A 72,089-nucleotide genomic window follows, 5' to 3' on the forward strand; every position below is an offset into this window, starting at 1 on the left:
TGGTAGTTGTGGTGCAGGAGTAGATTCTTCATCCGGAACACTAGATGATTCAATTGAGCTCCTAGGTCTCTTTACAAAATATTTCAACATTTTCTACAAATTATAATGTATGGGAAAAAATTATCAATATAAAGTGATGTGAACAATTTAACAATAACACAATTAAATTATTTAATATCATTCGACACAATTCTTTTAAAAAATAAAATTAATTTAACAAAAATTATCAATATTCACAAATTACAATTAACTAACAACTAATAAAAAAACTAATTACATATTTAGAGTTTATACAAAAACTAAATTACAAATTATCCAACCATTAAATATACAAAATCTAAATTTTTAATTATCCAACAATCAAATATAAAAAACAACTAAACATTTAAACAATCAAAATTTTAACTTGTTAATTGTATCATACATTGTAATCAAGAAACAATCAAACAATTATTAATAAAATAAAATAAAATAAAATCTACTTACCTGAATGAAGGCTGAAGGCGTTTGGACTTTGGCGCAAGTAAGAAGATGGATCAGAAAGGGTTCCTCTTTTGTCGGCACTCGGCAGAGAGAAAAAGGCGCAAGAAGATGGATTTGGAAAGGTTCCTCCTTTGATCGGCACTCGGCGGAGAGAAAAAAAGCTTTGGGTGCAAGGCTTTCAGTTTCAACTTTGCCGCTTTGGTCAGCGCTCGGCGGGGAGAAAAAACAAAGGGCAAATCGCAAATCACAAGGTTCTGTGAGAGATAAATAAAAACATCAAAAATATAAAAAATAAATTGAGGAAACGTGTCAACATGACAACATGCTTCACAATTAACAAAACGGAGGAGAGAAATAAAAATATTAAAAAAAAACCTTTATATATGGAATTATGGAAACGTGTCAACGTGGACGTGGACCACGTGGTTCACAATTAAAAAAAAAAGGAATCGGCTTCGACTCTTCGTTTTCTTCGATAATCGCTCGATGGCCGACGCTCGTGTTTTTTCTCCGGCTGGCGGTTGCTGCGGCCTGCCACCTGCTTGTGAAGAGTTTCTTACCTCCCCTGCTCCCTAATTTTTTTTTTGCTCCGCAGGCAAGGGGGGGCTACCGCCGACGCCGCCCCCCTCGGTACATCCGCCCCTGGTTTTATCTACTTTAGTTTTGTTATTGCATTTTTAGCCATAACTTGAACTAGGGTTAATGCATATCTAAAATGGGAAGATTGTAAGTACCCTGGGTAGTTTTGATGTGGTCAACCAAGTTTAGTTAGGTTCTATATGTATTTGATCCTTGTGTCCAAGTGTACAAGAACTTAGGAACAAAAAAAGTTGAGCAGAAGACACAACTAGTGAGAAGGATGGCACGGGAAGGGAATCGACAGGCTCCATGCATCCAAAGGACGAGGTGTTGCGGAAGAGTACACCGACGGACGAGAAGAACGCATGTGGCAGTCTAAGGGACAAGAAGCCGAAAAGGAAGGATGCTCGAGGAGAAGGCCAGAGTTGGGTTCGGGTGAGCTCAATTCCGGATGGTCAGAGCATCACCTAAACGGGCAGAGTGAAAAGTGATTAACAAGGGAAGTTAACCATTTTCGGATGAACAATACTGAATGCGCCTTCCATGGCCGTTAGCAGAGAAAAGGTTTTATCTTCGATGGATAAGACTTATCTTATGGAAGGCATCTTGGACCATCTTGGAGACGAATTCCAACCTTGGATAAAATTTTCCAGGGGTTATAAAAAGACCCCTAGAGCTGGGAAACAAAACATAACTTGAACTACAACTCCTGTAACACCTTCCTAGTATTTCTTTGAGCTTTTCAACGATTGTAAAAGTCTTCTCCGCCTGCAATGAAGAAGATTTTTTAATATCTTTCACCACCTTGGATTAACAACCACCTAGATTGTAACTAGGTAAAACTCTGATCTCTTAATTTTTTAAAACTTGTTTAGTTCAGTTTTATTATTGTTATTTTAATTGTACTACTAATCGAGTCCAAAGTACGAGAAATGGTTAATTTTATTTTATAGGCAATTTACCTCCCTTTTGCCAGCCCATGCTGCTCCAAAAGGACCATGATGTCTGATAAGTAAAAGGGATTAATTCAAGCTTGTGACATAACATTCTTGAATGCAGAACATAGATTTTGTATGAAGCATTTACATGCTAATTGGTCTAGTGCAGGGTTTTGGGGTTTTGCTCTTAGAAAGGCTTTATGGGTTGCAACCAAGTTAACAATTCATTCACAATTTGAAGCAAAATTGCAATAGATCGCAGATATTGATGTTGATGCAGCTTAAATGGTTGAATGATAAGCCACAAAGGGAGTGGAATAGATCACATTTTCGCACACACTCAAAATGTGACATATTATTGACTAATATGTGTGAAACTTTTAATGGAAAGATATTGGATGTCAGGGACCAACCTATTCTATCAATGTTTGAGAGTTTGAGGTTACAAATGATGGAAAGGATGCAAGACAATCAAGATAGGGCTAGGTCTAAGTGGGGGAATAATGCTATATGCCCGAGGATTTTCCAGAAAATTGAGGAAACCTGCCAAGTAGCAACCTTGTGTGTTCCACACAAGTCTAAAGATGAGATGTTTGAGGTGTGGTGTCCCTATGGTGAGAAATATGCAGTCAACCTAGATGTTAGAACTTGTGGTTGTAAAAAATGGGATTTGACTTGGGTAACATGCCATTTCAACTATTTGGGCCACTGAAAAGAGCCATTGGACTTTGTAGATGAGTGTTATAGTGTTGAGAAATATATCCAGTACTATGAATGTGGCATTCTCCCACTTAATGGATGCCATGAATGGAAGAAACCTATCGCATTGGTCCCTTTACCACTACTAAATGAAAGACACATAGGCCGACTTAAGAAATTGCAAAGGGTATCACAAGCTCAAGTTTTTGAGAGTAGGGACAAGGCCGTGAAAGTAAGCAAACAGGGACAGGTTGGAAAGTGTACACTTTGCAAACGGGTGGATCATAAGAGGAGGTCATGCAAGCTCAAAAAGGATACTCACACTGTTGCCAATGAAGATAAGAGCTATGAGGTTGATGATTTAGTAATTGGGGTACAGTTAACTCAGCAAAATGAACAAACAACAATGAAAGGTGTGGATGTGCTGCAATCCCAATACACGAATTTGGGTGGAATATCTGACATTTATACTGAAGTTGGAAGTGATCAGGCAGGACTTTCAATTCTGTATGGAATATGATAATAATTAAGGGTCACTCAGAGTTTAATTATTTTTTTAATTGCAGGTCACATTGCATGAAGATAACTGTAAAGTCAATTTGGAAGCTTTTTCAAACACAAATGCAAAGCATAGGGTGTCAAAAAAGAGAAAAGTGGAACAAACAATGACACACATTAGTGTCATCTTACTTTACAATAATTTTTAAATTTTAGTATTTTTTTATCAATGTTTATGTAATGGTAGGTTACGAAGGGCTCAGCCTCTGATAAGCTATCTTATAAAGAAAAATATGTCATGTTTGGACTCCAAGCACCTCCTTTTCAGTTGGTTCTCAGCCAACATTACAAAATAGGAGAAAACATATCCTAATGTTAGAGAAAAATGTGAGAGTTCTGTTTCCTATTATTCAATTATTATGCATAAAATCTAACATGAACCAAATAATATAGTTTACAGAATCTGTGGGTGTTGCGTAAGCAATGGATGCAAAAGGTAAGAATAAACTTGGTGAAAAATCAACTCACAATGTTGCACAACGCACAAAGAAATCTATCATAAAAATCACGAGAGGATCTATCAAGGTTAGTTTGATTATTTTTGTGCTGTCATTAGAGTAAATTTTGTGAGACATTTGATGTAAATTCTTATTTGTAGTTCAATTTTTCGTGATAGTGTTCAACTCATTATGTTTTCAGAAATCACAATCTGTTTCTTGTTCCGCTCCACCTGCAATGAAGAACAAAAAGTTGAAAGATATAAAATCAATCATTTTTCCAATTACATCTCAGCCGGTTGTCCTTGGAGTGGAGGCGAGTTAGGAACCAACCAACAACCAATCAACTTAGATGATATTGTAGAGAGTTTGAAGCATGAAGTTATTAGTGTGACAGACCGTTTGCGGGAATCCTTTAGTGATCAAGGTATTGAGCATCCAGATAGGAACACATGTATGAATGTGGTTAGAGAGAATGCAAACAAATGTTTGAATTGCATTAAAGATGGGACAGCTGCTGGTTTCAGACAGTTGTTTGAGTTTTTTGATATATTTGTTTCTGCATTGGGTACCTTTGTTTAGGCTGGACATTAACAGAGTGTGTATGAGAAGTTTGGTCTGCCAATTCCAACCTTTTTAGGTGGCACACAATCATCTACAAACACTTCAAATCCACAGAAGGATGATGTTGTTAGACGTTGAGGAAATGAAGGGGTGTCGTTTCCCCTCCATGTCCCTCCTTGCTGCATAACGTCAAGGAGACGAAGGGGCATCGTTTCCCCTTCGTCTTCCTTAACCTTCTTATAAAAGGAGCGTCGAAGCAATGAAAAAAGAGCAAGCGAAGCGAAGGTGAACAACAGAGGGTTTGTGAGGTGATTAGAGAGTCAAAAGCAGAACATCTGGGATTTGGTTCATGAACCTTGAAGCGCTTTCCGGTTGCCCGTGATCGTGCTTCCGACAGCAACAGCGTCTTCATCTAGGATTTCTTCGGGAGATCACTGTGAGTGGTTATCGCTTTGATTTTATTTTCGTTTTATGCTCTCAAAGATACTACAATGATATCAGAGCAAGTTTTTGAAAGCATGTAAATCCTTGCGGCTGAGAAATCGCGATCGATCGAGAAATCGCGAAGTTGCGATTTCTGGGATCTCTGCCAGATCTTGTTTCTGCGGTTTCCACCCGGAATCGCGTAGTCCTCGGCGGCATAGAGTCGCGGCAGAGGAGTGTCGGTGACCGTGTTTTTAATACCGGTGAAAATCGATGTGAGAAAACCTTATGTTTTTCTATTGCCGTTGTCACCGCGAAGAAGATGAACAGTGCATTTTTTTGTTTTAATCGATTACTCAATCGATTCATGCATTTTGAATCGATTGAGAAGGGAATTGAATCGATTAAGTTCACGACATAGTGTCTTAATCGATCCATCAATCGATTGAATGAGATGCACAGTGAATGAATCAATTGAAGATAAATTCAGAAAATGTGAACAGTACACTAAATCGATTCAGGAATCGATTGAAGAAAAAAAAAGGGCATGATTAGTAGTTTTTTTTAACGAAGCACAATGAATGCATGTTTGTTTTTTTTCCTTTTTCTCTTCACGTATACAGTGGATGTTTAAATTTTAATTAAATATATTTATTAATTAATTAAATTCATATATAAATGTATTATTAATTAATAAAGAAATATTTAATTAATTTATGGTTCAATTAACTAAAAATTGAACTAGACCAACTTATCCAGTTAAACCTAGGCCTGGTTTAAATTATTAGTTAATTTAAGCAGATCAGTTTGATTCAATGATACTTAGATCTGGTTCAAATTATTTGTTGGTTTAACCAGTTCGGTTTATTATTGAATTAATTGGGGTGATTTTGATTACAGAAGTTGGGTTGATCAAATATGACCGGATTAGTTCTATTGTGTCAGATTTGATCATAAAAATTAAATTTGTTCTAATGGGTCAGACTTAATCCAATGGACAATTGGATGAATCAAACGGACCTAAGTTTGATCAATAAGTCTGAGATTGACTCAAATGAGCTTAAATAATAACAAAACATAGGTCAGAAATCCCTGTCCAATTAGATTAATTCTATTGAGGACGATAGACTAAACTTAAGATCCGAATTCCTGATCGATCGATCTAATGTGTCAGCCACATGAGACTCCCCAAAATAAGAAAATTTATTTTTCTTAATTGTTTGTGTATTCTGTATATTTTGTTTTATATGTGGGAATTGAATAGGACCGATTTTTGTTAGTGGTCTGTCGATTTTGTACTGACATCATGATTTTCAATTCCAGATACAAAGAACGATATACATGATGACTGGTCGCTATGAACGACAACATGAGCTATGGGAGGAGATCAAGAAGCTGGAATATGACCCGGATCATGGAGTCGGTAGGCTTATTGGTCGGCTTGATTGGTTGTTCTGGAATCTTGAGCAAGAAGGGTATCCAGTCCAAGAAAAAGAAAGAAGATGGTATCTGGTTTATTCATTATTGGAACATCTAAGGCAGATATCATTCTAACTTTGGGATGATTCTGATGGGCACATCTCATATTCAGAGATGTGCAGACAGTTACTTCATTTAGAATGGGGTCCTGAAGAATCTGAAAAGGATCCAGATCCCGAAGATATGGACCTCGAAGAATCTGAGGAGGATCCAGAAATGGATTCTGAAGATTTAGAGGAGGATCCAAATTCTGCAGAATTTGAAGATGATCTAGAAATGAACCTCGAAGAACTTGAAGAGGATCTAGAAATGAATCTTGAAAATTTTGAGGAGGATCCAGAGATGGATCCTGAGGAGGATCTAGAAATGGATCCTGAAGAATCAGAGGAGGATCCTCAAGAGTGTGTAGAAAATCTAAAAATGAATCTGATGGATACATCTGAGACTAATCCACCCATCATGGAGTCTGAGATAAATGGGATACAATTGCCCACTACTCTAGCATTTATCCTAGTGGGAGTTGTGTTGGCCTATCTAGTTTATTAGTGTTCTGTTTACTGTCGTTATGTACGAACAATGTTAGCTCATTTAGTGTTTGAATCATGTAATAATTTCTATCGTTATGTACGAACAGAGTTATGATAAATAAACAGTTATGTTATGTGTTAACTAACTTGCTCATGATTAGTTCATATATCCATATGATTAGTTCATATGAAAAATGATTAGTTCATTTTAATAATGATTCGTTCATTAGATGGGATGTGTGTAATATGATTGATCAATGTTAATTAGATTAGAACATACAAATGATCAGTGGAAACAATGTTATCACTTGATTTTGTAAACTAACTCTAATTTACACTAAGTCAATAAATAATTGCATATATATGAATTACATTGAAATAATAAATAATGTGTTTATTTATGTAGATCATGGTAACTAAAAACATCATAGCTGAACTCAATAAAGGTGAGAAATTATATGGGGATAACTACAAAATCTGGAACCTCGAGATACAATATGTTCTTGAGGAACAAGAAGTTCTAGAGGCTGTAAATCAAATCATGGAAGAACCAGCTGATGGTTCTGTTAGGATGTATACTAAAAGCCTAGCTTTTAGTATAAACATTTATCTAGAAATAAGAATCATATTGGTCAAATGTCTACATTTATGATAAATGTAGTTGTTCAATTAATTTATATTGTAGATAACATGGTGTGTGGTGTCACACACAGAGGATCATGTTATCAGTACCTTATAAATTATAAATAGTAGCTCACGACCAAGATAGAAAAGAACAAACCATTGGAAGGTCGTAGTGTAATTAGGTATTAGTTTATCTTAATTATATAATTACACTAGTACACTTGGAGTGTATTGAGTAGGACCATTAGAGGTCGTTTCTTTTATACTGACTTTATAAAGGAATAAAGACCTCAGTTATTATGGAAGTGTGTGCTCTTAATCCTAATATAATAACAAGCACATATATTTGATATTTATTTCTTTAATTTATCAATGGGTGAGATTTAGTTCGATAAATCAATAAGCCTGATAAGTTGGGAAATGATATCACTTATAGTGTGTGTTGTTGATTATAGAAGGAAACTGTGCCCTAGTAATCTAGGTTGATAATGTCCCCAAGAAGAGCTCATAAGGATTGTCATGTTAAACCCTGCAGGTGGACTTAGTCCGACATGATGATAAGGTTGAGTGGTACTACTCTTGGACTAAGATATTAATTAAATGAGTTGTCAGTAACTCACTTAATTAGTGGACATTCGACATCTTAAACACAGGGAGACTAACACACTCATAATAAGAAGGAGCCTAAAATGTAATTTGGGATTGGTGCGGTAGTTCAATAATAGTTCTCTAGTGGAATGAATTATTATTGATAAAATTAAGTTGTGTGTTCGGGGCGAACACGGGATGCTTAATTTTATCGGGAGACCAAAACCAATTCCTCCTCTCGGTCCCTATCGTAGCCTCTTATTTATAGAGTACTATACCCACCTATACCCACCTTTATACCCATGATGTAGGGGCCCGCCAAGCTAGCTTGTGGATCAAGCTAGGGTCGGCCAAGCCTTGGTTCATGGGTGGCCGGCCCTAGCTTGAACCCAAGCTTAGGTGGCCGAACCCCATTAAATTAAAAAGAATTTTAATTTTAAAATTTTCTTATGTGAAAGATATAATTTATTGGAGAGGTTTAAAATTAAAATATCTCTTTTAAAAGGATCTACAAAAGATTAAATAAAAAGATTAGATCTCTTTCCTTATTTGTAGATTGGAAAGATATTTTATTTTTCTTCTTTGTAAATTATTCACATGTTGAAAAATTAAAATTATAGAAATTCCTTTTTATCAACCATGAAGGGATTTTAAAGGGAAATTTTATTTTTTAAAATTTCCGAAGACAAATAAGGAATTTTAATTGTTGATTGAAATTGCCTTGTTTGCTCTTAATGATGTGGCCGGCCATGACATAAAGGATTAGGAAATTTTGTTTAATTTTTCTTAATCAATTCATGTCAAGGAAAGTTAAGGAAATTTTATTATAATTAAATTTCCTTATTTGCCAAAGCTAAGGATTATAAAAGAGGGGGTTTTGGGAGCCTTCAAGGTGAACAACCTTTATTATTTTTCTCCCTCTTTTCTTCCTTGGTGTGGCCGGCCATCCTCTTTCTCTTCTTTCCATCCTTTGTGGCCGAACCTCACATCTTCCTTGGAGATTAAGTGGTGGCCGGATTCTAGCTTGGAGAAGAAGGAGAGAAAGCTTTCATCCCTTGGAGCTTGGTTGGTGGTTTCTCTTCTTCCTTGGAGGTGCACTTGGTTTGGTCGAATCTTGCAAGGAGGAGAAGAAGGTGCTTTGGTGGTTTCTCATCTCGGAAGATCGTTGCCCACACAACGTCCGAGGTTAGAAGAGGAATACGGTAGAAGACCTAGAGGTTTTTACTTACAAAAGAAAAGGTATACTAGTATTTAATTTCCGCATCATACTAGTTCTATCTTCATGTAAAAATACCAAATACAAGAGGCATGCGATTCTAGTATTTCGAATTTGTTTTCGATGTTGTGTTCTTTTGTTTTTCTTTTCCTTGTGATTTGATTGTTCTTTTCGGTTGACCTAAAGTTATTTAAGGAAATTAAATATTAGCTTTCCTTAAAAGGTTTTGCCTAGGCGGTGGTGGTTGTTCCCATATCCAAGAAGGCCATGTGCCTCACCATGCAGTCCTGGAAGCCAATTCTGGAAATTAATATTTAATGAAATTAATAACCTAGGTGATTTGGATCGAACGTGTTAAGTTCCGCAGGAGATCCAAGTCTAAACCTAAAAGAACAAGTAAATTAAACTTTGGATCAAACGTGTTAAGTTCCGCAGGCGATCCAAATTTAATTTAAAAGAACACATGATAGCTAGGAAAGGTTCAGACCTTTGTATAAAAATTTTTGTATAGTGAAACCATTAGGTTTTCCGACTAGCAACCAACAGGTTCTATAGCACAACACGGATGTGACCTTGATGCCTATAAGGCATGGAAAAGGAAGGACTCCATTGCTAAGGGAATATTGATTAGTTCAATGGTGGATGACCTGGTATTTGAGTATGAGCCATTACCATCTGGGCTGCCCTTAGAGAGAAGTACAATGGAGTAAGTCTGAGTAAGCTCCGTTAGTTAACTATCATGTTTAATAGCTATAAAAAATGATCGAATATTACCATGGCCCAACATCTCAGGGAGATGGGTAACATGATTCGAGAGCTTAAGATTGTTGGTCATGCATTGACCGATGAACAACAGGTTCAAGTAGTTATCTGCTCCCTTTATGATTCTTGGGAAACGATGAAACAGAATTTGACCCACAATGAGAGTATCAAGACTTTCACCGATGTCTCACACGCATGTTGAACTTGAGGTGGAGCGGATTGAATCCGCAAAGATTTCTGGTCAAACTTTTGTAGCTGAAGGTTCTGGTTCCAAGAATAAGAAAAGATGGTTTAAGAAAGGAAAGGGAAAAGGAAAGGAGGCTAGTGTTGTTGCTGTTAAAAACCAAATCGATAAGAAAGGAAAGAGATATGGATAAAGACCTATGAGCAAGTTGACCTGCTTCAACTGTGGCAAGAAGGGTCATTTTGCTCGGGATTGTACTGAGCCTAAAAAGGTAGATTCATTGTTATCTTCTTTCCATGAGCAATATGTTGCAAGTACAGTGTTGTTAGCTAATTCGTATCCTTTGTGGATTGTGGATTCAGGAGCAACGAACCACGTAGCATGTGATTGAGCTATATATGTGGAGTACCGTCGGGTACCAGCTGGCAACAAGTGGATATATGTAGGAAACAATGCAAGAATTGAAGTCAATGGAATTGGCACTTGCAAGCTCAACCTACGTGGTGAGCGCACCTTGTTTCTACATGATATCCTGTATGCTCCTGAGATTCGACGGAATCTGGTTTCCATCATTTGTCTTCTTGATTTAGGTTATAATGTAAATTTTTATAGCCGTTGTGTGGAACTTCGAATTAACTCTGTGTTAATTGGGTATGGTTATGTAAAAAATGGTTTTATAGTTCTTGATGTAAAACCAAATAATAATGATGGTTGTTTTTCAAATATTGCTCTTACTCGTAATGCAGATGTTAATGATGAAATTTGGTATGTTAGGCTAGGACATATAGGACAAGAACGAATGAATAGATTAGCTAAGGAGGGTCTTTTAGGCACTCATGCTAAGATTAACTTGTCTATATGTGAGCATTGTCTTGCTGGAAAGACAACAAGAACACCATTTGGTAAGGCTATTAGGGCTGAATCATCGTTGCAATTAATTCATTAGGATATTTGTGGTCCAATGAATATGAAGGCTAGAAATGGGAGTTCTTATTTCATTACATTTATTGATGACTTCACACGTTTTGGTCATATGTATTTGATTTCTCACAAATTTGAAGCATTAGATTGCTTTATTCGTTACTTGAACGAAGTTGAGAATCAATTGGAACATAAGGTTAAAACCTTGTGCACTGACCGTGGAGGTGAATATTTGTCTGATCAGTTCAAGATAATATGTAATGAGAAAGAGATTATTATACAACTAACTATCCCTAGAACTCCACAGCAAAATGAGGTTGCTGAAAGAAGAAATAAGACTCTTCTTGAAATGGTTAGATCTATGATGGCGCAGACTAATTTGCCAATCTCCTATTGGGGAGATGCATTATTAGTTGTGGCCTATATACTTAACAAAGTGCCTTCAAAGTCAGTTCTATCTACCCCACATGAACGTTGGACAGACAGAAAGCCGGATTTAAGTAATCTGAGACCTTGGGGTCAGCTGCCTACGTTCATGATAAGACTCACAAACATGGAAAATTATGACCCAGAGGTAAGAAGTGTATCTTTATAAGGTATTCTGAGACTTCTAAGGGTTATGTTTTTATTGGTGAGCGACAAGATGGAACCATCTCTGAAATAGAGTCAAGAGATATTACTTTTCTTGAAACTAAGTTCCTAACATGAGGTGAAATTGATAAGACAATTCCTCTATATGAGATAGAGGAGGAGGATAATGTTCCTTTATCAACAAATCAGGAGATGCTTGAATCTAGTCAACCTAGTGGAAGTAATTTACCACTGAATGAGTTAGTTTCTCAACAGTCTAACCTATGAAGAAGTAGTCGTCAGATTATTCTTCGGAGAAGGTTTGATATTGAGAATGAGGCATTGATGATTCTCCCGGTTGATGATGAAGAACCTCGAATAGTTGAGGAAGCTTTGAGATGCTCAGTTAGAAAAGAATGGAAAGTTGCAATGGATGAAGAAATGGAGTCAATGAGAAAGAGTCAAGTTTGGAATTTAGTCGATCTTCCTCCGGGCCAAAGGGCTATTGGGAATAAGTGGATTCTCAAAGTAAAAAGGAAAGCAGATGGATTGATTAATCGATACAAAGCTTGATTAGTTGTAAAAGGATATACCCAAATGGAGGGTATTGAATTTGAAGAGACATTCTCCTCAGTTGTGAAGTTTGTGTCAATACATGTCATCCTAGCTATAGTAGCACAATATGACATGGAATTACATCAGATGAATGTAAAAAAAGCTTTCCTTAATGGTAATCTTGACGAAGAAATCTATATGATACAACCAGAAGGTTATGTTGCTGAAGACCAAGTGAAAAGAGTATATAGACTTAGGAAGTCTATATATGGGCTAAAGCAAGAGTTAAGACAATGGAATATAAGATTTAATGAAGTCATTTTATCTTATGGTTTCGAAATGATCAATGAGGATCATTGTGTTTACCTAAGAAAGGAAAAAAAGGAAAGTTTGTCATTTTATCATTATATGTTGATGATATGCTAATAGTTGGAAGTGACATAAAGTGTGTGATAGAAGTCAAAAGTTGGCTTTCATCGCAATTTGATATAATAGATATGGGAGAAGCAGAGTACATCTTAGGAGTGAAGATTGTTAGAGACCGATCAAAAAGACTTTTGGGTTTGTCTTAAGAAGCTTATATCACTAAGATGTTACAACACTTCAATATGTCAGATTGCAACATTGAATAGCGAGAGGTACTATCTTGAGCAAAGTATGTATCCCAAGACTCTTGAGGAAATAGTCGAAATGAAGAAAAAACCATATGCTAGTGCAACATAAACAGGGCAAAAACATGAACCTAAACATGAGCATGCAAAGATCTCTAGTTTCTAATGGAAAACAACTAGAAGCATGGAATAAACATGAAGTGCAACATCAAACTATATAACTTCTAAAAACAAAATTTAAAACTCACCACAACAGAACCAAAAGCAGCAAGGTCACAGCATAATTCTAGATTCATCAGTCAGTGGTATAAAAATCATATGAAATTCATCAGTAATCCGAAAAGGATTTTGTAAATTGGTAATGAAAGCTAACTAAATTTCCTACATTTCAACAGAAGACATTAAAGTGAAATTTGTTCATCCATTGAGACTAATTTACACCACAACAGAACTAAAAGTAGTAGGGTTATAGCATAATTCCAGATTCGTTAGTCAGTGGTATAAAAATTATATGAAATTCATCTATAATCTGAAAAGGATTTTGTAAATTGATAATGAAAGCTAACTAAATTTTTTACATTTCAATAGAAGAAATCAAAGTGAAATTCATTCATCCACTGAGGCTAATTTACACCACAACAGAACCAAAGGTAGTATGGTCACAACATAATTCGAGATTTGTCAGTCAGTGGCATAAAAATCGTATGAAATTCATCTTTGATCCGAAAAGGGTTATGTAAATTGGTAATGAAAGATAACTAAATTTTCTACATTTCAGCAGAAGACACCCAAGTATAATTCGTTCACCTATTGAGGCTAATTTACACCACAACAAAACTAAACTTAACAACTATAAATCCAAACTTCACAAGACATAAAAGCTAAATAAAACAATAACATGGTTGGGAACATGCCTTAAGTACTTATCCACCCACTTCTTGTCTTCCTTGAAAATTCTAGCACCAGTGGAGGAATAAAAGGGTGAGGAGATCTCCCTAGGGCCGGCGGTAATCAACACCCAGAGAGGGCTTTTGAAGGTAAGGTTTAAATAGAGAGGGAACTTAGGACTTGGTCTAAAATTTCTATTTCCATATCTATCTTTAAAAATTCACAACATATAAAAATTTGCTAAGTCATTTATTTTTTTTTTATAAAACTTAACATCAAGTTTAAATAAAAACCTATTTCATGGTTTATAAAATTTCCATATCTATCTACATGTAAAAATCGTGACTTATAAAAAAAGTCTAAATCATTTATTTATTTTTTTTATAAAACTTAATATGAAGTTTAAATAGAAACTAATTTCCATGGTTTATCTAATTCCATATATAGTTTTATCTATTTAATTCTATTTATTCTTTGTAATTACATCTTATATATCTTATTTTATTTCCATATTAGTTAGATGAACAATTTCTACAAATTAATACTGTAAAATCCAACAATTTAATAATAGGGGTTATTGGACGAATAACCTTAACGAAATTTTTAGAAATTTTATGGATTTAATCGGAGTTCAAATGACAGGGTTAAGAGGGGCGGATCGGTTAAGCTAGATAAAGCTTGTTTGGATCTCCCGTATTTTACGTTAGGAGTTGATTGATTAAATTAACCTAAAGTTGGTTAATTAAAGCTTAGGTATAAAATATCTAACCTAGGTTTTATTTTTCCCAATCACGTCGTTTTCTTCTATTCTCCTCCTCGAGCCTCACCTTGCGACACCGTTTTCCCCCTTCGTCGAGCTCTTCCTCCCCCTCCGCTCTCCCTCGCACGAGCACCCCCAGACGTCGTCGGAGTCTTCCCCTCGCCAGCACCCGAGCACCGCCAGCACTTACTGGCGCCACCCTCTTCTTTTCTTCTGCCCAACGCCAATTCTACGCCCGATCCTTCCGCCGCTGTCGCCTCCCACTGCCGAGCAGCGTCGTCGTCGGGGCATCTCTCTGAAACTATATCCTCCCTGAGCTCGGACACCGCCAACCCCTCTCCCATCTCCACGCAAAGGAAAATCACGATCGTAATGCTTCTAGCCATCGTCGTTCGCCCTGTTCGCCGAAGCCACTGCCCTGGTCAACACCATCTCCAACAAAGGCTAGGGCATTGCTGGGTCGTTGTGCCCTAATTCCTCTTGTCTTTTTTGTTCGCGCTGTTAGAGCCATCGCCGACCACTTGCTGTTGTGAGCTGTTGCTTGGGCAATGAACATCCACCGTAAGAAGTTGTGGGGTAATGAAATCTTGCTTCTTATTAAACTTACACCAATGATTTGGCTAATTGGGAGAATTCAGATTCTAATTCATTGATTACTTATACGTTTGGGAAATTAATGGATTAAATTTGGTAATAGATCAGTTGAGGATAGTCTAACTACAAATTTATGTAGGATATAGATTTAGTAGTTGAGAGGTAAACTGTACCCATCGGTTGGGGAAATTAATTAGTGTAATACCATTGAACTCGGGTGAGTTTTGAGAGATGACTCATGAATAAACCTAGTCTAATTAGGTTATAGAATGGAAAGGGTTAATGATCATTTCAATAAGGGTGTATACCAATTGGATTTGGGTTTTAAGTTAGCTAATTGATGCATAATGAAATTAGCTAAATACACTATGTGATTACAGGACTTGGATTCGGGATGAGCGTCTCGACGTGAGATTTCTGGACACGATTTATGTATTAAGGCGGGTACTTCTCGCTTTATTTCTTTTAGTACTTTGACCTTGGTGTATAAACTTTTTTTGGATAAGGACTATTTTACCTTGACTCCACTCTTATTTTTCCTGCGCTTGATACTTCCACGTGATCTTTGAGATATTCAGTTCCATATTTATACAGTCTCTTGTTGTTGTCCATGATAAGTAGTAGATATTAGATACCATGTTTGTATGTTTTGACTGTTATTTATTTATGTACTATATTGAGCATGTTGGCTTCATGTAGCATACTTAATTTTTGCTTATATTAGTATGATGACTGTTGTTTGTTTATGTACCGTACTGAGCATGCTGGCTTCATGTAGCATACCTAATTTCTACTTATATTTGTATGATGACTGTTGCATTTGACGCATCATATCATGGCATGCATGTCAACGACCAATTCTCCCTTGTGGTCTAGAGAGTCGTTGACCAAGGCCGCATCCTCGGCCACTCGAGAGAGTGGTAGCTGGAGTTGATGCCGCTTGTCCTGTCGTGCTCCCACTCGGTCACTCATAGGTAGTGATAGTTGGAGTTGCGAGCAGCAGGGACCCCCGTCGCAGATGTAGCTAGTTAGCTACTATGCAACTGTCCTCTCGACCACTCGAGAGAGTGGTAGTTGGAGTGGTGTACAGTCTATCACTGACCCGGACTCTCGACCATACATGGGTAATGGTGCAGAGAGGTGGGCGGGAGTGATCATCCGTGCATACGTTATTGTTATACTTGCTTTGGCTGTTGCTGTTTACATATGCTGTTATTGCTTACTTACTGCTGTTGCTCACTTATGCTGCTATGCTTGCTTATGTTGAGATATACCCTCGTTGTAGGTGTTTAGTCTTTGGTTTACTTATTGGAAGTTTGTATATACCTTACATATTTCCTCTGTAGTTATGAGCAGCACTGTAGCAGATTAGTACTACTTCTAACCTTATATTATTAGCGTAGGATATGGTTTCAGGTATGAGTATTTATTATGATTTTATTTTAGTATCTGCTACTTCTCTTATGAGACTGTATTCCTTTTGACATTCTCTATTTATATGTTATGTTCATGCACTATCTTTTCTTACCCGCTGAGTTCCAATACTCACAACCTCGCAAATTGATTTTCTTTCGCCAGGTAACAGGTAGATGAGTCATGAATGCTTGGAGAGTCCCGGCTGCTAGTCCCACGTCACGTTCGAGGATAGTTTTCTTTTGATTTTGTTACTGTTTGGGGGGGGGGGGTATGTTGATTTTGCGTATTTTGCTTTTCAATAAGTCGATGTGGATTTTGGAGTCTAGTCTGGTGGATTGCAGTTATGTTAGTTAGTGACTTTGTTGGTCTTACGTTTGTATTTTTCTTTGTGACTTCCGCTGTGCTTATTTCTAGCCATGTGGGTTGTTATTTAACTGCGTAGTTATGTTTATTTCATTGTTGTCCAGCCGGGTAGGCTGAGTATATTAAATTGCGTGGTTATGTTGTTTCTATATTATTTATGTTCCAGCCGTGTGGGCTGATGAATATGTTGATATGTTATTTGTGTATGTATTTATTGTTTCAGATTGTCACCAGTACAGGCGAGATGCTGTCGAATTTTTGTCTAGAAGGGACTCCTTTGGGCGTGACAAATACGTACTAAGTTTCTTGCATTAAATCTATAGTAATTAGTTATCAATCTTTTATTTAATTTTATGTACCCATAAAAATATATTTTACTTACATATTGTTTAGATGAATAAACTATAATAAAATTCATAAGTCTTTATAAATTTTATACATGCCCGTATTCTACTATCTTCTTAATATAATTGATAAATAAATTTATAATTAAATCTCAACTAAATCCATTTATTTAAATTAATAAATTCTTAATATGAATTCTAATTAATTACAATTAAACCAATAGATATCCTTAATAAAATAAACTCAAAATCTAATTAAATTGTAATTAATCTAATAAATCTCCTTAATTAAATAAATTTGGATTCTAATTAAATTACAATTTAATCCAATAGCTCACCTTAATTAAATAAGTGGTTTCGAACACTACAATTTACTTTTCTGTACATATATGATTAATGATAAAATCTCATAGATTAATGTGTATATTAATATGAAAACAGTCCTTGATCGGATAGATATCTAGATCAACACTCAGTATGACTAGGTCGAGATAGACCGAGGGATAGATATCTAAGTTTTACTTGGGGTGCCTTGAGTTTAGAGGTACACTGGACACGATCCGCTCAAGAGGATATCACATATTAAGCATCATTTGTTATTCCTCTTATGAACGAGTATAGCTGATCTTTTGACTTGAGACCTTCATTTATTCTATGCGTGGATTTATATGCTTTGACACCATTAAAAGCAGTCTTTAATCGGATTATGATTAATACGGTAATTGGGTGTATGACAAAGCGTAGAGAGAATAATGTTGAGTCAATAGAGGATTCATCACTCTCTTGGATTAGGAGTTAACATCCTGACCACTTGATAGAGATATTAGTGACTCGAAATCCATGGTCATAGGAGGAATGATTTATCATTCAAGTGGAGTCTATTATATCTTGGAAATCAAGTAAAATAATTAATTTGGTAATGATGCATAATGTATCGAATTAATTGGGATGTAGGCTTAGATGAAGAGATTGAATTACACAGTAATCGGTTCATGGTGGTTTATAGTTTATGACTGATATTAATTTTATCGCGTTAGATGGCTAAAAACTATTGCTAGATGGTTACCTTAGTCTGTGTATGGATTTACACTGCCTTCGTGTATAAAACCTGGAGGGTCGCACGCATAGTACGTAGACATGAACAATGGTATCGGAAGCTAGTCGAGATCAAGATCAAATATGTATTTATTTGATACAAAGAAGAGAGAATTCGAATAGCCATAATCATGATGATTAATGGAGAATTTGAAAAGTCATCATAATGATAATTAATGGAGAAGTTGAAGAGTCATCATAATGAAGCTCATAAATAAAGAATTTATGGAGGCTATAACTCTTCATCTTCCTAATTAATGAAGATCATAAATGATGAATTTATTGAGAACTTAACTCTTCGTATTCTTTGAAGGCTATAAGTATTCATCCTCGGAAATATTCAATAGGAGAATTCATTCTCTCCAAGTTTCCCTCGTCAACTTCTTCTTCGTTCGGAAGAGATCGTAGTGCTTCCAAGGCTTTGTCGATCCAAGAGGCTAGCACCTAACGGATCATATCAAGTTCGTGATTGAGTGCGTGTGGATACCGCTAGAGAAGTCACACGTGGGACTCTTAACTGTCTATAATATCATTCAAGCCTATCGAGGACTCGAGGTATGATTTTTTTATGTTATTATGTGTAAAACTATATGTACCACGAAAGATCCATGATTCATTATATGTCTTCCGCTGTGCTCTGAACCCAACAAAGTATATGTAGTAAACAGTTTCCTCCCTCCCTCCCCTTCTTTCCTCCTCTTCGGCCTGCGGGGGAATGAAATTTTATAGGAGGGTCATGTCAAGATAAAAAATGTTAGAGGGTCATGATATCCTTGTATAAGTGTCAAAGGGTCCTGATACCCTTGTCTAGGTGTCAGAGGGTCCAGTTCAAACAAAGATGTAAGAGGGTCATGTGACCAATGTTTAGGTGTTAGTAAATGAAACAATAGGGTTGATGGGTCCAGTGGTATGCTCGGTTATACTCTACCAGGCAGACTGGTTGGCTCGACTCGGCCAGGAAAACTAGCGGGATAGATGTTCTGCTCTACCAGGAAAACTGGCTAGTTTGACCCGGCTAAAAAGACTTGCAGGTCGGATGGTCCGCTCTGCTAGGAAGACTGGCGGGTCGGATACTAAATTCTACCAGGAAAACTGGCTAGACCCGGCTTGGAAGACTGGTTGGACCTAGCCTAGAATACTGGTAGATCAGATGCTCTGCTCTACTAGGAAGACTGGTTGGACCCGACTTGAAAGACTGGTGGGTTTGATGCTCTGCTCTACCAGGAAGACTGGCTAGCTCGATCCGACTTGGCGGGTCGACCATAGGAAGGCTAGACGGTCAACTCAGTCGTCAAGAGATGGTCATTGACCTCTTTTGACTTTGACCCAACTCGGGCTGCCATTTTGACCTTCTTTATCCTCATGGCAGCTTTAATACTCATCGTATTAAACATTTTACAAGGAAATGCACCCGAGATTAATTTTATAGTTAATAATACGCAATATACAAAAGGATATTATTTGACAGATGGGATATATCCAGAATGTGCTGCTTTTGTGAAGAGCTTTCCATGCCCCCAGGATCCCAAGAGGAAAATATTTAAAGAATGACAAGAGGCCGTGAGAAAGGGCGTCGAGTGAACATTTAGGGTGCTCTAATCTCGATGGGCAATGATTAGAGGTCTAGGATGATTTTGGTGCAAGGACAATTTAAAGGACATCATGTATGTATGTATTATAACATGATTATTGAGAATGAGAAAAATGCAGTAGTTAATTGGTTGGATGATGAAGGAGATCCTCCATCACAAATATTTCAAGGCTCTACCAAAAAATTTTAAGAATATCTTCGAAGAAATTATGAGCTACGTGATAATCAACTATATCATTAATTTTGAGCCAACTTAATTGAGCATATATCGGCACACTATGATTATAATTTGTGAAAAAAAATATTAATTATAATATATTTAATTATCTTATATTATGTTATATTTAATTATCTTACCTTACGTTATCTTTAAATAATTTGTAAGTCTGAGATTCTTAAAACAGTTATTGAGAGTTTTGAAAAAATATATAAAATTTTTTATTTTTGATGTCATATAGATGTGACAACGAAAGGAGTAGCCGACAGCTGTGAACGCTCTTAGGTCTGGTTGGCCTCAGCGCAATAGGCTTTTGCCCATATCAGCTCGAGCCATTGATGATTAAGAGGGTGTTTGGCTAAACTTATTAAAAACATCTTATAAGATCTAATAGTTTATAAGTTGTTTTAGGAGCTTATAAGATGTTAGATCTTATTTCAAAAATAAGTTGTTAAAGTGTTTGGGCGAACTTATTATAATCAACTTAAAGATATTGATGTATTTGGTATTATAAGATCTTTTTATTAACAAAATTATCAAAAAAGGCATACATCCATTTTAATTATTGCATGTAATAAAGTTACGAAGGAATAACTTAAATTAAACATATGTTAAGCATCATTTTTTTTAATAAAGTTAACATAAATTTCAAGCAATTAAAAAGTTAAATAACAACTAATTAGCAATAATTAAAAGAAAATTTACGTCAAAAAAACTTATAATCAACAAATAATTTTAAAAAAATAAAAATATTACTTTAACCATATGTGGCAGGTTCCTATGGAACTTCATTCTCAAAATGCTTAATTATTTGCGTTGCTTTTGACACATGTGTTGCCTTCGGATAATAGAGTGTTTTGGTCTTCAAATTGTTAGCTTTCACGATCTCCACTGCCAACTTCAATCTCATCAGCTCAAACACTTGCTAAGCATATAAGTTAATCAGGAAGGACAACCAGTTAAATATAAAATTTGCCAGAATTGAAAATTGAGTTGACGCAACCGAAGATTAATAAATATTCAGTGTCAGAACAAAATCTCATTTCAATATAAAGCAAAGTGATATTAATGAAAACAACAAAGTGAAATATGACGGAACAATTTAAGCAATTGAATAGCAAATACATGACTAAAAAAATCTAACACTAAAATTATCGTCCACTTCTTGTAATTTCCATAGCAATTGAATCACGCACTGCCATCCAATATATATTGTCAGGATTATCTTCATTCTCCACCGTAGAGTTTGCTGTAAATATATTGCGTTCGGTAGATGATTGATAACTTTCATACTCAGCTATTCGGAATGCCTCATCTGAAACATTTTTCTTTCTTATATAGTTGTGAATGGCCATTGTTGCCAGCACAATTTCTCTTTGTGTATCAATATGATAATAAGGCATATCAGCCAAAATATTCCATCTTGCTTTCCAAACTCCAAATGTTCGTTCAACACAATTCCTACATGACGAGTGGTAAAAGTTGAATTTTTCTTTCAAATTTCTTGGTGCACGTAGTTGCAAGGTCCTAGCTCGGCGAAAGTCTTCAAGATGATACCTTATATTTTCACCTTTATAAGGACCCATATATCCTGGCATATGTGAATATCCAGCATCAACCAAGTAATATTTTTTTCCTTTTGGATGAGGAAAATTAAGTTCTGGCCTACGAATAGCTTCTCCAAATATTCTATTATCATGAGCAGCTCCTTCCCATCCAGCCCAAACAAATGTAAAACACATATTAAAGTCTACAACTGCTAGAATATTTTGCGTGGGAAAACCTTTGCGTCCAATATATGGGATTGCTTTGCCTTGGGGTAATCGCACCTTAACATGTTTGTCATCAATTGCCCCGATGCAATCCTATTAATCATTAAAAACAAACAATTTAATAGATTGCAAACGCTAAATAAGTTTAATACATGAACATGTGGTGTTGTTTATTATCTTCAAAATAATATAACATACGTCAAAAAATGGCTTGTATATATCGTTGATGTTGAGGCACATGGTATCCTTTTCCCTCATTATACTCAGGATGAGGTTTAATTATATCTTCAGCCAACTTTCCAACAACTTTCAGAACTCTATGAAAATGTCTTGAAATAGTTTCACCTGAATGATTAAATATCTCTTGCAAATAGCCTATTATCTGTACCATGAGCACAAGTCATCAAAAAAATCCCTACTTCCTCATAGATAGACATTCCCCTAGTAGGGATCAAATCATAGTTTTGGGTTAACTCATGACATAAATCCAAGAATACAAGTTTTGTCAAATGAAAAACTTGATAGCACCTTATACTATGGCCATTTAATACTTCTTCTATGAATTTATTACCAGTTCGCTCAGATGTACGACATGGAACTTTATGAATATAAGTCTCAAAATATGTTAAAATGCTAAGTGCTATGATTTTGCATACAATCAGCCATTCTGGATCGTCTTGGAATCCATCTTCATCTTCAATTGGTTCATCCTCACAAAATATATTTGAATCAGTTAAAGCACAGTGTCGAACATCCCAAGGCTCCATTAAACTATAGAAGTAATGAACAAAAAACAAGTATGAGATACCAAAACAAAAAACATTGATTAACTTCGATAAATATTACATCATGTTTACCAGTCAAATAATATTAAAGACATAACAAAACTACTAATAAAGTCACAAAATTAGAAAACAATTCATCAACTTCAACTACTGAATTCCTCGTATCACGGCTACAAACCACTATCAAACGGCATTAATTTTTTTTTGCTCATGTCATGATTATACTTTAACCACACCAAATGACAATCATTATCAGGTTGATTGAGAAAAATTGCTCACATTTCTTTTTTGCTCAACAAGTTACAAGCGTAACACCAAAGCTCAGTTTTATGCTCTATTCCGGGAATATTCTTTAGTATCACCATTGCAGATTCAATATCTTTCTCTGTCGAAGGTGTGGAAGTTACGGTGCTCTTATTTTCTAAATACTTTAAAAGAGAGTGAATATCTTCCTTTAGTGAGGTTGCTCCAGAAATTTTCTTCTTTTCTTTACCATCTTCTCCATTAAATTTTCTCTTCAACGATGACAAAGATGGAAACACAATGTCATTACCCATATTACTTTTTTCTTTGATTCCAAAGCTGACATCATGCTCGATTCCCCTATCCTCGTTATATTCACTATCATCGATGCCAATATGCCCTTCAAAATCAGGAAAATCATCATTTTCTTTCATAACCTCTTCATTGTCATCAATGCAATGCACAGTTTGTTGACTTGGTGCCCTTGCCCTTTCTCCCGTGGCAGCAACATCAGAAAATAATTTATCATACCGAAACCACACGAGTGATAAATCTTTATTTCTAAATTTGGCATACTCTCCATTTTCCTGCAATAATAAAGTATATTATTATCAATGAACGAATAAAATTTTTTATGCAAATAAAATTAGAAACATTACCCTAAGTTTTGTCTCCCACCATTCATCAGAAGCATCAAGTGAATTATTTGTAGGATTCCAACCAACTCCAGTTTCCATGTGCATCAACTTCTTGAATAATAACCACTCCTTCTTCATGGAATCCCAATGGTTTTGAAGTTGCTTGTACACATAATTTTGTCCAGTTGCATCATTAAATTTTCTCACTAAGTTTTTCCATCCATTCGTATTAAAGTTACTATTTGGTCGATTGCCTAGTAAAATTTCTTCTTCACACAGATCAACAAATTTCAAGGATAGAAATGTAGTCCATCTTGCATTTGAACGCCCTTCACTTTGTTGATTTGTTTTAGTTGAAATTTTACTTGTATTCTTACTCAAAGTTGGATTTGACATGACTCCTTTGTTTCTATTGTCTTGATTTTCCATTTCCAAACTAACAAAATAAAACAATAACCAAAAAAATAAATGAGGAAGTACAATCAACAATGGAGCTTGGATAGGGGAATGATAAAACTAAAAAGATGATATTGATCATTTTTGCTAATTTAAGATTCATGTTTCTATGCCACAATATAGTGTACAAGTGGTTTCTGTTGGTCCAAATTAAGCATATTCAATGAAATTCTTGAAACTGAGATAAATCTACAATTGGTGATCATGTAAATATTTTCCTCATCCCAACGATAAATCCTCTCAACACACTAGTATGTTTTGGATACCAAAGACTATGGAAAAAAAATTTAACAGATTTGAAGAGACCTTCATATTTTTATCCAAACATAAAGACACTTTGACCACAAACTATAAGAGACCTTCAAAGCATGAGTACTGATAAACAGATTTGAAGATAAAAATAATACTGAAATTTGAGAAAAAAACTGCTATGTATTTTATGATAATACAGTTCTTCATCTGATAATTTTATGAACAGCAATTCGAAGAGGGATGTCAGCGGATCAAAGTTTTTGCTATGTATTTTGAATTTTAGTTTTTTTTTCTCAATACGAGGTGAGTTGTGTCTGTAGCAGCATTGTCTATATAAAGTCATGAATGTTGTAAATTAAGCTGGTTAAAAGTCGAGTTTGCCGAGCAGAATATTATTCGACGTTAAAAGTCACTAATCTTGCAACAACCATTGGAAGATAAGCATATAGAAAGAAATTTGATAGAAAAAATAAATTCTAACCATACATTTTTGAATTTCTGCACAGACAAAGAAGATACAACGCTGGAAGAGATGTCGACGAAGATGGAAGAGATGTCGACGAAGAAGATGACAAGCACTGGAAGAGAAGTCGGCGTAGAAGATGATAAGCGCTGGAAGAGAAATCGACGAAGAAGATGACAAGTGCTGGAAGAGAAGTCGACGGAGAAGATGAGAAACGCTAGAAGAGAAGTCGACGGCGCTAGGTTTATAAAAATTATATAAGGATATTTTAGAGAAGAAAATTATTAAAATAAGATTTTTTTTAAAAAAGTAGGGTCTCCCATACTTTTTAAAAAACAGCTTATAAGCTTCAAAACAGCTTATTTTGACAATTTATAAACTGTTTGAAAAAAAAATTACCAAACAAATTTAAAGAGCTTATAAGCTCCAAAACAGCTTATAAGCTATTATAGAAAGCTTATAAGCTCAGCCAAACACCCTCTAACTCGCATGCGTGTATGTATCTAAGCCTTTTAATTAAAATTAAAAATCATGCGCAAATATATATCAAAATTATAAAAATTATAAAAACATGTTAAAGATTCTAAAAAAATTGATTTTTAAAATTAAAAATATTAATTAAATGTAATACAATTTAATTAAATAATATTAAATTTTAAAAATTATGGGGTGAGATTTATGGACAATATCAATAGCAAATTTAAAATTTATTTATAGAATTATAATTTAAACCATTAATTTACTTTTAAATATTAATTTTATTTTTTAAAATTGACATCCGGTCCGACAATTTAATCTTATAAAAAATTTTCATTGGTTATTAAAATAAATTGGAAAGTATTTATGGGATGAGAGAAAAAATTTCTATAATATACTGTATATAAAATTAGTGGATTTAATTATTACACTGTTAATGCAGGTGAATATTAACTTTGTAATTCTTATAGACATGATTATCACATCTTCACATTTAAATTAAAAAATAATATTTGTGATCCAAATCTTTTAATCTTCCGTATGAGTTTAAGTACCTTCCTTGAAAGGCTTAAGAACAAGGTAATCTTATCTTATATTTAGAATGGTGAATCTGAATTTGAAACGATTGATTTAATCCTATAGAAATTTTTCATCGACTATTAAGATAAATCAAGAAAATATATATGAAAATCTATTTTGATAATTAATATTTTTAGATCCGCTATACATTAAAAAAAAATCTCAATGAGTGTATCTTATCTTATATAATTATGAGATGAGATGAATCAGTGGGAGGTTGGTAATGTTTGACAAATCAATTTTATTGGGTAATCGTATCACTCCTGTAAAATTAAATCCATTTCATTTAATATACTTTTAATTTCTAATATTTTATTATAAAATTTTAAATTCTAAGTGAGCAACGTTAATTTGACCAAGAATCAAATAAATCACTAAAGAAATAATACATTGAAAGAAAATATCACCTCATTAGAGACTATGTGACAAATGAACATATAATAATACTTAACTATATTGACTCTAAGATAAACTTTGATGATGTATTTATCAAACCCTTTCCTGAAGCAATTTAGTATTCTAAGACGGAAACTTGATATGTGCTTTGTGGATTAGGATATACTAAAATTACATGATGATATAAATTAGATCTATACCTCAAAAAGAGGCGCGTGCGTGGGACCCAGCCATTCCCATTTCCCACCGTTTCCTCGCCTTCGCCCACCGATCTCCCTTCCGTTGTCGTTGGTTTCGTTGAACAGGCCAAGCCCGCAGGAATTGATCCTTGCAAGAAGCTCGGTCCACCTCGAGTATGGTTTAGTCGGACCGTTGGCGGAACAAAACTACGACCGTTGGCGGAACAAAACTAAAGGCGTCAAATGCCGGAGAAGGATCTATGGAACGGAAACAGCGTGCCTCGTTGCCACGATCGAGCGAAGGCATAAAAAGAGGGCATCGCCCTCTCTTTCCTCGTCTTCGCCTATCTCTGATCTCCTTTACTTCCTCCTCCGGTATCACAGATTAGCACAACAGATTAGCAAAGAAAGGATGCCTTCCACGCACCTTCTCCTGGAAGAGCCCATCAGGATGGCCTCCATCCTCGAGCCCTCCAAGCCGGTAAGTCGGCGTTGATTTTCAAGCTGCCATTGCTGGTGTCGACGGCTATAGAGGTTACTAGTATTCGTGATTTTCCTGCTGATCAGAATGTGAAATGTGGTTTTTTGTCCGCGCAGACTTTCTTCCCTGCCATGACCAAGATCGTCGGGACACTTGGCTCCAAATCGCGGTCGGTGGAGGTGATCTCCGCCTGCCTCAAGGCTGGAATGTCGGGTAAGATCCGTCTTAGCATCCCAGTTTCGGTTGTTGTTTGATGTTATGTTCGGCGAGAACATGTAAGGTTTAATTTCCCGAGTCTGATGAGGTCTTCTTTTTGCAGTGGCTTGTTTTGACTTCTCACAGGGGGACACCGACTATCACCAGGAAACGCTGGACAATCTCAAGGTCGCTATTAGAAGCACCAAAAAGTTGTGCGCTGTAAGTCTCCCTTCTTTGACATTGTAACTTTTCTTTTCTTAATCGACTAACGGTGATTTTGCTACTTGCACAATTAATTGGACTTCACTTGGCTGTCAGTTTTCATCCTTTTCTATCTTCGTTTCTACCGTTTCTCTTTCTTCTGGATTAAATAAAGCATCATTTTTCTGGCCTTCAAAACTTACTGCGGCCTCGTAGCAACTTATGCCTCCGTCAACCCCGGAGGTGGAATTACATTGGAGTACGCTAGGTCGTAGGTCTTTCCATGGTTTTTCAAAAGCTATGAGGAGAAGTACATTAGCGCCCTATCACAATTTCAAAGGAATCTATATGCCCAAGCTTGTCTTGTTTCAATTTGGACCAATTTCAGTTTGAAAATTTAAACTCTATTGGTTTGCTTAGTTTGAAAATTCCCAAATAAATGCATAAATCAAACCATCCTCATCCCTTAATCACTGCCGCTCACTTCTTGACTGACAACAAACGTTTAAAAAAAAATTGATTCTGTCACTGCCATTACCTGTCTGCATGAGAAATATAAGTTTTTGTTTTCTCTGTCAACAAGTCTATATGAAGAATTCACATCCAATTGACTATTTTTTTCCCCCTATAATACACCTGTTTGTAACGTGGTGTAAAGAACAAGGTATTTCTTAAATGCAGGTCATGTTGGATACGGTGGGCCCAGAATTGCAGGTTGTAAATAAAAGTGAGAAAGCCATTTCACTTGAAGTTGATGGTTGTGTTGTTTTGACACCAGATCAGGAGAAGGAAGCCTCACCTCAGCTTCTGCCAGTTAACTTCAGTGGGTTACCAAAGGCAGGAATTTTCTTATTCATGCAGTGTTCACATTTCTTGAAATGCTGCTCCCATCTAACTTTGCGTTGTGTGCACATACTTGTCTAACATGCAGACCTGCAAGTTTATAGAATTCGACAAAAATTAAATTCTTTGTATTTTGTACACCTTTACCTAGAACCTGCTATAATGATTCTGGATCTCATATTCTTGATTATGACAGAGATTGATTTAATCTTTGAGAAGTTAATAACAATTAGGACTTGTGGTATGAATAAAGGAATGAATATATTAGAATCTATATTAAAATTATTGACAAAAATATAAGATGTGTATCATCTTGCCTGGCTTCTTTGAGGTATATGAAGATCTAAGAATCTATATTAAAATATCAATGAAATTATAAGATGTGTATATATCTTGCTTGCTTCCTTGGTTTATACCATGCAGAAATCTGTCTCCGCCCTTTATATGTAGGGCACTTGCAGTTTGAACTCCATAATTGTGTCTTTAAGAAGTAAATTTATGGTTTTTGCAGGCTGTGAAACCAGGTGACACAATATTTATTGGTCAGTACTTGTTCACTGGAAGTGAAACAACTTCTCTTTGGTTGGAGGTATGACCTTTAAGAAGTATATGATCTAATTCTTTCATTTACAATGAGCCAAGACAACTCATTTTCTGAAGGAACCAAGGTTGTAACCTTGTGTGAGAATGGTGAGAGGTACACATGAGGAAATCATAGCATCCAAACATAGGACCAAAAATATCCCAAAATTTAATATAAAAATGTTGAAAATTATATTTGGCATTTATAATTATTATATGTATCAATCTCAATAATTAGTATTCTTTTTTAACTAACATTTCAAACTTTGGCTCATTATAATACCTTAAAATTTAATTGAAATGATCAGATAGTAAACATATAAGCAATGCAATCTAATTGTTAAGATGCAATATTGTTATGCACCAATTAGTAACTTCATGATGGCAAAATTGTAACGGATTCATCTAATTGGAAGTTTAAAAGACGTATTGTGTAACTGAAAGTACTCCATAAATGGTATAATATGAAAAACAAGATCTAATTTTTGCCATGAACCTAGGGGCTCACCCTTATCCAAGGAGGGAAAATATCCCTCTTGCTGTGACAATATCTCTCCCTGATAACATCCACACACTTCATCTATATGCAACACCATATAAAATCTATAAAGAATCAACCATAGAGTGAAATATGACAATGCCTATATCATGAACCATTACCATAATTTAAAACAACTCCAAGTTCAAGATAAAGACAACAACTCCAAGTTCAAGATAAAGACAACAATCCAAGGTTCAAAATTTTGAGTCATGTCGGAGTTTGGGTCTTTAATTAGAACAATACTCTTTTGGTATCGTGTCAACGTTTCGATGCATAGTGCCATTCATGGATTGAAGGTTGAAGGAGATACAACCTAGGAATGAGACACTGTTTGTGTCAAGTGGTATTGAGTTTTGGTAATTTACCGAAACAATACATTTTGATCGTTTCACCTAACATAGTATGAGATTTCGAACTATTTAGCAACCTACACATGAAAATAAAACATGAGATAAAATATCTCTCTTTGGCATCGATTAAAATCTTGAGCAATTTCTCTTGATACGAGCGAAACATCTTGTTTCGCCCATGGATTGGCATCGGCACAACGCCGGCACATCACGACAGACGTGTCACATGGTCTAGATGCGTCAGACGAGTCTGAAGAAATATTCGGACGCATCGCGCGAGCCCGAAGAAATATTTGGACGCATCGCGCGAGCCCGAAGAAATATTCGGATGCATCGCGCGAGCCCGGTGATGAGTCCAGCGACGAGGGGATGATTTTTAACTTAAGCTTTAATAAATAACTTAGATTAATAATTTTAATCAACTCCTAGCTATGATTGAGATAATTTAAATAGACTTAATAAAGCCTAATAAAATTATCCCATTAATTTAATATATATATATTTTAAAAAATTATTTTATTTTCATATTTTTTATTTTAAAATATTTAGATTAAATTTTTTATTTTTAGTTAATATATTTTATATTTAAAAAATACTAAAATTATATCGGCACGATATGGTACCGAAACTGTATCATTCCGGTTCTGAAATAGAAACCTTGGCACGACTCGAGATTTTAAACCATGCTCTTTGGATTAATACCAAAAGGAAAATTAAATATCTCAGTACAAAGTTTTTTTTGAAAAATCTTTGACAAAACCTAAGAATCAATGTGAATCAACTTCACCTCTAATCTGCTAAACTTGAAAATTTGTAGGTTAAAAACATGGGAGTAAGTACTTTGCCCTTATGTATGCATAGATGAAACAAGAAGGAAATTGGCCATCAAAATTATAGACACATTAAATCAACCTTTTGTAGCTTCATCATTTAGTCTTTAAATTGTACTCACGGGGGTGCCCAGTTGGCTAGAGGGTGACAGGTTTGTTATAATGGGGCAGGGATCAATTCCCGACAGGCACATACTCTCGGGAAAAAATTTCTCTCATCCTCTAGCAACTTGGCAGTGGCCATAAGCTGACATTTACCTCTCTTCACATAATCTGGGGATGAGCTATGAGGGGCCCTTGGGGTGAGTGTAATCACCTTTTGCTATAATCATTTAGTCTTTAAATTGCCCCACGAGCATAGCCGAATTGGTGCTTGGGTGGTAGATTGCCACATGAGAGCAAGGATCGAATCTCTAGAGGAATAATCCCTTGGGGAATAAAATCCCTCCTACCTAAAGAGGTCGCTTAGTCACCGTGGTGTACTCCCTTCATCTCGCTGTGGGGTCGACGGTGAGGGCGCTTGGGGTGAGTGAGTCACCTTTGTGACATCATTTAGTCTTTAAGCACTCATCATTTTTGCCTATATCATTCTTCCATCAGACGCACTAAAAGTATCAACCTTATTAATTTGGATTAAAAGCCTCAACCTTAAGGCTAGTTGCCCCAACCCATTTTGTTTGTTCAAAATCAAAATGAACAACATTGCTATATAATCATAACTTTCATGCCATGACATTCATTCAATACATATGAAGATACCCATAGTATTTTTTTTAACAATCACTTATCAATTATGAAAATTTAGCCCTCAAAGATAATCTAATTTAGTAACATGATAACAATCAAGATCTCGATAATAATGGAACTCACTAAGAATGAAATGAATTTAGCAAGGAAGATATCATGGAAATATATACATTATTTCACTAATTTTACACATGTTAAATTGCTATATAAAACCTATATTTCGCTTCGTCAAGTGGTTACCTATGCCATGTAATTTTTCATTGTTTCTAATGCTTAAATCACAGGATAGTAATAATTTTAACATCAGATGATAAAAAGGGCAGCTAGATTAAATTTTCAATCAACCAAGATAACAACATCTCTATGCTTCTGTAAGTGCAAGAAATCAAGCAAGAGTGAATCCACCTTGATGATGATTCTAAAACCAATCAATAGCAATGAAAACACTCAGACTAGGGAAAAATTCCCCTTATACAGCAAAACTATATTATATAAGTCATTTACTCACCAAGATGTGATTTTTTTTTTTTAATGTAATTAAACATAATTTATGACAAGTAGAACTCACCAATTAATAACAAAGAAATGGATAAATTTTTCTCAAATCTTTGCTATTCCTAATGACTTTAGGAACATATATCAAGGTTTCCCTAATCACTTAATATGTAAAATGCATTATTATTTCATCTAGGGCTCGAAATCTCAAGCTATGCCAGTGTTTTGGTCTTTAAGTGGAATATCATGTCGATATTCCGATGTATGGTGCTGGCGGTTAGAGGTGGAAGAAGGAAAAATATGATAAAAAAATAAAAAAAATTATAGTTAAGGTCAATCTATGCTTCCATCTAAAATGCTACGATTTTGACATTATCTTCTATGAAGACAAATTAAAAAAATAACAATATTATCTTAATTTTAGCATGCCAAGGGGAGATGGGAGACATTGTGTCCATGCCGAGTAATATTGAGTTTCAGTAATTTATGGGAATGATATATTTCCTATGGTATTTCAAACCATGATTCCATCCTACATGATGTAAATGTATGATATCTACTAGAACAACTCATCTATTGCATGTTTTGGCCCTTAACATATGAGAACAACTCGCTGAAAAAACTTATAGCCAGCTGCCCATTAGTAGAGATGGCCTTAAATCATCAAATTCTTATGGGAAAGTATCTCAAAATCACCCCAAACCAAAAGCTAAATCAAGGCTACTCACTAGGAGTTGAAAGAACCCAAAACAGGAGCAAAATTTAGTTGTTTGGGCGCTGACAACATGAGAAAATGACTATCTGTGACTGCATTTTTTTGCTTCTGCAAATAATCTGCAGATATCACATCAGAGAGGAGATTCTAGGTCTGATAGAGAAGGAGATTTCCAAATCAGTGACAAGAATCTAGGTTTTGTGAGGGAGAACTTGGATGGAGGTGGGGTAATGCAGAACCTGTTCTAATTCCTCAAGAGGGGATCACACAGATCCTTCTCGCGTGCATGGGATGGGATGCACACCCCTTCCTCTCCTTATCCTATCTCACTTGATCCAACCCTACACTAATCCATAAACATAACCAAACCCCTATAGAATTGGACCTAAACCTCTTTAGTTCAACCTGGTTAAATCTAAAATTAACCAATTTAAGGCCAAAAGTTGCTTAAAAGAGCCCTAGCCACACAAGTAGGATACTTTACATAAATCAAATTCCATTCATTGCAAAAAAAAAAAAAATTTAAAATTAATAGGTAAAAATTTAGATTGTAATAGTCTTAATTAATGCAAGATTTTAATTTCTATGTAAATGTAAATTATATACCATTAAATTCTAAATTCCTACTCGAGATCTGCATCATCTAGAGAATAAGATCCTAAGGTTCAATTACAATTTGGACAACCATGAAAGGAAAAATGCTAATATTAAGTTGAACTTTAAATAATTTTCATCTTTGCAGTCCATTTACTTGCTTTCTTATATGATATTCCAACGCATTGATACCTGCTATCTGTATATGTCTGCTCAGGTTGCCGAGTTGAAAGGGGAGGATGTGGTCTGCAGAGTTAAAAATTCTGCTACTTTGGCTGGTTCACTATTTACCCTGCATATCTCCCAAATCCGAATTGATTTGCCAACACTTACTGAAAATGATAAACATGTAAGATGAGCATCGTCATGATCCCAATACTTTGATTGTATTAATTAGAATATTAATATGCCTCCAAGCTATGAGATTTAGCAATAAGGAATTGTTTCCATCAAAAGTGCAAGTGTATAATAATCAGTAGAGTAAAAAGGGTTTGCGGTTAGTGAATGAATTTGGAAAAGAAATGCATCATTACTCAAATGGATCTCTTTTATTATCATGATGTCTTCCCAGTCAGTTGAACTCGTCACACTAAGTGAAGGATCTTTCCTCTAGCCATTAACTCCCATAATTTTTTAATTCAATTTCTCAATTTTAATAGGGCAGGTTTTCACTCATCAAATAATGTACACACTTGCTGATTTTACTAAGTATTATTGCTTGGTAACTGATAATTTTTAATTTTTTTCTTTGCCATTTGCTGTACTGCATTGGTGCCCCACAAATGTTCTGTGTGTCCACATTGTTATCATTACCAAAGTATCTGATTAAGACTTGAACTAGGGTACAATGTTTCTACAATATTATTTTATTTGATCATAGCTTGAATATTGGTAGTTCCTTCCAAAAGGATATAAAGCTGTTCATTTTACTAGTTATTCAGAGACTTTCCACTTGATTTGTCTTCCAACATTTAAAGTACAAAACAATAAACTAATAATGCTAACTTGGACTTGTACTTCATCTTTTCTCATTTCAACCATTATGACACATCTTAGCTGTTACAGAGATTCTTGTCCAACATTCCAGGTGATATGTACATGGGGTGTTTGCAATAAGATTGATTTCCTTTCACTATCTTACACAAGGCACGCGGAAGATGTTCGGCAAGTAAGGGCTTTCATATTTACTTAACTGTGCCTCTTCTTGTATTTACTCATGAGTGTATTAAAGAATGAAATTTAACTTCTTATTGTTGCTTGCTTAACTTATCTTCTGGTCAACTTTCATTATTAAAAAAACTCCAGTGTCTGATCCTCTGATGTTGAGATTGACTGCAGGCTCGGCAATTCCTGTCCGAACTAAGTGATCTTGCCCAAACTCAAATATTTGCTAAAATTGAGAATATAGAGGTTAGTCATAATAATAAGAATTAATTGAGCATTGCCATTTAAACTCTTCAACTAATAATTGAATTGCTCATTTTGTTACAGGGCCTCACACACTTTGATGAGATTCTACAAGAAGCAGATGGCATCATTCTTTCACGTGGGAATCTTGGAATGGATCTTCCTCCTGAGAAGGTCAGGAGCTTTATATTATGTGACTAGTTGTTTTTGCTTTTGCCCTTTATTATCAACTTACTTGAGTTACTAGTTATGAGGTCGTTGTTATCCAGTTGTTATACTTGTAGTTGCCCATTTGTTCTTCAAGTGTTAATAAAAACTGATTTGTTGGATATTTTACACAAATTTGAATTGGATGTAATAAGTAACTTTCTGTTTAGTTTCTAACTTCAGTAAGGCCTTAAGTAGTGTATATAACCACATTAAACCCCTCCAAGTCTAAAGTATTATTTCTTTCCAAATTTTTAATATTTGGCCAAAATGGTTTAATTTTAATACCATATTGTCCCAATCATTGACACATTTTGGCACACTTTAGCAAGTGTCAAGATCATAATCTTATACATACTCCCTTTGACCTAAGTTATGTATCTTCAAATATAAGTCGATAAGAAGTAGAAAGTTAATTAAATTAAACTTTTCAAAATGTTACAAAATATGACAAACATGATTATACCACAATAGCACCAAAATAATAGTCGTGCATTGAATAAGAGTATTGGTTCTTGTAGCATCTTAGTAAGCTCTACCTATAATTTTTGAGGAACCAAATTAAGTAATGCTTTGAGGATATGGCATTAGAATTGATTTATCCACATATATAGAAAACTCTTGGTTAACAACTGATAGTTGATAGTTGGACTTCGACTATTAGAATTGGAAGGAACATAGGTATAGAAATGTGTTTGCCTTTTGATTTCTTTGAGTTTGGTTTACTCTGCTGGTGATTCTCCTTTTTTCCTTCTCTCTTTTTATACAAATACATCTTCAATGATAAATAGAAAATGTAATGGTGAGTCATGCGAAAATGAATCTTACTATCTTGGGCGGTATCACTTGAGATCTAATTGGTAGCAATAAAAGTGTGCAGCATAGTCAGCATAGTGATGTTTACCATGTTGGCACATTATCAATCAACTAACAATCAGAATAATAGATTTTGGCCCGCTTGATTGATACTTATTGGCACTTGCAACCATTCTTTTAATAGTATCTAGTAATATTCTTTTCTTGTCTATTTGGTTTTATAACTACAATATGATTCTTGAGTATGTTACTTCTCTATTTAGTTTCAATACTTCAATTATCTTCCTATTGATATGTGAGTTAGGGATTAATTTCCCATCTCTATAGTTAACTATATCATGTTTTTGGGCAACTCCAGATGGAACAGAGTGAGCTAATATCCTTTAAAGATGATTTGGTAACAATCACTATGACATTGCTTAGTTTCAATTCAACACAAGATAAATCCCATCCTTGACGCAAAATTCTAATTGTTTCTAACCATTTTTTTATAATGGTTGGTTCTTAGCTCTTACAGTTTTGGTTAACCAAGGTGTATCTCTTTGTTCCTTCCCCCTTTTATGTTTTATTAAGTTTGAGATTTTTGTTGTTAAATGATATGTTCAAACACCTAGTTTCTAACCTTTCTATTAGTCATGTGCAACATTAAGAGTAATTTGTTTATTTAGACATATTCTTTGACCTCGATACTACCACTTGGATCTGGAACCTACATGCTGATGCTTTCGATTTCGATAGTCATACCAGTGATTTGGAGGAGATCTCTCGAAAAGTATTTAGTGCTCATTTCGGTCAATTCTCCATTATCTTTCTTTGGTTGAGTGGGATGTACTTCCATGGCACCCGTTTTTCATATCATGGCTATTGTAAAGAAAGTGGATTCCCATGAAATATATTTACATGAAGAGAATGTCTTAAATACACATGCTAGAAGCATAGAAGATTCTAAAGAAAATCTAGTAGGTTAGGATCGATTAACTAGATAAGTTAAAGGGGGTTGAATATGATTGCATCTACAAATGCAAATTCTAAACTACTATTTTCTTATATATATTTTTTTTTGATGAAAGGTAAATATATAATGTCACCTAAAATAATGTGTAATGACTGTGAATAACTTTTCATGTTGATGTTTAGGGATTGATATACATGTATTTGTACTTTTTTATAAGTGCTCACAATATCAATCCTTTCCCCCTCAAACAGGCTGCAGTTCCTAGCTTGCTTTACTTGATGAACCATAGCAGACATGACTAGGTGCCGAGCTTTAGTCAAAACATGAGTCGCTCGGCACTGTTGTTCAAATACCTGAAGCATCCTCTTATACATGGACATCTCCTGGTGCATCCGGAGCCACCATCTAACTTTCCTCTAAAGAGTTTCAACCACAGGGGCATCTGAAGAAGATGTGCTCTTGTGTCTCCTGATCATTCCCACAAATGGTGCATGCCTTCTCCACTACTTAAGGTTGTCTCTCTAGTTGGGAGTCTCCCATATGCAAGCAACCAAACAACGAATGCATGGCTTGATTGGATATAGGGCTTTGATGCCATGATGGCCCATGCCTTCTTCAATCCTGGTTGCATGAAGAAATCATAAGCCTTGCTTACTCCTCTGACTTCCCCTACAAACCATCCTACTAATCTTTGTGCTGCCTCTGAGTGAGTATTAACCATTTTCGTATCAGCAGTAGCTTCTTGATCAATGGTGAATCCTTGCTCTTGATTTGATATATCCATATATTAGCTTGTGCCAAGTAGTTGTGATGTATGCATTGATCCAGAGTGAGTCCTGCTTGTCTTGAATATGCCAAAGAACCTTTGATAATAGTGTCTTGTTCCAAGCTTTGAGATTCCTTAGTCCTCCCTCTTCCATGGGTGTGCATATCTCAATCTAGGAGATGGGTGGATGCTTGTTGTCCACATGAAGCTACGACACACTACATGAATATCGTCTATGATCGTGTCGTAGTGGGAGGGCTGATAACCAGAAACATTCCACTCCTTGTAAAATTGATGGGATGAGTTGTAGCTTCCCTATGTAGGAGGTGCTATTCATTGGCCATGAGTTGATCCTGCAAATGAAAGAGTGCTAGTGGGCTATATTCAGAGTATGCAGTAGCTAATAAAATTCCCAAATATTTGAAAGGGAAGTCTCCCTCTTGAAAGCCTATCAAGTGTAGAAGATTGACCTTAGTTTGCTCATCAATCCCTGCTATGTATATCCTTGATTTCATATGGTTGGTGAGTAATCCAGCCATGCTTGCAAAGTTGTCCAGGCACGTGGTCAAGGTCCTCACTGATGGTAGGTCTCCTCGTGCAAGGAGTAGGAGATCGTCAGTATAAGTAAGATGAGTGAGTTGCTGGGATGCACATTTAGGAATGAGTATTAAAGTCCGGCCCTGAAGCAACCTGTTGCATCATTTTGGAGAATAATTCTAAGCATAAGCGAAATAGATATGGTGAGAGTGGATCTCCTTACCTTAGTCTTCTTGCTCTTTTAAAATAGCCATAGACTCCTCCATTGATGCTGACTGAGAATGATGTTGATGTAATGCACTCCACAATCCAGGATACAAATTGTATGGGAAAATCCAAGCCTTGTAGCACCTCCTGTATGCCCCAATGAACCGAGTCAAATGTCTTATCCAAATCAATTTTGAGGATACATCTGGGTGAGATCCTCTTGTGTATCTCCTGAGCAGCTCTGGGCCTAGATAGGTGTTTTCAACTATACATCTCCCTTTAACAAAAGCAGCTTGGGATGGATGTAATAATTCCCTTTCTATTTCAGCTATCCTACTTGCCAATATTTTGGAGATGACTTTATAAAAAACATTACAACAGGATATTGGCTTGGAGTTTCCCACTGTGGTAGCATGTGAAGTTTTGGGAATCAATGCTATAAGGGTGTGATTCCATTCCTTGAGGAGCTTGCCGGTCTGAAAAAAATATGATATTGCTAGTAGAAATCAGATTGGATCACACTCCAGGCCCATAAAACATAGCATCAAACCCATCTGGTCTTGGGCTTTGTCATCACCTATGTTGAACAAGGCTTGCCTAACTTCATCTTGTGTGATTGGCTTTATGAGTTGAGCACTTTGGCCTGTTGTGACTGTCTTCCCGTTACTGAAAATGGATGGTGATACTGTTGTTCTTGTGGCTGATGTTCCTAGCAAAGTTGTAGAGTGCTGGACAAATTCAGCAGTCACTACTATTGCTAATGCCTAGCAAGGTTATGCATGAGTTAGTGCAACAGAATAAAAACAAACATAATGCAAGCATACCACAATCTCTAATAAGGCATTTATATGGTTTAGATTCCTCGTTCCTACTCCACAATCTATGACTCGTTGTTGATGTAATAGGTGGTTGAGCAGCCCAAGGTGTGGCTGGAGACAACAAAGCAATAGGTTATGTCCATGTATGCACTTATGGCTGTAATGTAGTTGGATGACCACCAGAACTACCATGTGCAGATGTAATAGGCTTTAAAGGAGTAAAGACTATGGCTGGGCAATAAAAGTCGTATTTATCATTCTTCATGTTGTAAAATTACAACCATAGTTCAGAAATATATCTCTATCTCTGCCTTTGTAGATAGCTGTAATTTAAAATACACCAAGACCCCTGGGAGGGTTCAATTGGAGGTCATCGCTGATCATAGTAGCTGCTTCAACACCAGCACGATGACGAGACTAGGGAAAGGAAGGTGCAGGAATTGGAGTGGTGGATTTTGGTTTTGAGGAGGGGGAGGACCCATGGGAACCTTCATGGCTTCGAAGAACCATGGGAGGAAGGTATTAAGGGAATAAACAAAACGAGGCACCGACAAGGAAGAGAGGGCCATGGGTCTTATTGCTGGGCAAAATCACAAGAGGGGAGAAAACTAATAATACGTGGGAGGCGAGGGATTAAGTTATTAATTGACATTTTTGTAAATAGGTCCATTGCTTCTTAGAAATTCATATTTATTTTTTTAATAAAAGCAATACTATAACATTTACACAATGAGAATGTTAAAAAATAAATGGTAGAAACATAAAGAAGATTCTAGAGAGATGTCCACGAAGATCTTAAGAAAGAAGCTAAAGGAAGATACTAGAATATGGACTACAAGAGTGGGATCAGACTAATACATAGCATTGGACCAACACAACCTTTATTTGAAAATTTGTGGGATGCAATAATAGGTACTCATGTTTTCCACAATAAAACTTTTTTTTAATCGAAGGCCCTCGGTTTGTCTATTTAGATTAGTGCTCTATAGGGGTTTCAGGAGGTAACTCTTCAAGAGTTATGCTTGTGAATTCATCTAAGATTTCTTGTCCTAACCTCTCGGTGAGTCATTAGAGTTGATTATGACCTTAGCCACTAGGCTATCATCACTACTGAGTCCTTTCTTTCTTCCTCAAATTTAGATTGTTTGAGAATGAGAAGGGGTTGTTTCAAAGGATAACTCCTCTTGATTGGTGGCTTGGGTTTGGGTTTGGTCTCTCTAAGCTTAGTTAGGTACAACCAAATATTTTGTTCATTGTACCTGAAGAAGTGTTTCCTCTTCCATAATAAGTAAAAAGAGATTATACAACCAGAGTCGACTAAGGATGATATGGGTAATATATATAGGAAGAACATCACTTCATATTTTATCATTATATAGACCTATCTTGATAGGGACCAAACACCTCTATGTAGTAGGAAGAGAGATCTCGTTTATCCATGCCACCTTATAAGATTTAAGTGTGGTTTGGGCGTGGCCTAAATCCTAGTAAGGACTTGTGTGGAAACTACATTCATATAATTTTCGCAAGTAATAATGATCTTGCAAGGTTTATTACAACACTTTGTATAGGTATAGAAGATGCTAGTGCATCTTGGCAAATTGTTTGTAGTGGTCGTGGATAAGGTAAAATGTACTACATGAAGGTCTAGACTCTAGAGTCTCTTCCTCACAAACCTTGTCTCTCCGTGTTCATCATCATCACTACCTCGAGTTGGGAAGTATTCTACTTCATTTCACGGTTGCCTTTGGTTTCTAAGGCTTGAACTTGATGAGGGCATTTAGATGCTATGTGGCCCTTGCAAAAATAGATATAACATTCTATCATATGTGAGGGTTGAAGTTCTTAGGTTCCTTAGGGGTACTTGCTTGGTCAAGACGAGCCAATGTGTTTTCTTGATTGTGTGGATGCCCTATAAGGAGGTGCATTATTTCTCGGAGGACTCGATGGTCGAAAGGTGGAAGGACTTAAAAATTATTTGATTGGTATGACACTATGGCAAGCCTCTTTTTTCGAGGCCGAACCTTGGCCTGTAGTTGAATTTTAGGCTTAAGGCCAATAATGAAATGGATCAAGTTTCTTTAGAGTATAGTTTAGGAACATATGTGTAAGTCTTCAAACTTATTTTGGTATTCAATTATGCTTAGGGATGATTACTTCAAGTTGATCAACATAATGTATTGTGAATTTATCAAGCACGTCAAAACATACTTGTTTATCAACTTACACTTCATTTCTAGGTTGTGATGGGCTTGACTTCTATCGCAACATAGTGGTCATGCACGCTATCAATACTTCTTTGCCACACTGAGTTTAATCTTTATGATTCACTCACTTTTAGTATCGATTAGGTTGTATTAGTTAAAGTAGTCTTCAACTTTAGTGACCCAATTGAGTTATGCATTTAGATCTAGATGACCATCAAAGTTAGGGAAAGCTTAACTAATTGGGTAGTGTCAAACTCATGTCTAGGCATAAGTTGAGTATGAGTGTTCGAAATGTGATCTTTTAGAGCAAAATAATGATCACAATGTGATTGATGCTAGGTGATGGTCATGAGGCTACATGAGTCGTATGAACTACCCACTTTAGGACTCTCGTTATTCGCTAATTTGTTAATTTTTCTAGGAGAATAATCCCAAAGTCATTCTAGGTTTTCTATTCTTAATCGGAAGGTCTTAAGCTCGTCTTTCACTTACTCAGCTCTTTGATAGTGTAGTATCTCATTGTTGTCAACATGGAGGTTTGACGACGACAACAACAACCAAACCCTATCCCATTAGGTGGGTTCGACTATATGGGTCATTCTACGTCATTGAGCTCTATCCCCTATTATATCATCATTTATATTTAAATAAGTTTAGTTTTATTTTATTTTATTATTGTTAACCAAGTTCTTTTTATCATCCTTTTCCTTGTTTGATGTGTACATTTGTCATAGTTTCACATCGCCTAATTGGATCATCTATTGGTCGTCTACATGCTCGTATCATCTTAAATGTGTCTCCCGGAGTTTTCCCTCAATATGTGTAATCTTGACTCTTTGTAACATTTTCATTTCTTATCTTGTCCATCCTTGTATGTTCGCATATTTGCCTTAACATTCTCATCTATGTAACTCTTATCTTCTGCTCATGTACTCGAGTCATAGCCCAACATTCAACTCTATATAACATAGCAGGTCTAGCCGCCGTTTTGTAAGAGTTTCCTTTTAGTCTTAGAGGTACTTTACGATCACAAAGAACGCCCGATGCTCTTCTCCATTTTAACTATCCTGCTTGTATTCTGTGTAAGACATCTTTGAATAAATCCTTGCACCCAGGAAAACTCACCCTCCCATCCATCTGCTCTCAGTTATCATGATTTACCTCCTTTGTGATGGTCCGAGGCGGGCTGATGGGAGCGTTGCGGGCGAGTGTATCGCCTTTTGCACATTGTGTAAAACATCTCTCTCAATTCTGCCATCCTTTTTCAAAAATGATCCTAAATAGTTAAAGCTCTCAGTTATGGACAACATGGAGGTTTGACAAATAAAGAAAATTATAAACTAAGCAATGCAATAAATTAAGGAAACTAATAGGAAAACCAAGCAAAAAAAAAGGATGATGATGAATTTTTGGAAAAGAAAATGACAAATATAGTTTTTTTTTAATTGTAGAAATAGATGGTATAGACAAATGACTTGATACAAATGAGTAAATATACACAAATTAACTAAATCAGTTAAATTAAATAAAAAATTTAATGAAGGAAAGAAGTTTCCGAGTTGAGACGAGCCTCTTGCTTTTGCTGAATTTGAGCTACAAAGTCCTTAACTAAGCTGAATCTCTTTCAAAAGAAAGAAGTGATCCTTGGTTAAAATCCAAAAAGAAAGAGGTTTTTCACTATTTTACTCTTTTTGGTTTTTGATCAAATTGGATTTAATCGGTATTTGGGATTCAATCAGAGAGGAGCCGCAAAGATAGAGTTCGCTATGTAGAAGTTGTAGGATCGTTAAGGTCGCTAGGGAGTAGGGGCTAGGGGAGAGGGGTAAATAACGATTTTGAATATTAATTGGACTAGAGTTAAAAATGCAGCAGAAAATAAAATTACAAATAATGAAAGTGATAACTAAGTGACACATGTATTTAACGTGGCTCTAAATCCTAAGGTTCCTACTTCATAGCCTGATTCGTTATGTGGATCACTCATAAATAGGGGTGAGTATTCGGTTAAAACCGAATCGAACCGAACCGAACGAAACCGTTTTTTTTTTCAAACAAACCGAACCGAACCGATTTTTGATAAAAACCGAACCGAATTTTCAATAAAACCGAACAAACTGAACCGAACAAACTGAATAAACTGATTTTTTCTAAAAATTTGGTTTGACTTAATAAAAATTTGGTTTTGTCTAAAATTTATGGTGTAAAAAATCGATTTGGTTCAAAAATTCGGTCTATTCGGTCAATTCGGTTTAATCGAATAAAAAAATTCAAAACCGAACCTGAACCGAATTAATTGATTTTTTGGAGAAAAAAATAGAATTTTCAAATAAACCGAATTGAATTTTTAAATTCGGTCGGTTTGATCGGTTTATTCGATTTAACCGAACTTTTGCTCACCCCTACTCATAGATCGCCACTACATTGTCTCCTTGTTGAAAAACTCTTTAGAGGTGGACAAACCTTTGTATAATTCTAAAGGGCAGCCCGGTGCACGAAGCTCCCGTCATGCGGGTCCCGGGGAAGGATCCATTATATGCAGCCTTACCCTGTTTTTTGCAAGAGGCTGTTTCTAGGATTCGAACCCGTGACCTTTTGGTCACATGACAATAACTTTACCGTTGCGCCAAGGCTCTCCTTCAAATAAATAATTATAATGCATGATTTGTTAAATAAGAAATATAGGCAGGCTTGAAAAGACAGTTAAATAAACAACAAATATAGTGAACTGTTGTTGCACTGCCTTACGAAGAACTTTTTGGATGAGCACGAGTATATTTCTGAGTTGCTTTAGTTGTCTCTTTCGTACTGTGATGTTGCGAATTGATTTCTGAAGGTTCATGTCGTAGTTTCTCCAGTGCTCGTTCCTCAGTGATTGTCTGATTTTCGATCATCTTAATCACCATATTTGTCTGACCGAAAGCATCCTACTCCATCTTTTTCGTCCATATTCGCTATATATTCACTTTGGTTATCGTTTTTTTTGTCATGCACTCAACTTTCAATTGCTCGAATTCAGCCACATCAGCTTATCCAATTTTTATCTCTGCCACATCAGCTAATCGAGGTCTAACCTCTGTTATGTCAGCATCTGACCGAACTTTGTGCTCATTCGAGCCATGTTTGAGATTGCCGAATCTTTCTGCCGATAGAAAATTCTATCTGGTCGCCTGGGAGTCTAACTTTTCCTGCACCACAAAGTTAGTCCAAACAACATAGATAATATAAGTAATTATGTATGAGTAACCAAGACTTGTCTTCCAAGACAAGTTTAGTTAAGAACCTCACAAACCAGTTAACCAAAAGAGAAGTTTAGTTCATTATTTATTGACCTTTACTGTGAAACTCCTATTGGTTTCTTAGTTAGGTCAGTATTTAGCTGTACAGGACTACCAACGTCCTAAGTATAGATACACTCCCTCACAACCTTCTTTTCTAGAAGGTCCTCTTCTGAACTTACCTTGTCTGGTTAACCAGGACTACCTGACGTCAGACCCGTCTGACACTTCCTCTGTTTGATGTATGATTCGTCAACCCATTTGCACTTCCATACCAAATGTTTGGTCTGTCGATCCTTGTATAGTGTCTGGTCTTATTGACCCACTGAGACTTCCCTACTTAGTGTGATTTCCTTGATCTACCAAGACTTCCTTTGCTTGGTGTATGGTCTCCCTAACTCACTGGGGACTTTTTTTCCCTAGCATTTGGTCACCTTAACCCATCGGGACTTTTCTTGTCAAGTTTTCTATGTTTGCATACTTAACAATATATTAGAACATCTAGTGTCTAACTTTAAACACTTTGTCATAGATCAAAATATTGATTTGATCAGCTGGTGTTGCTTGCACCAATAGAAGTCACAACTCGACTTGATTTGGTATGAGAACGTTAGAGATCAACATTAATGTGGTGACAGGGTGAATGGTGAAGAATGGTTCAAGCAGTTGGGAAATGTCTAGGTGAGATGCTGTTGGGATCTTCACAGTGAAAGTGGTGGCTAGGTGGTGGACGAAGGTGACATTAGATTAGCGGTAGAATTGGGCTTGGGTTGAGTTGGGATCTATCTATTATGGGGGTTATTATGCAGGAGGAGAGAACTTCAGGACAAGAAAGATGTGAAACTAAGTATCGATTGAATTAGGAATTCTGCTTGTAACGCTAAGTGATGTAACTCAATGGATAAACAAGATAAACAAACATCGAGAGAAAAAATCTCACAAAAAAGGCAATGTGAGAAACAATTGGAAGTTTCATTAATTGCAAGATGATTCTTACATTGACATAACACTACTTTTACAAGTTGGACTTTATGAAAACTATAAAATAGACAAATAAAAAGAATAGTAATCTTAGTTAATTGGCTAAGCTAAATAAAGCAAATAAATTAGAAAATGCAATATTCTCAGTTAATTAACTGATCAAAATAAAATATAATAAACATTCAAATTTGTTTTTCAACAATTGGAATTCAAAAGTCTGCCAAATCAAATCCTTCCTAATATGTATCTATTTTATTATTGTAAATTATTTTAGAAAAAACATAATTAAACTAATTTTATGTCTTTTATTTATAATTAGTAATTTAATACTCTAATTAAGGAATTCATTATTTATATCTTGTTAATAATACTAAATCTAATTATTATGAAATAGTCGTATAATATAATTAGACAGATTTTGTATTATTTAGTGATATTGATTTAAATAAAATATATAATGCATTAATTTAATAATTTATTTTTTTATAGTTAAATACTATGTTTCAATTAGCATTTTGTAGTTTAAGAATTTAATAATTACTAAATGAATATTTTAATTGTTCTAAATCTATTATTAATAGTGTAATTATTAAATTTTCTAGTTCTATATAATTAGAATTTTTTTGTACAATTGGAATATTGTCAATAGTCCATTGTTTAATTTTTTTTATATAATAATTAAGTCTAATTTAATAAAATATTGGTTATATAATTTAATATATTATTATTTAATAAAGATTATTAATAATTTAAAGAAGTTTTCCAAATATTAATTCTATCTATTAATTATTGTAGGTTGATAACATGTGTATAAATTATAACTAATATGATGATTACCTTAATAAACATATGAAATATTTGAGATAAATTGTAATATTTTTTGAAAAAGATGAAAGCAAATATAGAAATTTGTATTTTTCTAATATATACTGAAAAATTTGTTACTTTTACGATAAACCAAAATCTTACATTACTTATTTTTCGTAAGTATAAACTATAGCTTGAAGACTTGAAAGTATGAATGGAATGGACTTCACAACTCAAATAGATTGTGGGAAGATTAGCTAGACTTCACTTAGCCTAAACATTCCTATCATTTGTCATATGGATGGAAGTCTTGTGCTTGTTGACTAGAAGATGTGCCCCTTTTTGCTTTTGTTTGGTGGAGTCAACTAATTATAAAGCTCCTTTTTAAAGAAAAATTGCCTATTTTTTTGCTAGTTACACTTTTTGAAGGAGGGATGATGTTAGATTCCCTCCCGAGTTGGAAGTAAAAATGTGTTTATAATAGCATCTCGGTTCTCGGTTGGTGTTTGAGTAGCACCTTAGTTTTTAAGTGTTTGTGGCAAGTTTGGATCAAGTTTTTAGTGTTTCCAAAAGCGAAGGAGACTTTACCGAGTCATTGAAGGTGCTGGTGATGAAAATAAATCAAATATGAATGCTCGATCCAACCTTAACAAGTCAATGAAGGGGTAGTGTAAATAAAATAAACATCCCTTAACTCAGAGGGTATTGATGATGGTGGATTCCTTCGTCGATTCACCAATACCATGTTTGAAGGTAGTTCCCCATATCCCAAAAGAGAAGGTAGAATCTTCTTGAGTCAGTCGATATCATAATATTCAAAACAGTCAAACTATCTTTAAAACTTAGATATAAAAGTTTATAGAAAGATATTTGATGATAGATGGCACATTTGATTCTCTTTTCTTGCCATATAGTTCAATATAATCTAAAAGGTCGGGATTTTAATTGGGTAGAAATGTCTTCCATTGTTATGGATGTTTGCTCTTATTAAATAATTCCTTGGACATGGTTTAAAATCTTGTGCTGTATTGGGTAGATGGGTGAAACATCTCATTCCGCCCGCTGACGAGCAGGCGGGACACTGGTACACATCACACTAGATTTTGAATTTTCTTCTCTATTATTGGTGTGTTAGGGTGCCTTCTTATACCACATTACTTTGAGTGAAATTTGGAAAAATTCACCACTTCAGGTGGTAGTTAGCTATATCCCATTAATTTCATAAAGAAATGCATGCATACAAATTGAAGGATCATATCCTTTTCCTTGGTTATTGTTACAAGATCTCATTGTTAGTCTACAGTTCATTGAGCAAACAGAGAAATAAACCGTGTGGAATCTTATGGTAGGAGATTTATTTGCAGGTATTTCTGTTCCAAAAGGCAGCTGTATATAAGTGTAACATGGCTGGCAAGCCAGCAGTTGTTACTCGTGTGGTTGACAGCATGACTGACAACCTGAGACCAACTCGTGCAGAAGCAACTGATGTGGCTAATGCAATTCTTGATGGTACATTCTATTTCTTAGGAAATTATTCTTAGTTTTGTTCATGGCTTTGAGCAGCATTTTGAGCCAAGCTCGAGGCTGCATGCATTTATTGATTTATTTTATGAAGATTATCAAGAAATTTTGATGAAGGAAATTTGATTCTTTCCAGGAAGTGATGCAATACTTTTGGGTGCTGAAACCCTTCGAGGATTGTACCCTGTTGAGACTATCTCAACCGTTGGTAGAATCTGCTATGAGGTGAGCATTTCACATACTGTTTCTTATATAGGGAATTCTGTATTGTTATTAATGGCAGACTAAGAAGAAACTAAGTTAGGACAATCTGAAATCACATACCCAATCATCATTTTCATGTATGTGACGGACTTGCAGTCATGTATGCATTGACCTTACTTCAGACAACTTATTGTATATGGTTTATTCGTGCATGTTAGGTTGGTAATGGAGCTCTACATTTCCTGAGCTTCTTCCAAGGAAAAATGTAGCAGAATAGTTAGGAGTTAATCATGCCAATTGCATGATTGGAGTGGTATACCAGTGAGCTAATCATGAGCTGTGCTTAATAATTCCTCATCCTCTGAAGGTTCACTGAGCCACGGAGGAAACAAAACATGAACCAGCTAACTTCAGCATTAAACCGCTTCTAGTCCAAAGAATCTCTACTGGCCATTATGCAAATCCATAGCAGTGAGAACTGAGTTGATACATGCTTGAAGTCGTATCTCTAAAATAATGGCTGACAGGCTTTCAATGTCAACTTAATAGCTTGTCTCAGTGCAAGTTTGACTTAGTACCATGGCTCCAAAAAAAGCTTCACACTGGGCTATGCAAACAGTGTGCATCCAAGCTAGGGCAGAGGTAGTTACAGTCCAACAGATTGACTTTGATAGATGCCCAGTCCAGTCTTCCCAATTCTCCAAAGTGAATGGTTCCTTCTTGTAAGTGAGGAAGACCTCCTTCAATAGTTTCCAACCTTCCATCACCACCTTGCCAAAAATAAAGAGATGTACACAATTTTCATCCTGTTCATAGCCACCATCAATGCACAATACATAATAATATATAATCAAGCAAGATCATTCCTCCCCGGGCCAGTTGAATCTTCGTATTTTTCTTGTTATGTATCAGAAACTAATCTAGAATTTTGATTCTAATAGGCATCCAAGAGCTCAAAATTATAGTTCATTACAATCAGACTTACCAAGGACTGCTGAAAATTTGTCCACTGCCAGAAGCAATTAGCAGATGCACCTTGAAGGAATCTCCACTGTTAAACTACACAAAGCTGCTATTGGAGATCAGCTAGTACAAAACTTATACCAATGTAGGTCTGGAACAAGTAAGTTTCTCCAAGAGCATCCTTCTCATGAAAATAGTCAAATACATTTAGGAGTACAGTACTCAGGACAAGATTTCAAGCCATTCATCATGCTAAAGCAAAGCGAGGCATGAGTGCATTATCTTGAATCTGATACTCAATTGGGAAAAGTCTCAAAATTTCCAGATAGAATACTAAGAAAAGGAGCATGTTTGTTCTGAAATGGTCTGCAACCAACCACAGGAGAAGTAGAATGTGTAAACAATCATGCACCAGGGGAGATATGGAGACAACCCAAATAAACCACTATCTACAAAGCAGCGCTTCACTGCAGTAACATAGGATAAGACCCCAGGGCCTCCAATGTAAGTGGGACAGTATTTGAAGTCCCAAGAGGGAAGATGTTTGGTAATTGAGTGGAGTGAGATGTCCAAAAATACTCCTGTCTATCATGATTAACCTTTTTAAGCACCCAAGTCTGCGTCTAATAGACTTTAGGTGGGTACAAAATTGACGAAGTGACGTTGCAATTCAATAAAGTGAGCCAATCATTAATAGATATGAGGTCCTTTTTGCTAGAGTGCAACCTGGCAAGAGACCCTAGAAAGAATCCTGTCTCAAAGTTTATGCTTAGGTTTCTTGAGTCCCAACTGAAAATCTAGGCAATCAATGGGAAGAGGTATAAGTTGGCACTTGAAGCTTCAAGCTAAATCCTCTCTTTTACAAGGGGCTATGCTAAATTTAAAGAAAGAAGATTTTGAATGATTGATCCAGAGCTCACTGAAGAGATTGATAGATGGTATCAGTAAGTTCAGTTCCTTGAGGCTGTATGATCAGCTTTCGGATAGAGAAAGGTGTCGTCGTCCACATACTGTAGCATCTGCACACCTAGCATAGAGTACTATCTTGCAACTTTGTCTACATGCCCAAGGAGTTCCCTCTCTATAATATCCAATTGAAAGCATCCGAAAGTAAATGAAGTGGTTTGGGGATAAGGGGTTACCCTAATTTTGTCCCTACTTATAGGGAAACCATTGTTGAACTTTTCCATTGAAAAGAACTATCGCAATTGAGATAATACTATAGAGCTCAAGCACATGAATAAGAGATCTCCAATGGACATTCTCAAATGCCTTCTCTAAATTCACTTTTGTTATCCTAATGCTTCACTCACACGATGTAGTTTCCAAAGCTATTGCGACCTTAGATAAAAGCAACTGATGATTCCTAGTTAGAAATGAAATCATCTCCTATAGGTGCATGTACAAAAACTTTGATAAAACCTGATGAGGATATGCTCAAGTGCCTTGGGCCTCGAGTGCCCCCCTTAAATTTGGCACCAATGAGATATAAAAGTAATTCAAATAGCTTAGCTGGACTTTACCTTAGAAATCATTAAAGATATGAAGTAGCTCAAATTGTGTTCTGTTGGCACAGCAAGAGGTGGTGTAACTTTGAATTCCCATCAGTTGGCTGCATATCAGTCGATTGTTGTAACTCTGAATTCAATCATACCACAACTTTGTAGTTTCAGGTTCATTAGTTGACTGCTTCTCTACATCGGTCATGATTGACACTCTGATTCGACCTATACCAAGACTGAATTTGTGTCGTTCCAAGAGATCACATGTCTTTGAGACTTTCTTTTTTGTTTAGTACAACTCGATCTCTATTTACTAGACTTTATCTTTTTCTATTATTCGGTTGACCTCAACCAACAAGGACTTTCTATGCCAAAAGATTCCATCTCTTCTAGACTTATTTGCCAAGAAGTCACCTCATGCTACAGAAACTTCATTTCTTGGTTAAAGTTTACTCCTCTACAACTTTTTCATTTTCTAAGCATTTAGTCGTCTTTGACCTGCTTGGGCTTCTATGACCCTATAGATCCAATCCTTCTAGACCTACCTGTCTTATTCTGTCTAATATTCTTTAACTTACTAGGACTTCCACTGGCAAGCATCTAGTCCTCGTCGACCTACATGGACTTCCACTGCCAAGAATGGTTGAACTTCTTCATTTGTCAACTTCCTTGTTGGACTTTCCATTGCCAACAGCTATTAGCCAACACTTATTGGACTTCTCAATTGCTAAGTGTCTAATCTCTCTGACCCACTTGAACTTTATCCAATGTCGAATATTTGACTAATCTTGACCTACTTATCATCTCAAACTTATGCCTAACATATTGTTCAAATATCAAAACATAAAATGGTTAAGCTACTATGGGTGGATTGCACCAACAAATTCAACATTAAAATCATCTAGTTTTGGTCTTTTAGCTTCCTAGTTTTTTAATGAGAGAGAGAGAGTTTCCACCTTAGATATTGAGTGTCACTTACTTAGCTAGTAATTAACCTTGATTTGAGAAAGAGAGGATTGCACTTGCAATAGATTATTGTGTTGCCAACCTCGAAGTGACCAGAGAAATTATGTTATAGCTCATCCTTGGGGTTCCTTTCATTTATGGGCTAATCATAAAATAGATTTTTTTCTTTTTTCCATTAGCAGTATTGTGAAAATACATAACAATATAATCTCCTTGATCCTAATGGACCTTGGCTCACTAGTGCTTGTGTCTTGCCTTTCCCAAAATAATATTGAGTCCAAGAGAACTTATTGAGCCTCTTTTTTTGTTTTTTGGATGAAGGTAAAGTGTACGTGTTAGACGCCTAAAAGGCAGAAAATTTAGGCGTCTAACATGTGTTTGTATCTTTCAAAATATCTTCTCTATGTTGGGGGCATCACCCTTATAGAGACATCTACTCCCCACTTGCCAAAGTAAGTAAATCATACAAGACATGCCTAAATACCTAGCTTTGGTCAAAGTGCAATCGCCTCGGAATCTTCAATGGAAAACCTTCAACATCCGCTTGGACGTGTCTAAATCTTGCCCGATATGTAGCTAGGCTCTGACCTTGTCCCAAAGAGCCTTCCTTACAATGCATCTGAAGTAGGTATGGTCCAGTGATTTATCTACCCATTGACAAAGCGGACAGATTTTGTTTTCTACATATGGTAATCTGTCTTTGGTGCGTAGCCAACCATTCACAAGGAGCCATAATGTGAATTGGTGCTTCCGCATAAGCTATGACTTCCATACAACAGTTAACCATGCCTTGATCTCCCTCCTGAGCCTAAAAAATGCATAGGCTGCAGCTGAACTGCGCTGCTGTCCGAAATGCTCATTGAGCCTCTTTAATAGAATGGGGAGATGGTGAACCTTTCAAATAGGCTTCAATCCTTGTCAAGGAATCACTTTGATAGCATAATGCACTTTGTAGTTGATAACAATTTCAATCTTCCTTTGAGTAGATGTGGCTAGCCGAAGTGTTGGTACAAGAATCCCTTCTCGACTCTCACCAATATGCCATGACCTCATAAAAATTATCCAATAAGAAGTGTCTTTCTTCCAGAATTATCAAGAAAATCCATGGAAATTCATCACATTGAACCACCTCGAGCAGTCATACCCTGTGAGCGATATTACTCTTATTTAGTTTCATGAAGCAACACCAAATCACAGCAATTAATTTTTAAATGAAAATCCATAGCAAGTTTGAAAACTTCTAATTGTAGTTTAATGTTATTATATTCAATTGGAGACCGCTGCCCCTTGACCAAGATGACATCCACTATGACATTGAGATCAAGAACTAAGCCCATATCAGAGCAAGTGTACACCTTCCAGTCACATGAATCTTGAGTCAAATTACTTCTTGTTCACTAATGGAGATAGTTGATGACAAGTGCAATAAATTGTGACTCACCTCCTCAAACATCAATTTTCCTCTCAGCCTCCAACAATGTACAAGCATTAATTTTCTTTTTTTCCTTAGTATGTTCGAGAATGGAGAGTCTACCACTCGAAGAATATTAAAATATTCTTGCACTTTGTCAGTGAGAGACACCACTTCTATGTGAGACAAAACATTGTTGTAAGTGCACCAGCCAACACAATATGGCATCTGCAAGTAGTAGCTGAATTATCTGCCATGCAACTATTGGATGTTGACTTAACCACACCCATGACCACAACAAGAGTTGGTTGGGTTCATTATGAGGATCCACTTGACAATATTGAGCATCCATTTAAATAGGGTCAAAATCTTGGAAATAGACGAATGAGGGAGGAGAGCTGTTGAGCTCCAAAATACTACTTATTGTGGTAGAAGAACACTGAGATGTAGCAACTGTCTTGAAGGGCAGCTCTCACAAAAGATGCCAGTATTGTTAGAGTGATTCTTTGTTGGAATGCAACCCCTGGGAGCAACATCGTTAGTTTATAGTTTGTTAGCAAGGTGTGACTTTGGCATGCCACCAAGGGAGGGAAATGTGGAGCAAAGGACAATGCAAAGTTGAGGTATAATAGAGGGCATGGCTGGGTGTTGATGGCTCATCATGTCATTTAGGTGATGAGGATTGAAGATCAGTGATAGGTGGAGAAGGTGGCCCAGCAATAGCTCTGCCAATAGTAACACTAATTTTAATTCTCACTGTAAAAACCAAGATAAGGCTAAATCTATAATGTAGAACACATTCTTGCACTGGAAGCTCCAAGAGGAGAGATAACCAGCAATGCCTTCATTCTTCCATTCCTTGAGAATTTCTCAACCATAAACTTGCTTACTGAGAGTTTCTAGCTGAGAAAGTAGATCAGAATTCCATAGATTCAGCTGTGATATGTTGCTTCTTCATCCCAAGGTCCATCTAGATCCACATCCCATTTAGGGGTGCATAGGAAACACCAGCCAAATGTATTTGATCAACTTCTGATCTACTTTCTCAGCTAGAAACTCTCAGTAGGCAGGTTTATGATTGGCACATTCTCAAGAAATGGGAACATCAAGGCATCGCTGGTTCTCTTCTTGGAGCTTTCAGTGCAATACCCATGAATGTGGTCTACACAATAGATTTAGCCTTATCTTGGTTTTTACAGTGGGAATTAAAATTCATGTTACTATTGGCAAAGCTATTGCTGGGCCACCTTCTCCACCTATTGCCGATCTTCAATCCTCATCACCTAAATGATATGATGAGCCTTCATGATGAACATGTAATAGGCATGCCCAAAAGAAGTTATTGTTTTTTTAGAAGAATGGAGTAAAGGTAAGAGAGACTCCTACCCATAATATATATTAGTAAAAAAAAGTTTACATACCTGATTAATCCAGCAGCCTGAGCTAAGCAGATCAGCTAAAACCATAGGTACCACTTATATAACTAACTTAACACACATAACAGGAAACTACAGTGAGTGAAACAGACACTTGAAATAAGACGTTGGCAAACATAGTTGCTGGACCAGGATGGAACCATGCTGGAGAGATGCTGTCAGCTTATCTTTCTCTTCTTCCTTCAATCAGTCTGGCTTTATATGAGAGCAGCAAATACTATTATGTAGAACGAAATGGATTCTTTTTTATACAAAGTTAAATGAGACCATTTGGAGCAACATTGGCCTGTTGGGAGAAATGAGGGCATCTAGGGTCTCACTACTGACTACTTTTTAAAATTCCTTCATTTTTTATCTATCATTCTCATCATTTTTGTTGGTGCTATAATCTCTTTATGTTGTTTGGTTGTTTAATAAATAATTTGTAAGATTCCTTTTTGCACCTAACTTATTCAATACCCTATTTCATGTGTACATAGATTTTCTAGCTTTCTGATGAATTAGTTTGTCAAATAATTCGAATTGACCCTCTTATAATTCCATCCATCATAGCTTATCTGTTTGTTCATTTACTCGGTGCCTTTCTTGCTACCTTCTTCCTGTTCATTTAATTTTTTTTTCTGTAATCATAAAATTTAACTTTGCAGGCTGAGAAGGTATTCAACCAGGATCTGTTCTTTAAGAAAACTGTGAAATATGTTGGAGAACCAATGACCCACCTAGAGTCCATTGCTTCATCAGCTGTATGCTAAACTATTCTTTCTTGTTCCTGTCATAACAAAGTTTACCCATTGAAGTATGCTTATCTCTTAAGTTATATTGAAATAATTATTTCCCCAGGTACGTGCTGCAATTAAAGTTAAGGCTTCAGTTATTTTTTGTTTCACTTCAACTGGAAGAGCTGCAAGGTTCTGTTTCCGTTAAAAATTCAGTGTTTTATCTTCATTTATCCATTGTGTTCATTAGTGCATTAATTTTTTTTGTGTTTATCATGTTTTGTATAGGTTAATCGCTAAGTATAGACCTACTATGCCAGTGCTATCTGTGGTCATTCCTCGCCTTAAAACTAACCAGCTTAAGTGGAGTTTGATTGGTGCCTTCGAAGTTAGTGGGCTTCTTTTCTTTTTTTTTTAAAAAAGAAATTATTAATACAGATTATGCCTTCAGATAGGCTATACTGATATCTGGGAATCTTATTTCTCTTTGCTATTATTAAGTTATGGCTTTTTTTATACATCAGTGTTGTTTCCTTTTGAAATCTTTAATTAGTTTAATGGATGATTGGTTATTAATACTATAATTAACTCAACACTAATTGAAGTGAAAAATGTTGACAGGCTCAACAATCTCTCATTGTCAGAGGCCTTTTTCCCTTGCTTGCTGATCCTCGCCACCCTGTAAGTATTTTTAGTCAGCTTGTACAAATTATGTTATTGTGCTTTTTTTTTTCCCCTACTGAAACTTTCTTATAATCAAACTGGTATTCCTCCAGCGATAAGTTCTTTTTACTTGCAGGGAGGAATATTTTTCTTATAAGGATTCCATTTCTTTATTAGATGGCTGCACAAATTTGATAGCTTAATTTTCCTAGCTTCTGGTAGCAAGTCTGACAGTTGATCATAAAACTTGCTCCATGCTATATTATAAAGGTAGTTAGGGCCGTCAAGTTATGCCAATATCAATAACACACCATGTACTTATCTACGTAAAGTATTGGTAGTTTTGCTTGTAGAGATTTGGTAATATCAATAAATTATTTGCATTATTTGTCAAGCTTTGTCTGCAAACAACTCAACTTTTGCCTTTGTTCCTGCAGGCTGAGTCAACCAGTGCAACCAGCGAGTCGATTCTGAAGATGGCACTGGATTATGGTAAGGCCTGTGGTTTGATCAAGTCTCATGATCGTGTTGTGGTGTGTCAAAAGGTTGGGGATGCTTCTGTAGTGAAGATTATCGAGTTAGAGGATTGAAGAGGTGTTTTTCAAAGTTTAAGAGCAGGCTGAGCTATTTATAATTTTGTTTTTTTTTCTTTTGCGTGAGCTTGCCAATTGGGCTTATTATCAATCAAACAATATCCAACTTTGTTTAATATGGTGTAACATTTGCTTGTGAGTGTCATTCATTTTTACTTACGAAAACTATCAAAAGAGAGGAAAATAAAAGGGAGTTATTGCAGTAGTGATGTGTGCAACTAGAGGGGATGAATAGACGCTTGTTGATTTCTTTTGTTATTGTCTACAAAATGAATTTACATAGTAGAATAGATAGAAATAAGCTCAAAACAAGAAAAAGAAATAGAAACACAAGTGACACATTGATTTATGTGGTTTGCAACTTTCAATTTCTATTCCATGATATATGATTGATTAGGTAGATTACTCCTTGCAGTACTACTAGTTTCTTCTCTGATACCCTTCGGAGGTGGAGTTGATCAAAAGCAATACAACAAGCAGACACAAATATAATAAAAATACAATGCAATATTAAAATGTTTACAACAATGGAAGTTCTTGTTCGCTTACTCGTTTCTTTCTCTCTGAGCTCAAGGCTCTAGAACACAATAATTTTCACCTTAGAACGCCAAGATCCATCTAATGAAAGCTTCTTTGGAATTAACTTTTATAAGTTTTTGATCGAGTCTAGATGACATTTATCGGTTGACTATTGAACATCTTCAGTCGACTGCTTCACTTGCTATGTCAAAATTTGACCACTTCACTTGTAACTTTTCTTCAACGTTACAATCCCATCAATCGACTACACCGGCTAATTGATAATCATAAGTTTAATCATAGATTTTTTATTTGATTTTATTTTAGAGTTGGTTTCCTCGCTCAATTACTAGTATATTAATCAACTATGTATAAAATCTTCACTTTATTTTTAAGTCCCGGATACAGTGGAAAAGTGTCTAGTTGTCACTCAGATACTTACAGTTCAATCTTAGCTATAGCGCATTTATAGAGATTTTTCTCTAAATGAAACTCGCAATTAAGAAATGCTGAGCTTCAACCGCTCGTCGTGAGCACTTCCTAATTTACCCTGGAGGTCAATAGGAAATTTCCATGAGACGGATCGATCATCCCAAATTCAACATTACCTAATCTGATTCATCATTTTTTTATATTTATTTTTAGCTCATTTTATGATTTTATACTAAAAATAGTATTCATTTAGTTGACTGATTCGATCCACAGCTAATTTAATATTGATACTACTCCTAATTGACTTGATCTAAATGAGATTATTTTTCCACCTGTGTTCAGTGAATGTAACAATTAGTATATTGATAATTGTATTAGTTGACTGATACACATATTTCAACTTATCTGAGATTTTCTTATTGCGAGAGATTTCATATTTTTCGGACTTCTTGTATGTGTAGTATAGATCAACCTCCATTTATTGAGGGTTAAAGATAGTTAAAATAATTAAAAATAAGTTTAAATGACTGAAACAATCGTATGTCAATCAAAATCATAACTATCAATCAATTGTTACACTTCTCCATAACTACAATAATGGACTATTTTTTGAAATAATTGATGGTTAATTGATAGTTTTAAATTAAAATTATAAATACATAAGTAATTCTATAATTTTTAAAAAATTATAGAAAAATGCATACTAACATTACTCAAATCAACTACTATCATGAAAAAAAAATATTTTTCTAAAAAATATATCTGATTTTAAAGAATGATATAAAGTTAGAAACTATTGAAGCCTTTAATATTATCAATAATAATTTCTATCAACAAATAGATTTTACAAAGATTTATCAAAATAATTTAAAAATATTTTTAAAAATTATTTTTCAACTATTACAGTAAAAGATGATAATTCTCATCCTGGATCCTTTCTAGAACTACCCCACACAATCTTGAAGGGAGATAAATCATGAGGGGTTTCACCTAGCACAATGAATTTACATGGGAGGGGGCAGGTGATCAATAAGGTATTACGCACACGCTGGGGATCGATCTCGGTCGTGACTTATTGTAGCAACACCAAATGCAGGTACCAATTATGTCACAATTATTTTTCAACCATGATCTATGAGCTAAATGTACATAATTTGTACAATAGCTTTCCAATAATTGGTTAATACAAAAAATGTGATTTGATAAACTTAGCACATTTAATGCATCAAATCATCACCTTGAATTTAACTCATCATCCTAACATTCCACTTATATCTAATATCTCTCAATACACACAAGTTATCCTATGGTTCTTGTGATATGTAATAAGGTTCTTTCCTAAAATAAAGGATTACACATATCTGTCTACACATTTCTAATTTAATAATCCTACCTAGAATATCAAATAATATCATTTGCTTTAATTATAAGGAATTAAATCAATGCATACAAATGAGCATGATATATGTCAAATACATAACTTTCAAAGGAATTCATCACATCTGAATGCATGTAGGTCCTGACACGACACTCTAAAAAAACATGTATCAATTTTAAAAAATGACTAACATGGCAAGATCATGCATGACATGATGTCATGACATATATCACAAATATATTAATCATAATTAACATAATTACAAAATATCTAGATCTCCAATCTAAGGCTCTTCATCTAATATTATGCCAAATATAAAATTTGACATAATCAAACAAACTCCCTCGAATGTACAAAAACTCTAAATTTGACACACTTTAATTCTATCATACTGTGTCAATTTTGATCAACTCAAGAACTCAAAATTTTATTGGCACGTTCTAAAATCCTCCAAGATAAGATTTAAGTTGCATTGTCAAGATATCGCTATACCTTAAAAATACCCTAAAATAACAACTTTACTATGATTGGATTAATTACTATTCCAATCTAAGTTGTCACACCCTATACTCATCTACTGTGAACGGATCACACTCTTAGAAACTAATACTTATTGAAACTCTTTGAGTGTACTAGATACTCATTAGGAATAATCTATCTAGAAACTTTCCTAATGACTCTTCTAGGTTTCTTAGAAGCCTTAGTTATTATGGTTTCATCAAGGTCAATACTAGGGATGATCTCCCTTGCAACCTTAACTCCATTCCTAGGCCTAGAGTTTATTCCATAGTTAAATGGAACTCTATGATAGGATAACACACTAACCTTGGACTTTTATTTGTAACCTAAATCCTTCTTATCCTTAGATAATTCTTGCCTACCTAGACCTAGGTTTTGTTATTTTGAACTACTAATCTCATTTGTCATTTTTAGAGTCTTCTCCAATTGATTAAGTTTTGATCTCAAGACTTGATTTTCATTCTCTAATCCTATGTTTACTTCAAAAGAGGGAACAAGGAAGGAAAGGAATTAATCATGGGAAAAAATCCCTAGGGAAAGGTGATGGAAAGGAAAGAAAAAAGAAAAAAAAATCTCAATGGAAAGGGGTTATATGCAAGGTGACCTCGTGCATGCGAGGCCATCGGCAGCAACCGTGTGAGGTGACCTAGCACGTGTGGAGCCATGTATAGCGACCGTGAGAGGTGACCTTGTGCACGGGGTCGTCGATAGTGGGGGTCACTAACTGCGCCAAGCTACTTGAGCAAGGTCGTTGACCGTGTGGCGCGGGTCATCAACCACTGTCATACGAGGTCTAAGTTGATTTTTGAGTTGGGTTTGAGAAATTTAATTGACATAGGAGTTGAGAAGATGGAAATTTCTTTTTGTCCGATTTGAATAGATTAAAAAAATATAAAAAATGAACCACGGATGGATTCATAAATCCATTTGTCCATTTGGTCAACAAAAGAAAGGAAAATAATTCATCCCTTTTTATGAAGTAAATAGGGGAAAGTTTTCCACTATGAAAATTTTTTCACAGTTTTTATTTTTGTCCTCCCAAGTCAACAAGACATAAATCTTCAATTCTTAATTTCATGTGTAGTTTTCTTAGGGTTCTTGCCTAGATCTCTCTTTATCTTCCTATCCTTAGGTTAAAAAGTTCTAGATATGATCTAAATTTATCTTTAGATTTATCATACTTTTTATTTTCATGATAATAACACTAAATTTATAAAACTTATTTCTAGCGTGCTTCACATAAGGAAATTTCATCATAAAATGATACCTTAAATTTTTTTTTCCTAAGTTTGAGTTTTCTCCCTTGTCTTTACTTGGGTACCTCTCCTTAGACATTGATTCCAATAGTGTCCTCATTGGTTGCACAAGAAAAGTACACAATGTGCTCATTTTCCTTTCGTATCATGGGTTTGGCTTCCTTGGTTTCTTATTTTCCTTGGGTGCCGCTTAAACATTCTTTTTTTTTGTTAGTTTAGGATACTTAATTTTATAGTGTCCTTTCATATAAATATCATCTTTATTTTTATTAATTAAAATTTTTATACCTTTTAGAGTGGGGTTGACATGTGCTTTTTGCTCATCAGCTACAGATGTTGAGGTTTCCTCTTATTCTATTATCGATGGTATATCCTCCTCCTCAATCCTTGAGGTAGAAGTTTCTTTATCTTCCATCTTAAATGTCCAGCACCTCTCAACCATTGATTCCTCTTGTGTTGACGAGCCTCCCTTCTTGAGCACATCCGATAAGGGGTTCTTTGTGAAGCTTTATTAGTTTCGTCTATAATTTCTTGGCATCCTAGTACTCACCTATCATGCACAAAATATCGTTAAGGAAAATGTTTATAAACATTTTAGTTACCTTATTATTTGCCTCCGATTTTTGAATTTACTTCTCGGCCTAGGGGCGGATCCAAAAATTTTATCTTTGGGGGGGGGGGGGGGGGGGGCAAATATCTAGATATCACAAATACACATATAAAAAAAACCATCACATAAAAAAAATTAATTGATGAAGACTACCAACAAAGAGCATCTCTAGAAAAATAATTCCTTTTGATTCGGGAATTTGACTGTAGATTAATGAAGGGGTCTTTGGAGGATATTTTACTAATTATAATTTATATGTAAAATTTTTAAAACATAAGAGTACTATAATAATAGTTATAAATAATAGATTACTTTAAATATAAGGGTATTATTACTATAACTCTATTACTATAATACTATAGTACTCTATTATTTTATATCAAAATATTTAAAGGGGGGCATCTGCCTCCCCCTCCTTGCCCCTTAGTGGAGCTGCCCCTGCCTCGATCCATTTTTTTTCTTGAGGAGTCTTCTTTTGCTATCCTTTGGGACTTCAAATCTCTTAAATAAGATGAACTAATTGTTGAAATCCATCATCATGAAGTACTCCATTTGAGATCTCTAATACTCGAAATTTTTCATTCCGAAGAATGGAGGTGCTCGAATGTTATATCGGAATCCATCTCGGGGGATCCATTTCTCTAGCACTATGCTCCGTTGGTTGTTAGTCCAGTGAAGAGCAACCTTGTTCTGATATCAGTTGTTGGTATCAGATGACTCAAGAATGAAGCTCTTTCTTCCCTTTATTACTAGGCTCTTTGGAGGGTTAGTCCAATCACAAGCTAATTGGGTTTTGATACCACTTGTTAGTACCATTGACATTGCTAGAGGGGGTGAATAGTGATTCATGATTCTTTCATAGTTCTTGATTATCGTTCTCATCTACAATGTGTTAACATACATCAGAAAATAGAGAAATAAAACACAATGTAAAACACATGTATCGCAAATCGATTTACATGTTACAGAACCCTAACTCCTACTCCATAGCCTATTTCCTAGTGATACTCTACTAACTTTCTCCTTCTCGGACACCTTCTAGAGGAGAAGAAACCTCTTATACAACTATTCTTATACAAACAACACAAATAAAATACAAAGATAAAGATGAAAAATGAAATACAATGCAAACAACCATTTACATAAGTGTTATTTGTAGGATCGAAAAGAATTTAGATATCTCCACAATGACATGATATTGTCCACTTTGGGCCTAAGCCCTCATGGTTTTGCTCTTGGGCTCTACCCAAAAGGCCTCATGCCAATGGAGATATTTTTTTCTTATAAACCCATGATCTTTTCCATGTGTTTTCAATATGGGACTATGTTTGCAACCTTGCAACCCCAACAATCCCCCCGTCAAACAAAGGATCATGGGCTTCCCACGTCCGATCCTCGACCCACCAGGTCTTCCTGCCCCTTGGTCTACTCGACCTACTAGGACTTCCTGCCCCTCGGTCTACCCGACCTACTAGGACTTCCTTGCCTAGCCGCAACTAGGACTTCCTGCCCCTCGGTCCACCCGACCTACTAGGACTTCCTGCCTGGTGTCTGGTCCTCTTGATCCGAACATAGGAGCCCTCACTTTCTTTGTTCGAGGTCAATATTGTACTCACATGGTTCAATCAGACCATAGCTCTTGTGCACAGTCGGCGGTTAAACCTTCTGGCAGTTCGGGCTCTGATACCAATTGTAGGATCGAAAAGAATTTAGATATCTCCACAATGACATGATATTGTCCACTTTGGGCCTAAGCCCTCATGGTTTTGCTCTTGGGCTCTACCCAAAAGGCCTCATGCCAATGGAGATATTTTTTTCTTATAAACTCATGATCTTTTCCATGTGTTTTCAATATGGGACTATGTTTGCAACCTTGCAACCTCAACATTATTTTCTTTGCTCGATGTTTGGTTGCTTTCTGAAGGTGTGGAATGCAACAATAGTTTCCCTTCAAAGTCTCCAAGAATTGACATTGAAATCCTCCATGAAACCCTTCTTTTATAGCCTTTAAGTCGGGTTGATTTTGCCTAACAGTCGACTGATAGCTTCCATTAGTTGATTGCTTCATTGAATTTGAATGTTGCAACTATAGAACGACTCTTTCCAGCTCAACTTTACTCACAATAGTTATTCATGACCAGCAATCAACTGGTACCTGAATAGTCGAGTCACATAGTTGAATTCAGAATATTGTGTTCGTTACAATAGTGGCAACAATTGACTATATTACACTAGCAATCGACTAATCTTCATCAATCAAATTAATCAGCTGAGTTTCAAACATTATGTTTGTTGCAACAGTTTCATCAATCGATTGCTTAAACTTAGCAATCAACCGATGTGCAACAAATCCCCTTAAACCTCTTTAACTACTGAATTTGAGATTTAGAGGTTCATCAGTCGATTGCTACTACCTAGCAGCAGATGAATACATCTATTTCAACCTTACCAAGGTTGAATTCTTGCCTTGCTTAGTATCGACTGATCTCAATCTACTAGGACTTCCTCTACTTAGCTTCCAGTCAATCTTAACTTGCCGAGACTTTTTTGTCCAACATTCAATCAACCTTGATTTGTTAGGACTTCCTCATTGCTTAGCATCAAGTCAACCTTGACTTGTTGAGACTACACAGTTCCCTAGCATTTAGTTAATATTAACTTGTCAGAACTTCACTATTGCCTAATAACCCATCGACCTTGACTCACTTAGACTTCATCATTTCCTAGCATTAGATCAATCTTGACTTGTTAGGACTTCACTACTATCAAACATCTGATCCTCCTTGACCTGTTTGAACTTCCCTTATACTAAGTGTTTAGTCAACCTTGACCCCCTTACACTTCACATCATATGCCAAGTGTTTAGTCCCTCCATAACCCACTTGAACTTGCCTTTACTAACTCCTTGTTAGACTTTTAACTGTAAAGTGTCTAGTTTTTCATAACCCACTTGAACTTTACCTCTTATGCTAACTCTCTATTGAAATTTTAATCGCTAAGTGTCTGATCAATCGTGACCACTTTGACTTCTCTCTTGATAACTCCCTATTGGATTTCTGATTGCTAAGTGTCTGGTCAATCATGCCCACTTGAACTTCTCTAATGTTAAGTATTCTGTCAACTATGATCTACTTAACCTTTCTCTTAACCATCTACATCCAAATCAATCTTAGTCAACATGATCCAAAGTCTATTGCATCGACAATCTTCCTCTCCAACAAACTGTCATTCTATTTGACGTCTCACTCTTCTTAACAAAAATATTGATCAAATATTGAAACTCAACTCGAGTTTGGTCAACCTGGCAACCTTGACTAGATGTCGACTACACCAACAACTTTAGCCACATCGGCAAGTAGGCAGGGTGCTTGCCATCCTAAGCACTTTGAATCAACAATTTAGGAACTTTGACTTATCAACCAAGGTAACTTGAATGCTTGAGCTCTTCATAGACTCATCATCTTGAATCTCCCATGTGATTCAACCACTTGGGGTCACCATGTAACATCAAGTTCTTTAAGTCAGTTTGAAGTCATTCGCCCAAGTTGAGATATTACCCTAATACTAATCATGGGGTTGCCTACGACCTATAAGATGGTCCCTCCATATCCTTGTTAGGAGATTGTTGATGCAATCGTCCTCGGATCAAAGTTGACTAGTTTGACTAACCTTGAGTGGATTCGAGATTGAGTTTTGATGTTTGGACAATATATTTGGAAAATATCTGAAAGACGTCAGATAGGTCAAGATTGACTGGATACTTGACGATATGTGAGAGGAAAGTCAAGTAGGTCGTGGAGGACCGGATACTTGACTGGTAAAATCCTAACTCGAGGATTACATAAGGGTAAAGTCCTAACTGGAGATTAGGTAAGACAATGTCCTAACTCGAGGGTTAGGTAAGAGTAAAATCCTAATTAGAGGTTAGGCAAGGTAAAATCCTAACTCGAGAGTTAGATAAGGGTAGAGTCCTAACTGGAGGATAGGTAAGGAAAAGTTATAATTGGAGGTTAGACAAGGTAAAGTCCAAATGGGTCAAGGAGGATCCCATATTAGTAAATAAAAGTCTTAACTGCAGTTAGACAAAATGAAGTCTAAGTTGGTTAAGGAGGACTACACATTGGCAAGGCAAGTTCTAACTTGAGGGTTAGACAAAGAAAATTTTAAGTGGGTCAAGGAGGACTGCATGTTGGCAAAGGAAAGTCCAAGTGGGTCGGGGAGGACTACACGTTTGCAAGGAAAAGTCTTAACTGAAGTTAGACAAGAGAAATATCCAAGTGGGTCAAGGAGGACCATACTTGGTGATTGGAAGTCTAACGGAAAGTTGACAAAGAAAAATTCCAAGTGGGTCAAAGGTTGACCAGACATTTGGCGGTCATAAATCCAATAGGAAATTGACATGAAACAAAGAAGTTCTGATATAGTAAACTTCTGAAGGCCGTAACTTTTGACTCGAATATCGGAATGAAGTGATCTTGGATGTAAAATGAAGCTTGTTTATGTTGGTGCAACCTTAGGTCAAGGTTGACTTGGTTGACCTGACTCGAGTTGACCTGACTCGAGTTGTGTTTTGATGTTTGACGATGTTTGACGAGGAGAGAGTTGTATTCTTGATGTTTGACAAGAATAGGTGTTCGGGAGATTGTAGGTGCAACCTTAGGTCAAGGTTGACCTGGTTGACCTGATTCGGGAAAAGTCCAAGCAGGGAGCTTGGCATTGGAAAAGTCCAAGTATGGAGACTTGACACTGGAAAAGTCCAAGCAGGGAGCTTGGCACGCGAAAAGTCCAAGCAGGGAGCTTGGCATTGGAAAAGTCCAAGTATGGAGACTTGGCACTGGAAAAGTCCAAGCAGGGAGCTTGGCACGCGAAAAGTCCAAGTATGGAGACTTGGCACGGGGAAAGTCCTGGTGAGTGAAGCCAGGCAGTGAGAAAGTCCTAACTGGGATGTTAGGCAGTGTGGAAAGTCCTGGTGAGTGAAACCAGGCAGTGGGAAAGTCCTAACTGGGATGTTAGGCAGTGGGAAAGTCCTAACTGGGATGTTAGGCAGTTGGAAAGTCCTAACTGGGATGTTAGGCAGTATGGAAAGTCCCGTGAGTGAAACCAGGCGGTGGGAAAGTCCTAACCGGGATGTTAGGCGGTGGGAAAGTCCTAACTAGGATGTTAGGCGGTTGGAAAGTCCCGTGAGTGAAACCAGGCAAGGGAAAATCCGGATGGATCGGGATGATCGGACTTGGTGTTGAAAAGTCTAAGTGGGTCAAAGGATTGACCGGACACTTAGCGGGAAGTGCTAGGTCAAGGGTGGCCGGATGCTAGGCATGATGTACCAACAGTCAAGGTTGACCGGATGTTGGTGTGGAAGCCTTAGGTTTAGGGTTGAAAAGTTTGGATCGGGCCGCAGACCGATCCATGCATGGCTCATCTGATCGGTCCGGTGACCGATCGGTGACCGATCGATATGCTGCGATGGTTATCGATCGGTGCCGAGACCGATCGAAGGAGATCGATGGCGGCGGAGAAAGAAGCCCGATCGGTCCGTAGACCGATCAGGAGGTTCTCTGATCGGACCGATCCGTTTCTGATCGGTCCATGGACCGATCGGGGAAACAAAGCATAGGCTTCTTCCACGATTGTACCACCGATCCGGATTACTGATCGGTCCACGGACCGATCGAGGCTTCGATCGCGACACCGATCGGTCGGGGACCGATCGGTGACAAACAAGCTTGCGCTAAGGCTGATCGGTGCGGACGATCGAGTTCTAGCTTCTGACGCAGCGGCTAGTTTCTTCATCTTCTTCGCAGTATAAAGGGGTCGAGGCTGCTGCGCGACAACTTCTTCCTCTTCTCTTCTGCTAAGCTGGTGTTGAGCTGTGTTGAGTTCCTTCCTCGCAAGCTTCGCGTGAGCTTCCCGACGCTGCTGTTAGGGTTTTTGAAGCTGCTGCTTCATCCGGACTCCAGTCGACGAGAAAGCAAGATTGGTAGAGTGCTTGTGTATTCTTACTGTATTTCTTGCTTATTCTTTGTACTTGTACTCTTTGTTTGCTGTTGCAAACGTTTGTAGCGAGGTTTCTCCACCCACAAGGAGTATATTGTATTAGCCAGTTTTCCGGGGACTCATCCACCGACGGATTGAGAGGCTTCGTCCACCTTACGGACACGCCGAGGAGTAGGAGTATCATCTCCGAACCTCGTTACATCGGTTTGTTTTTCTTCTCCTTAGTTTCTTCCTTGTATTTCCGCTGCGACTAACCCTAACTGTAGGAAGAACGCGAGAATTTGGGGCGGCTATTCACACCCCCCTCTCTAGCCGAGTACGAACGATCCCAACAAGTGGTATCAGAGCGAGGTTGCTCTTCGTCGGATCAACACCCGTGGGAGCAAAGCTAGAGATGGATCAATTCGGAGAAGACATCACGATTCCACCCTTCTACAACGACAACTTCACATATTGGAAGGTAAGGATGATGTATTTTCTTAGGACTAATATGTTGAACTGGTTTTGTGTACAAGAAGGTTTTTCTCCTCCAATGGATAAAGAAGGAGAGCCTCTAGAGAAGAACAAGTGGACGAAGGAACAAGTCCACCAATCCACGATCAACAATGAGGTAACTAAAACAATTGAATTTTCATTACCTACTAATATTTTGTGTAAGATAGGTAAATACAACAATGCCAAGGAATTGTGGGATAACTTGGCCAAGTACCATGAGGAGAGCTCCACTTCAAGCCATGAAGAGGAGCCTAGTGAGCCAAGTAGCTCACATCATGGAGGGAGCGAATTGGGAGTTGAGGGCTACTCAACATCCAAGGAAGAAGAGGAGGAGAGTTCCTCTTGCTCAAGTTCGGAGCAAGAAGAGGAAGTTTCCACCTCCGGAAGGGTTGAAGAAGAAAGCTCATCTCCATCCACAACCCTAGGTAACTCAAACACTGTGATTTCAAGCAAATTACACATAATGTGTTTTGAGTGTAGGAAATATGGGCACTACAAGAGTAAGTGTCCAAGGAGGGTTAGGAAGACTCCACCGGCACCAAAAGTCAAGGGAGCCGGAGTCCCAACACGCAAAGGCAAGAAGCACGTGGTGTGCTTTCAATGCAAGCGAAGGGGACATTATCGGAGTCAATGTCCAAGGAGGAGGCAACCTCACAAGGACAAGGGATGCACATCGATAGGGGGAGCTAAGGCAAACCCTAAGGTACCTTTTAAGGCACACTATTGCAATTCAAATAAGAAACATGCTAGTAGTTTTATTGCTATTGCAAATAATGATGAGCATGTTAACACTAGAAATCAACACATGTGCTTAGGTGCTAAACATGTTAGCCTAGGTAAGGATAACACTAGAAATACCAACCCTAGGTTTAACGCTTCTAAAATTAAGGAAAACCTAGGTAGAAATCCCAAGAAGACTAGACACATGCCTAGGAATATCTCAAGAGAAAATGACAAATTAAAACTTGAGGTATTAGAGAGGGAAAATCAAGTCTTGAGGTCAAGACTTGATAATTTAGAAAAGGCTCTTAAAAACATGGAGAAGTCATCTCTAGGGTTTAAGGGTCAAAAACCAATGTCCAAGGACAAAAAGGGTTTGGGTCACAAACCTAAGTCCCAAATGGTCAAGCCCACTTATCACAATGTTCCATTCGATTATGGAACAAAACCTAGGGCTAGGAAGACCATTACCAAGGTTACAAGGGGAGTCACCCCTATAGTTGACCTTGATGAGACCCAAATGACCAAGGCTTCAAAGCCTAAGAGGGTCATTAGGAGGGTTGCTAGGGAAGTTATCCCTAGTGAATATTTAGTGAACCCAATGAGCTCTAATAGGTATTGGGTTCCTAGGAGCATTTTCTCTACCCCATAGAAGGGTTAGAGAGTGTCAACTCCAATAAGAAGGGTAGTTAACCTAACTTTGAGGAAATTGACACTCAAGGAGCATTTTTAAGGTTTTTGGGAACCTTTGAAAATGAAATGGAATAATCTTTGTCATTCACTCCTTGGAAGAGTAAGTTGTGCCAAAGTGAGAATATATTAATCTTACTTTAAATTGACACAATTTGGAAAAACCTAGAGAAATATCAAATTGGGATTTTGATATTCTCTTAGGTAATCAAGGCAATCCGGGCCTTAACTTAGAAGTGCTACTCGTGTAGAATTTTAAATGGTATAAATCAAACAAGAGATCAAGAAATGTCAATTTGGGTTTTGACATTTTCTTGGAGCACTTTGGGCAATCTAGGATTAGAATTTAAGTTAGCTAAGTGATTAAGGATACTTAGATAGATAATCTAGGTATTTTATTTGTGTTAACTTACCATGGTTGTTTGCCATATGCCATGTCATGACATCATATTTAATTTATGATCATTTGAAATGCCATGATAATGCTTAGGTTATTATATGTCATGTGTTAGTTTAGTTTCAAACTTTATGCCATGACATCATGACATTGGCACATGTTTTTACTTATGATATCATTATATGCCATGTCATCATCTCTTGCATGATAATCAATAAAATTGATTTAAGGACAAGCATATAATTTGATATTGAGATCAAATTGATGTTTAGAAAATGCATGAGAACTTAGTCTAAGATAACCTAAACCCATATCTCACATCAAAATTGACTTGGATGTGTTTGATACACTTTAGATGTGTGTGAGATATTAGGATCATGAGTTAGGATCAAGGTACATAGGTCTTGTACCTAGATGAGCCTAATTCAAGAAATGAAGGATCATAGGGAAAGCTTGTGTACAAGTCATGTACATTTAGCCCTAAGATTATGGTCCTAAATTCAAATGGTTTTAAAAGCATTTTAAAATTGATTTGAAAAACCTTGATGAAGCTTTCATAGTGATAGCATTCATCATTGGACATTGTGATACAAAATTGACTTAACTTTGAACTATTTCAAAGTTTTCGAATTTTGTATCAAGATTTGAAAATAGAAACTATTTTCATAGAAAACTATTTTTCCATGATAGTGTATGTTATGAGAAATGTATCCTCAAAATTTCACGATTTTTGGAATTTTCTGGAATTTATTAGGAGTTTCTGAATTTCCGGAAGGGGAAATCAGAAATTCTGATTTCAGTGGCTGGATCGGTCCGGGGACCGATCCAGGGAAGATCTGATCGGTCTGCGGACCGATCCAGAGGATTGTGGATCGGTCTGCAGACCGATCCAGTGAGATCCAGGAGCTTGGTGCGATCTGGCGAAGGCCTGATCGGTCTGGTGACCGATCAGTGACGATCCAGAAAGCGTGGATCGGTCTGGGGACCGATCCATGGGGTTCCTGATCGGTCTGGGGACCGATCAATGCGTGCCAGTTTCTGATTTTCAGCTGTTGGTCTGAAATTTCAACTGGAAGTTGGGTTTTGTGGATTTCTAAAGGTTTGAAACTCTCCAAGACATTGTTGGTGCAATGGTCAAGGGGGAGTTGACCTTTAGGGGGAGTTTTTACCTAATTGTCAAGGGGAGTTGACTTTTAGGGGGAGTTTTTACTCCTAAAGACTTGAGTGATATGGAATTATCACTAAGTTGGTTGTTGAGTTTAGTATCAAGGGGGAAATTAAGAGTTTCAATGAAAGGTATGGGACTTTCATTAGGAAGAAACTCTTGACCCTGATATCCTCCTTTTCTTTTTGATGTGTGTCAAAAAGGGGAGAGTGTTCATTGGAGAATTATTGGAGGACCCAAGCTAGGTTATCGGGTTAACCTAAGCTAGGGAAAGAATGTCAAGGAATGTTCAAGGAAGAACATTGGAATTCTTTTTGATGTATGTCAAAAAGGGGGAGAATTATTGGAGAACCCAAGTTAGGTTATCGGGTTAACCTAAGGGGAGAATGTCCAGAGAATGTTCAAGGAAAGAACATTGGACATTGGAAGATGGTTGAAAAACCTAAGTTAGGTTATCGGGTTAACCTAACTTGATTTTGGATTTTGTCAAACATCAAAAAGGGGGAGATTGTTGGTGCAACCTTAGGTCAAGGTTGACTTGGTTGACCTGACTCGAGTTGACCTGACTCGAGTTGTGTTTTGATGTTTGACGATGTTTGACGAGGAGAGAGTTGTATTCTTGATGTTTGACAAGAATAGGTGTTCGGGAGATTGTAGGTGCAACCTTAGGTCAAGGTTGACCTGGTTGACCTGATTCGGGAAAAGTCCAAGCAGGGAGCTTGGCATTGGAAAAGTCCAAGTATGGAGACTTGGCACTGGAAAAGTCCAAGCAGGGAGCTTGGCACGCGAAAAGTCCAAGCAGGGAGCTTGGCATTGGAAAAGTCCAAGTATGGAGACTTGGCACTGGAAAAGTCCAAGCAGGGAGCTTGGCACGCGAAAAGTCCAAGTATGGAGACTTGGCACGGGGAAAGTCCTGGTGAGTGAAGCCAGGCAGTGAGAAAGTCCTAACTGGGATGTTAGGCAGTGTGGAAAGTCCTGGTGAGTGAAACCAGGCAGTGGGAAAGTCCTAACTGGGATGTTAGGCAGTGGGAAAGTCCTAACTGGGATGTTAGGGAGTTGGAAAGTCCTAACTGGGATGTTAGGCAGTGTGGAAAGTCCTGGTGAGTGAAACCAGGCAGTGGGAAAGTCCTAACTGGGATGTTAGGCAGTGGGAAAGTCCTAACTAGGATGTTAGGCAGTTGGAAAGTCCTGGTGAGTGAAACCAGGCAAGGGAAAATCCAGATGGATCAGGGATGATCGGACTTCTGGTGTTGAAAAGTCTAAGTGGGTCAAAGGGATTGACCGGACACTTAGCGGGGAGTGCTAGCAGGTCAAGGGAGTGACCGGATGCTAGGCATGATGTACCAACAGGTCAAGGTTGACCGGATGTTGGTGTGGGAGCCTTAGGTTTAGGGCTGAAAAGTTTGGATCGGCCGCATCGATCCAATGATATGGCTCATCGATCGGTGCGGTGACCGATCGGTGATCGATCGATATCGATGGTTATCTCGATCGGCCCGAGACCGATCGAAGGAGATCGATGGCGGCGGAGAAAAGCCTGATCGGTCCGTAGACCGATCAGAGGTCTAGCCGTGCATCCGATCCGATTCTGATCGGTCCATGGACCGATCGGGGAACAAGCATAGGCTTCTTCCCGATTGTGTCGGACCGATCAGATGTTACTGATCGGTCCACGCACCGATCGGGGCTTCGATCGCGACACCTGATCGGTCCGGGGACCGATCGGTGACAAACAAGCTTCATGCGCCAAGGCTCGATCGGTGCGGACCGATCAGGGTTCTAGCCGTTGCGACGCAACGGCTAGTTTCTTCGCTGTCTTCTTCGCAGGTATAAAGGGGTCGAGGGCTGCTGCTGCGCGACAACTTCTTCCTCTTCTCTTCAGCTACAGAGCTGCTGTTCTGGTGTTGAGCTGTGTTGAGTTCCTTCCTCGCAAGCTTCGCGTGAGCTTCCCCGACTGGAACAGCTGCTGCTGTTAGGGTTTTTGAAGCTGCTGCTTCATCCGGACTCCAGTCGACGAGAAAGCAAGATTGGTAGAGTGCTTGTGTATTCTTACTGTATTTCTTGCTTATTCTTTGTACTTGTACTCTTTGTTTGCTGTTGCAAACGTTTGTGGCGAGGTTTCTCCACCCACAAGGAGTATATTGTATTAGCCG

General features: G+C 36.7%; 1 protein-coding gene across 1 annotated transcript; it reads left to right on the forward strand.

Annotated features, from left to right (window-relative positions):
* Nucleotides 1-26,307: 26,307 nt before the first annotated feature.
* On the forward strand, nt 26,308-56,011 carry LOC121989267 (pyruvate kinase 1, cytosolic-like). The gene is made up of 16 exons (XM_042543192.1): nt 26,308-26,707; nt 26,824-26,920; nt 27,027-27,124; nt 27,788-27,943; nt 28,461-28,538; nt 33,021-33,152; nt 33,891-33,971; nt 34,142-34,213; nt 34,295-34,384; nt 47,151-47,295; nt 47,444-47,532; nt 54,437-54,532; nt 54,630-54,697; nt 54,794-54,893; nt 55,127-55,186; nt 55,606-56,011. Exons 1-16 carry the CDS (start codon nt 26,639-26,641, stop codon nt 55,756-55,758), a joined length of 1,584 nt encoding a protein of 527 aa, XP_042399126.1. The 5' UTR covers nt 26,308-26,638; the 3' UTR covers nt 55,759-56,011.
* The last annotated feature ends 16,078 nt before the right edge of the window (nt 56,012-72,089 follow it).

This window comes from Zingiber officinale, chromosome 6B, assembly GCF_018446385.1.
Source record: "Zingiber officinale cultivar Zhangliang chromosome 6B, Zo_v1.1, whole genome shotgun sequence".
Classification (NCBI taxonomy): domain Eukaryota; kingdom Viridiplantae; phylum Streptophyta; class Magnoliopsida; order Zingiberales; family Zingiberaceae; genus Zingiber; species Zingiber officinale.

Bases quoted from the DNA above. Each gene is read 5' to 3' on its own strand.
- LOC121989267 (XM_042543192.1), top strand. From the start codon at position 26,639: ATGCCTTCCACGCACCTTCTCCTGGAAGAGCCCATCAGGATGGCCTCC. The intron at 47,533-54,436 runs GTGAGCATTTCA...TTAACTTTGCAG, and splicing joins TTGGTAGAATCTGCTATGAG to GCTGAGAAGGTATTCAACCA. The intron at 54,533-54,629 runs GTATGCTAAACT...TTATTTCCCCAG, and splicing joins AGTCCATTGCTTCATCAGCT to GTACGTGCTGCAATTAAAGT.